We start from the raw sequence: 61,149 nt of genomic DNA on the forward strand, positions 1-61,149 counted from the left end.
AGTTAACAATCCCACTGCTACAAACTCTTTACAGTGTAAGAAATATTTAGGTTGAACTCCTTTTCATCCTATAGTTTGGAATCTGCATTTTGTGATGAACATAAAATAAGATAACTGAACCTTGTTGATTAAATGACTTATCCCATGTACATAATAAACTATTTATTTGTTATTAAAGGAAATCCAGAAAAAAAAGTGTAATCTTTTTTGAAATAACATGTCGTCATTGAATGATTTAACAACGTAATGCATATTTAGGATTATGACCTATATTTGTAACACAGTTCGTAACTTTCTTCAATAGTTATAAAGACTTACAATGCCTGTTACTTATAAAACTTTTAAAATGATTTATAACCATGTTATTCCGATATCGTATGTATAATATAGAGTAATTTTATATTTATATTTAATCATATATTGACAATATAAATTTTGATTTAACTCTTGCATATATATAATAAAAGATAATGATTTTTTGTTCTCAACGGGACCGATTTCAAGCTAATTTCACTGATTGGCCCCAGAAACGGACGCCTTTATCTCCTACTAATGTCAAGGCAAGTAGAGGTATCAAAGGAAGTTATTCCACTAAAACGTGAAAGTGTATCAACAAGTAATGAGGGAACAGAAGAAGCATAAGGCTGCTATGATAGAACAGCGTTTAACAGTTGCATTGGACAATATTTACAAGATCTGAACTACTGTACAAAAATGCTTTCAGTCATAGTAGCTTAACTAAAATGGTTCCCACTTTTTTCTAAAGACTGATATATTAACTAGTTTCACCCACACTGTTCTTTAGTTCCAAAATTGGCATCATCTTGACGTGAACGAAATGGAATCGTAGCTGTTGATTACATATGCAGTAGTGAGTATAGTAGCCACAAGCGATGTTACAACGATTCGACTATTTGTTATTCTAATATCCAAATATTTGTTTCCAATATTCAGATCATTATTCGAACAATTGTTCGAATAGTTATGTATTCCAATTCATTATTCGAATTTTAACAATCCTAGTAGTCACCAGTATTCCTTAAATCAATATTTCTTAAATTTGTTTCAAGTGAGGACCACTTTTATTGAAATGTTCTATAGATCATTCTATTGTTCTCGTCAAAAACAAATTTCTCACTTTCGTTAACGTTTTGAGCATATATCTTACCAATATACTAATATTCTAAAATAAAATTAAAATTTTCTTTATTTTTAAATTGGTATTACGAAAAAATAATATTAGTTTTTGATTTAATAATTGAAAGTTATTAAGCATATTTGACGAAAATACATCTAATACAAGCTATTAAGAGTTTAGTAAGGTCTGCCATTGTTTTACTAAATTGTATATCTGTTTGATATTCTTAAATGTAGTATGAAGACACAATTCAGTTATTTTATTTATTAATATTCAATCTAAGAGGACAACAAGGACAAACTTTGAGGACCACAGTTTGAGAAACGCTGCTTTAATCAACTATTACCAAAGATAGCCAACTGAAAAAGAAATATTAGAGCGGCTACTATAAATATTCATTGATTTATTTTAATCACTATCTGTGTTAAAACGAATCTAGATAAATAAGAACTGCAAGTAGCCATTTACAGTAACTGCTAACTGAAACTATCAATAGAATATTTAACTGAAAGTATTTTTGCAGTTCAGTTTGTATTATTATTAACACTGAACTTACAACGTTGATTCTGCCTAAGTTTTAACCAATATATACTTTTAAAATATGCTTCTTCCAATTCTTACTTGTAATCAACCTACAACATTGTCATCAAGCAAATAAGGATTTACAACTAAATCTAATATATGGAACAAAAATTCAGATCTTCACGTACACAGTAACAGTTATTAAAGCCCGCGTTATGAGCTATTATTAATTACTCTCGCGTGGATTCATAAAACATTGTTCACTTATTTTGCAGACTAACTTTTTTTTAAATCTTTATCGTGGCCGCAAACTATATAGGCAGAATTTGCCTCATTTTATTGGTCGGTTTAAGCAGGAACACTTTATTATTCTGATGCCTTTACTACCAGAACTTCGTACTCCGGGAATGATACTTCAGCACCGTCGAAAGGAATGTAACAGACTCCGTGGCTTGGATGGATCTGGAGAAGGAAGAGAAGTTAACATGTTTTGACCATAGCACATGAGAGCAAATTATTATGTTTTGACCACATCACATGAGAGCAAACTAACTTGTTTTGACCATAGCATATGAGAGCAAATTAACATGTTTTGTCCACAGTATATGATATAACGTTATTCTTTGGAAATAAGTAGATATCTTGTTAACAGGGACATTTGCAGGATTTTTTCCAGGGGGGGGGGGGCACAGAACTGACAGATAAGCAAAGCTGCGAATACATATACGTAGTTTGATGCTCGTGTACATAAATACATTATATAAAATACATCAATTCAGGGGTCTACTGAGAGAGGGAGCTATGCCACAAATCTGAAAATTAGTTTTTGCCATTTCTAATGTTTTACTGCCATTTCTCATATATCATATGAACCATAACTAAAATACATTACATGAAACATCAATTGAGGGGTCTAGTGAGAGAGAGCTATGCCACAAATCTGAAAATTTCTAGTATTCTACTGCCATCTGTCATCCATTATGTAAACTACAACCACGTGACATAGCTCCCGCGTTTTCTGCAGCAAATATTCTGAGTTCATGAATACGTTCTCATCAGCATTTTGGGTGAAAAAAGGATATGCCACTTCCAATGGTGTCTGGTATGGCAGTAACAGAGGTACCGACAGTTGTACCGATAGTAAAGAGAGATGTTGCAATAATCGATACTAGCTTTCATATGAAAATAACTGTTGTGAAATTTGATACAACACAACCAGGCATACTCCTTTTCAAATATATCTATTTTGACATGGAACAGTGACATGGATTGGAACTGTTCAAGATCCAGATCGTCGCTCCAAAACCAGAAGAGATGTCATGAATGTGACAACAATTCTTGAAGAAATACCACTACCCTATTTACATGGACGACCCATATCAGCCCTAAAGTTAAAAGGTCTCATGGTAATAATGCCTTATACTCCTCCAGTTTTTTTATTGTGTTTATCGAAAACTAACATCCACAGAAACAATTGAGAGTGAAGATACTCCAAAAGACATATGAAGTTGTTTTTCTGTAGTTCGTATGTAACCCTGTGAACGTGATATACACTCAGACAAAAGTATGTATTTAAGTCATGTTAAAACTCTTTGGTGTACTACATTGATTTTTACACATGGGTATACTACAAACATTATATCATAGATTTCATAATAAATGCTATTTACATTGAAATAAATATTTTTCCTTTTGCATAATTTACCTAACAACAAGTTAAGTAAAAGTGTTGACCCATTATTATATAAATTGTGACGCAACACATGCTTCAGAAAACTCAATTTATTTTCATTTCTTGTCGAGCTAGCATAGCTCTCTCACACTAGGCTCTTCAATTATTTAAGCTCATATCTTTAATAACTACAGTAAATAAACTATAGTTCCATAGCATTTAATATAAATACCACAGCATATAAGAGCAAATTAACATGTTTTGACCATAGCATATGAGAATAAATTAACATGTTTTGACCATAGTATATAAGAGCAAATTAACATGTTTTGACCATAGCATAAGAGAGCAAATTAACATTTTCTGATCATGGCATATGAGAGCAGATTAGCATGTTTTGACCATAGCATATAAGCAAATTAACATGTTTTGACCATAGTATATGAGAGCAAATCAGCATGTTTTGATTATTGCATATGAGAGCAAATTAGCATGTTTTGACCAGAGCATATGAGAGTAACCAGGAGAGGTGTTACTTTGTATAACGAGGCTTTAAAGAAAGGTTCTGCTCTAACACGACTTTTATTATTAATAAAATTTACAAATTTGCAAAAGTTTACCAATTGAATGTTTTAAAAGCAAACAAAAACAGTACATAGCAAGCATGCATGTATAGATGGAGATACTGTATAAGTCGAGTCGAATATTGATTTGTGATACGGCTATTAACTACAAATGAAGATTTCACACATGGCGACAGTGGTAGAGGGCTCACCTAGGAGAAATGATATTGTGAAGGTCGTAAAAGAAGGTATAGCGGAAGGAAATAAAGGAAGGAGAAGACCACACCTGTTAGAAGCCCTCTATCTTTTCTTTAAATTGAAACTGAAAATTTAGAACTCAATAAAGAATTTCAAAAATTTAGAAAGGGAGCCATATAGCATCTACATAATACTAATAACTGTTTCTAGGTTGTATCGTATACGCATTTCTTTTGAGCCATGATGTCCCTTCTTTTAAAATCAACTGTCATGTACTCCTACCACCTCAAAAATGCATTGCCTGCTTATAAACTTATTTAATGTCTCTGACTTGACGTCCGTAACTAGGAATGGGCACGAGTCGAGCTAAAACTCGACTCGACTCGAAAATCAAAGGTAATTTTCTCGAGTCGAGTTTCGAACCAAGTCACTGTTTTTTAGGTCGAGTTTCGAGTCGAGTCGAGTTTGATAAATGGCTCGCTCGTTCAGCTCTTCTTGAAATCATGGCCTGATTATACCGGAAAGCGAAAGCCATGAGAAATGTAAGCAGTAATGTGGAATACTTTTAGTGTTGCTCACGACAGCGGGCACTATTTGCATCTTGTCTTGTCTCGATAACGAGACGACAATAGACTTTTGTAACGAGACAGCCTCAAATGTCGTGAGCATCAATATAAATGCATACTGTACTTGTTACCATCAAGGCTGAGACCTGCACGGTCGAATTTTTGAGCCGAAGCAGAAGCCGAACTCGGGTAATGATATCAACCGGCTCGGATCGGTTCAGCTGAGCGAAAAGCTCGAACCAGCTTGGTTGGGATGAGCCGTCGACTCGGTTAAATTGAGCCGATGGCTCGTGCCGGCTCGATTGGGATGAGCCACGGTCTCGGCTCGAGCCAACTCCGTTGAAACGAGTCCACCGACTCTGCTCAACTGAGCTGTTGGCTCGAAATACCTCGGTTGAAGTGAGCCATCAGCTTGGGTGAGCCATCGGTTCGAGCCGGCTCGGTTGGGTGAGCTGTTGGCTCGACTCACTTTTCGGTTCGGCTTGATAGTGAATGAGCTGTAGCCGAGTCACTCAAGCTGTTGACAACTCTAAACCCGGGCCGATCAGATTTGAATAAGTTTGGCCTAAACCCTATAACTTTTAACAACTTTTGGCTCGAGCTCGAATATTTGCTCCTCCGAAACTCAAATCCAGAACCTCGTGAACGACATCCTTGCCTCCTGAAGACTTCTCGAGGACCGAGATATGCAGTTGACTAGTTTTTAGTATTCAGATACAAACCGCCTACCTTTCATGGTTATACACTGTGTTATAATAATAATAATAATAATAATAATAATAATAATAATAATAATAATAATAATAATAATAATAATAATAATAATAATAATAGTTTTATTCGGCAGCAGACAGCATAGAGCCACAAGTGCGCCAAAAGAAAAAAAGGAAAAAAGCACATGCAATACTAATTACATCTTGAAATTATACAGGGTAGCCCAAAAGTAGGTATACACCCCTGCATTGATCAAGTCTAACATCCTAGCTTATAGGTTTATTTGCATCGGCTGTTCCGAGCTTAAGATATAAGTAAAAACCCATGAAGAACAAATAATAAAGAAAATAAGTCTACCTGATGGATAACAATAACAAATTATGTAAAAAGCAATGAGTTGATCAGTACGGGACTCTATACCTACTTTTGGGCAACCCTGTACATAGGGCTATACATTGTAATATAAGGATACCAATGAAGCAAAAATACTAAAAATAGAACAAAGAATAACAATATATAAATAAGAAAGCACATAATTACTGGATACAAAGTTAAATGTTAAAAAAAAGACAAATGATCGTTCCATTACACTACTAGTAGTAGTAGTAGTATCATTGATAATAATTATATTGTCTATCTAGTATACTTGAAAATAGTACTTCAAACTACACACAGAATTTAGCTCGATTTGGCTCGACTCGACTCGAATCTCGATCTGAATTCGAGTCGAGTTGCAGGAAATTTTTCGAGCCATGTTCTCCAGTCGAGCTGAAAGAGGTCTGTTTCGAGTCGAGTCGAGTTTCAAAGAAAACTCACTCGAACTCGCTCATGCCCATCCCTATCCGTAACTACTTTTTTAAAGGAAAAAATTGAAAAACAAAAGAAAAAGATTGTTTTCCTTTCTTTTTCTTTCTTTTCTTCTTCTGAAATAAGAAGAAAAGAAGGAAAGAGAGTTAAAAAGAAAAAGTGAAAAAGAAAGAATATGTTTCCTTATTATAAAAGAAAAAGAAAGAAAAAAGATAGATGAAAAGAAATATTTCTTTCTTTCTTTCTCTCTCTCTCTCTTTCTCTCTCTCTCTCTCTCTCTCTATCACTCACTCACTCACACAAAAAAAGAATAGATAAGATTCTTGTTTCCATTCCTAGCTTTCCTTCCATCTCTCTCTCTTTCCCCCTTCCTAAAAAAACATTAGAGACAAAAACAGAAGAGATACGAGAAGAAAGAACCTTTCTTTTAACTCTTTTAATTCTTCTTGTTTTCCTTTTTTCTTGTTTCATCTTCTGAGATAAGAAGAAAAGAAGGAACAACAGTTAAAAAGAAAAAAGAAAAGTGAAAAAAGATAATAATTCTTTTTCTTCTTTGTTCCATTCTTCCTCTTCTTATTAAGAATGAAAAAAAAAGAAAGCAGAGAAAAAGACGAGTGAAAAGAAAGAAATCACACATACACACACCAAAAAATGAAAGAAAAACTTCTTCTTTCTATTCCTTGCTTTCCTTCCATTCTCTCTCTCTTTCTGTTCTAGTGTGTGTGTGTGTGTGTGAGAGAGAGAGAGAGAGAGAGAGAGAGAGAGAGAGAGAGAGAGAGCAAAAAGGAAGGCAGAAAGAAGAAAAGAATTTTTTCTTTTTCTCTGATCTCTCTCCCAAGGAAAAGAGGAAAGAAGAACGAAAGAAATGCACTGAAAATTACTTTTTTTTCTTTTCTTCTTTCTTTGTTTCTTTCTAATAAAAGAAAGAAAATGTAAAAAAAAAAAAAGAACGAGACACACTATATTATTTTTCATTAGTTTCAACAGATTTTTCTCTCGATACCTTTCTAAAATTTCGATGACGAACAGTGTATCATGATTTCTCCCGTTGTAGACTCTCACATCCTTTAGACCAGAAAATCCAACGCAGTTTATATCACTGAAATTTCTTTCTTAATTACTAAGAAATTTTAAGAACGTATTTCAATTCATTTAATCCCATCTTGTATTACGTGGAGTGACCAGAAAGTAAGGTTACAAAGTCTGCAGTGAAACGTGTATATATTATTTCATACAACCTATTCAACCAACAGATTCGACACTAGTATACGAGGAGTGACCAGAAAGTAAGGTTACAAAGCCTGCAGTGAAACGTGTATATATTATTTCATACAACCTATACAGCCAACAGATTCGACACTAGTATACGAGGAGTGACCAGAAAGTAAGGTTACAAAGCCTGCAGTGAAACATGTATATATTATTTCATACAACCTATACAGCCAACAGATTCGACACTAGTATACGAGGAGTGACCAGAAAGTAAGGTTACAAAGCCTGCAGTGAAACGTGTGTATATTATTTCATACAACCTATTCAACCAACAGATTCGACACTAGTATACGAGGAGTGACCAGAAAGTAAGGTTACAAAGCCTGCAGTGAAACGTGTATATATTATTTCATACAACCTATACAGCCAACAGATTCGACACTAGTATACGAGGAGTGATCAGAAAGTAAGGTTACAAGGCCTACAGTGAAACGTGTATATATTATTTCATACAACCTATACAGCCAACAGATTCGACACTAGTATACGAGGAGTGACCACAAAGTAAGGTTACAAGGCCTGCAGTGAAACGTGTATATATTATTTCATTCAGTGGCGTAGCATCTGCCCCCGCAACCCCCACAGTGCGGGAGAGCCCGAGGTATAGGGGGCCCCTAAGTTTTAAGATGAATAAAGATTTAAAGAAGTACAACCTCAACTTTACTTCTGTCGGCTTTACAACTAGGGCCCCTTCTCTATACTTTGCGGGGCCCCCCGCAAAAGTGTGCTACACCACTGATTTCATACAACTAATACACCCAACATTTAGTACATACATTAAAGTTATTTTTCGAGATAATCTTCATATTGGTTGATGCACTTGTTGCATCCTAGGATGAGCTTGAAGATTCCTTCCTAGTAAAATATATATATATATATATATATATATATATATATATATATATATATGTGTGTGTGTGTGTGTGTGTGTGTGTGTGTGTGTGTGTGAGTGTTCAACCACGTTGTCTCGAAGTGTTTAATTTTCTCGTCTGAAGCTAACCGATGGTCTCCCAGGTGCTCCTTCAAGTGCGGGAACAGGTGAAAGTCGCTTGGAGCGAAGTCAGTGCTGTAGGGACGATGGCCGATGATGTCCAAGCGAAACAGCAACAACAGCGTGGCGGTCTTCTGAGCTGTATGCGGGCGCGCATTGTCGTGAAGGAAGATGACGACCTCGGTAAGAAGTCCTGGCCTTAAAGCTCTACCAGCTGTCGGTGAATTTCAGCTGCGGTTACATGTTTCGCTCACAGAAATCGAATAACTGAGCGGACTACTTCGCGAGACCAGTTTTCCAAATGAGTTGCCATTTGTGTTACCTTCAACTTGGCCGTAGATGGCAGGTGGCTGATACTCTGCACAGTTGCTAACTCCATGTAGTAAAATTACCGCACACTCCTCATTCTTCTACAACAGATGAAACTCCACAAATATAAGCCTTGTAATCTTAGTTTCTGATCCTCCCTCGTATTTGGCTCCTTTTCCAAAATTGTATATTGATTATTGTTATTTGGTTATTTATAAAAGATAGGAGAAAGCGTTATTGAACGTAGAAGGAATGAAATCCCATAAAACAAACAGCTAAACGTCGTGTATGGGAGTTTAACTCGTGGGAAGTTACCTGCCAGTAATGGCAGAATCATTATTGTAATGTTTGTAATGAAATAGTCTTTGATAATGCTAGTACATACCAGCGGAAATTTTAAAATCTAAAATATCCTGCAATAAGTTAGAAGGTGTGCAACATATGCGAGAGTTAAACTCGCTTGCTGCCGTTTTTAAAGGATTTTGCATGCCTCCCACTCAGTGTTCGTAGTTCGAAGGAAATTTCCCTAATCTAGGGAAATTTCATAGGTAAATTTAGTGAAAAGGGAAAAAGAGATTTTTAACGATAAAACGTGAAAATCCAAGGAAATTCTCGCACAGAACTAGTTGACCATATAAATGTTTAAACTTTTCTTACTTCTTCAGAAATGTACCAATACAGTAGTAATGGTGTGTGTGTGTTTAAAGTAGCATAATTTCCACCCATTCTTGACAGTGTATTTGTAATTTTTTTTTCAAAGCAAAGGAAACAGTAAAAAATACAAGAAAAGGCAAATGAACAAAACAAATGTGTTCGTACTTCCTTTAATATAGCTAAATTTAGCTTATCATATAACTTCTATCAATAATTGGACACTCAATAAACTAGGGAAAATTTTATTTTTAAAAGGGAAAATTTTGTGTCAGTCGGGGGAAATTTTCTTAAGGAAACCTACGAACACTGCTCCCAGCGAAAGAACAAACCTCGCCTACGTCAACATCTTGCCACATAACTGTCGTTCAATCATCGCAGATTTAAGCAATTTCCACCTTTTCTGTAATATTAGTACGAATTTTACCAACATTACATTTCTTCTAAACAGAAAAATGGCTTAAGTATTTCTCGAAGTTTAGTACTTCTTATGTTTCCGAGGTTTGTTCTTTCGTCGATCAGTACATAATTGATTTCAAATATCTATGTAAAAGAATGTTTATAACACTTTAAACAGCTTAAATTAAATACCTTTCCAACAGTGATGGTTCCATTGTGGGCCACACGTCCTACATACAACGGTTCCATATATTCCGTCTTGCCAGCAGCCAGAGCCCCTTCGGGTACTTTACCACCTTCATCTGCTACCCACTCCACTTCACATCCACACAGGACCTTTGGAATAGCATTAATTAATTGCCAAAATTACGAAGTAACAAAAAAAAATAAGTAAAAATTTACATATAAACACAAAAGTAAAAGAATTATATGGCATTATGAATTCTTCATTCAAAATCTCATACAGTTGAACCTCAATAACTCGAATTTTTTAAACATTCCCTTAAACTTTCCGTAACTCTCAATGTTAAAATAACGTCTGTAAGTCGAATGTTTAAAAATTTCAACTTCGATAAGTCGAATCTCAAATGTTTCATAATCATTAGAGCAACCCACATTATGCTTTATTTTTTTCCAAATTATGCTTTATTGTTAATTTCAATCATTATTTTACATTAATCGTGTACAATGTACAATATTTACTGTACATTAAATATTCTAAATATCTTGATCTATTTATTAATATTTTATGCAACCAGTTTATTTTATATTTAATGAACTTTCTACTTAATGCACTGTAAAGACATTTGTTTTACTCGAGTCAGTTTTTTCTATCACTTGTGTGCGCCTTAGAGGTACATTCTATATACAGAAAGGTACATCTTTTACTTTAAGATGCCACCAAAAAGTACAGAAAGTGCTCAAGCTCAAGAGGTACATATAACAATATAGTGTGAAGTTCTTGTGTACTATTCATTGTTGGCGGAAAGTTTTCTTTTTCTTTTTTCTTTTCTGCACATGAAAGGATTACACCGAAAAGTTTACAGAAATAAACATAAGCGTTTCATTACATTATGTTCTCAATGATTTTGCATTGTAAATATTAGTTTTGAAAAATATTAAATACGGTATGTTAAACTTGCAGTTAAACAGAATTTTCCAAGAATTGTGCTATATATTTTAAATTATGATTTATTTTCTAAAATTATGCTTTATTATGCTTTTAAAATTAGTTTCTTCTGGACCCTTAGACAGCCACAACCATGTTCAAGGTACCAACCATATGTCTAACTTGCTATTATGCTTTATGCTTTTGGGTGGCCCTAATAATCGTATTTATAAATCTCACAAGTAAACCTTACGTTTGGGTGAATCGAGTTGCTGACTGAGACACATATGAGAAAGTAGTACGAAATGTGGTCAGTATTTCAGTGAAGTTGTAGGTGCGAAGCTCCAGGGGTTTAGGAGATACAGCTATCAGAACATCACATGGAAGTACAGAGTAGTTTTCATACACTTAGAGGTAAAAGCTCTGTAAGACCACTTGTAACGACAAAAGGTGAATAACAAATATATGGGTACATATTAGGACTAGGGGGAAGTCATATAGTAAGGGTATACCTGACGGCGGCCATCTTGAAATCCGCCATTTTGAATTAAGGTTAAGTTTTTAAAATAGGAATAGGGCCATGTGATACATGATTTAAGGCGCAAATTTAATCAGAAGAACAATGGTGATGTTAATTTTGATTTACGCGGAATTGGTAAAAAGTTACAGGGAAATTAAATATTGTTGCAGCATATGTATTAGTCCTTTACCCCACCTTGTAAATTTTATGTTAATGATAATAATTAAATAAAAAGCAGATAGATAAATATTAGGTCTATGGTAAGAGTTACCTTGATGGCGGCCATGTTCAAATCCGTCATTTTGAATCAGACAAAAGTTTTAAACAAAACGCATAACAGTGACACCTTATTAATAGGAAATTTTACCATAACTCCAACGGTACAACCACTTTTAATTTATCATTAACCAGCAAAAAATTAAATGGATCGCTCCTTACGACTACTGCTTTGACGGAATTGTTAACGACAAATGTGTCAAGTGTAACTCGATTGCCTTTGTCAGGTGTGCTCACTGTGAGCAGAGCATTTGAGCAAGTCATGCACTCTTTTCTGAACTACATATTGATTGTACTAATTGAGGACTTTTCTGAAGAAAGACCCAAGTTCAATTATGACTCAATTTCACTTTGGTCATTTTTCCTTAAATTAGCAACTTGTTTATGCGATAACAAATGCTGGTTAATGATAAAGCAAAAATGGTTATACCGTTGGATTTATGGTAAAATTTGCTATTAATAAGTGTCAATGTTATGCGTTTTGTTTAAAACTTTTGTCAGATTCAAAATGGCGGATTTGAACACGGCCGCCATCAAGGCAACTCTTACCATAGACCTAATATTTATCCACCTGCTTTTTATTTAATTATTATCATTAACATAAAATTTACAAGGTGGGGTAAAGGACTAATACACATGCTGCAACAATATTTAATTTCCCTGTAACTTTTTACCAATTGCGCGTAAATCAAAATTAACGTCACCATTGTTCTTCTGATTGAATTTGCGCCTTAAATCATGTATCACATGACCCTATTCCTATTTTTAAAACTTAACCTTAATTTAAAATGACGGATTTCAAGATGGCCGCCGTCAGGTATACCCTTACTATATGACTTCCCCCTAGTCCTAACATGTACCCATATATTTATTATTTACCTTTTGTCGTTACAAGAGGTCTTACAGAGTTTTTACCTCTAACTGTATGAAGACTATTCTGTACTTCCATGTGATGTTCTGGTAGCATTATCTCCTAAACCCCTGGAGCTTCGCACCTCCAACTTCACTGAAATACTGACCATATTTAGTACTACTTTCTCATATGTGTCTCAGTCAGCAACTCGATTCACCCAAACGTAAGGTTTACTTGTCAGTACCTCGAACTTTCGTATCTGCAAAACCTCTACGAGTCGAAGTTAACCTCTGTTAAGTCGAATTTCTCTTGATGACCTCGATAGCTCGAAGCTATAGCTCTATGCTTTTACGTAATTGTTATTGTTTCTAGTCCTGTCATTGTTGCTAATGTGTACTGTAATTGTATTTTACTCATGTCTAATATTTTATTTTGACTAGCCATCTTACTCAATTAAAGGAACTTTCACAACTTCGAATTACAGAGGTTGAATGAATAAAATTACAGTCATTCAGAGGTGATAGATGTTATAAAGTCATTTTTCATGAGGAAAGGGGATCTTCAGTATCCCAATACTTTATTCTGGCCACCTTGATAACTCAAGAAACTCGGTAACTCTAATTTCCAAGAGCTTCGAGTTATTGAGGTCTCACTGTTGTGAGCGTGTGGCCCCCCTCACTCCCATTCCATTTTAAATTTCCCAGTTATTGTTGGCTGAATTGGAATGAGGCTTCATGTACTGTTCGTCGACGCAAACTGTGTTCTAGTTTTAACTTTTTCTATGAGTTGGCAGTCCTGTGAATGGTGACTTGTGCTTTCGGTTCACCGAACAAAAGAGGTGCAATATGGTCATGATAATAAAAAATATAGTCCCTTAAATTCGAATGCCATCGTGTAATGTTTTTGCTGTTTTTAACATTTTAATTATTTCGTTTTAATGGTAAACCTATTTAACGCCCTCTGATATGTGTATTTCTCATGAAGGATATTTATTATGAATATTTATAAAATCTTTTCTGGTGTGCTCAGCGTAAACATGCTGACGCTGAGGCAAAAAAGCCGCGAAAGGTACTCTAAGTGGTTATGGCGGTTTGAATGGTTCTGCTACAGTGACGCCCGAGAAGAATATCGAAGTTTTCCCTCGCAATTGTTCAAGATTTAATAAGTTTGATAATGAGAAGAATAAGCTAAATCTGCGCAGGTATATAAATATAAAATTAACACAAAATCTATGTTCGTATGCCAAGACAGCGTATAATATGTGAAATCATGTAAGCAACGAGCCATGAGTAAGGAACCAATACAAGTAAAAGGGTAAATTTCACTTGGAATTGAAAAGTGATAACTTCCACGGAAACTAAATAATGACTATCCAACGAACAACAAGAAGCATAGAGAAATCTTATTCGTAAGAATGACTACATGATTCCCCCCCCCCAAATCCATCAATTTATAGTGTAAAGTGTGATACAGAAATAGCGTGTGTTTAATACTAGTGCATTGCGTGATATAAATTTTAGCCGGCATTCGTAGTGCGTCATCTTCTTTAAAGAAAGAAAGAAAAAATGAAAATATATAATAATTTCTACGCATAAATTCCACATTAATAAAGTTTTGGGCTCATGGTGTGTTAGTACATGTTAAATAAATCACTAACAAAATGTTGTAATGTTGTAAACGTAAGTATTATAAACCTGTGTTAAGCGAATAAAATTTACATACTATCTATTTCTTTATGTGCAATTACCTTTACAGTATTTCTGCACAATCACTACTAAAATGCTGGATGTTATGTCTAATGACTTGCACTTATTCCGCTGATACCAGCAGGCGTGGCAAGGATGGTGGGCACTCGCAGTCGCAACCTCAATGAAATAGTATTTTGGTTCGAGATCCAACTTGGAGGTTTGCGCACTGTCCTTTATAATTTAGTCATTTGTATTGCGAATGTCCTTTACACGCCAACTACTAAAATCAATCACAGGTAAGGCGAACCGAACAGGAATGGTATCGAGCGGAGTTAGAAAAATTGGTTATCCCAAATGGGATCAGGTAAGGATCAAATTCTGCAGGTCGCAAAAATGGTCAGCTCAAATAGGAACCAGACCCTTCCGGTCATAAAAATGGCTGCCCCAAACTGGAACCGAACCCAACCGGTTATACTGTATATATATATATATATATATATATATATATATATATATATATATATATATATATATATATATATATATATATATATATATATATATATATATATATATATATATGTGTGTGTGTGTGTGTGTGTGTGTGTGTGTGTGTGTATGTGTGTGGATCATACGCAGGTAAACGAAAGGTGTCCCCCTAGTTGAAAAAATTTACTTGCTGAATTTATTGCTGGACATTGCCATTATATAAGAAGAATCTTATGCATTTTATCCTTTTACAATTCAATTGTAAAAAAAAAAGAAAAAAACTTTTTCATATTATTTGTAAAAAAAAAAATCTAATTGCCAAAACCGATCCTCTATCACTATGGTGGAATGTCACACGAAGTTGTTATTCATATTTTAAAATCATATTTCCACCTTCTGTAATCTAAGCTCTATTGATAGCTAGAATAAATTACTGAAACACCACCAACATTAGTAGACATTTTGCTGAACGTAATTCGATTAAATTTACCGAAGGAATAAATAAATAAAGGAAAGTGGGAAACATGAAACTTTTTCTCCACTGACAACAATATAGTGAGTTTTCTCGTGACTATGTAGATAATATGAACGGCTTTGGCGTGGAAAATCAAGGGTTCGATTCCCAGGGACGGCGTTAAGGGTGGGCGGGGGTGGGCAACCGCCCACCCGATGGATGGCCTCGCCCACCCCAACAGAACAGGGGTGTCATTAACCCTAGAAAGGTAAACTACGTAAAGTTTACGTGTACGAGTTGGAAACACTGATGTGACGTAGCAGGAACTATGTGTAGAAACACAAACCTCTAGATATGCTATCGCTGGTTAGTTGGCTTGATGTTCCGACGTTAATTACTTCTATAGGTGTTATGTTCCCTGCACCAAACGATTGAGTGTAGAACCTTATACGTAAATTTAGCGTATGTTTACCCTTTAACGTAAAATCTTATACGTAAGTTTAACGTTTTTTTACCTTTAGCGTTAGTTTTCTTGCACGCATTTTTTACGTATGTTTACCATCAATGGACTATTGTCATTCGTAAATATTTAAATATTATTACAAACCTGGACGAGTGTGGTGCAATAAATAGCGAGGAAGCTATTTTACGGATATTAGAGGAACCTCAGATTCAGAAATGGAGGAAGATAACGCTGAACTTGATGTGAGATCAGAAGAAAAAGCAGATGACTCCGAAAAAAATCCAGGTTACTACCTCAGTGAAAATGATATTGAACAACATGTTGTGTCAGGAATTCGAACTGTTGAATGTGAAATCTCAAATCCCACCAAAGAAGCGGAAAGTTTCTACATGTAATAAAAACGAAAATAGCAGTCTCGTCACGCATTCAAGAGAGGAATCTGGATAAAATCAGACAGAGAGAGCAGTATATTTTAGAGATCAGAAGGCAAATGAACTTCCATTTGACGAAAGGCAAGTGAAAATTAGTGGTGTTAGTGAATTGCTAGGAAAGAATGGTCCCTGCAACACAAATCCAATGACAGATTCAAGTGGGAAGATCTCAAGAAGGAACACTGCTATAACAGCAATAAGTCAGTACGTAGTTAACATCAGATCAAAATGTGTTATAACTGTGTGTGATTTGCGAACCAATCTGACATATAATGTGAAAGAACTATTCAATATAAATTCAATATTTCCTAATAACAAAAATAATCAGTGATACATCTAGACTTTCTCAGAATTTGTTCTTAAGTGTTAATAATGTTTATTTTGCTTTTTTTCTATGTACTTCTAAAAGATTTATTATAATAGCAGCATCGTGACTTAGATTTTTTCTGGGGGACAGGGGGCAAGCATTAATATGTGTATTTGGGCCCCCTAGAAAATGTTGGTTTTCTAATTCTTGTGCCCCCTCTCTTTCCATTTTCTCTTACTCGTTATGGTCCTCCGGAGCCTGTGGGCCCTCCCACACGGCAAGATCTGCGGTGCCGTTACTTACAACCCTAGGCCCGTTCCATACACGAAAATTAATTAAGGGGACAATGTTAACAAATCTCAAAGCCATACGAATAAATATTATTTCTAGGGCCCCTAATAGTAAATATTTGTTTACTGATATGGGCTCACGACTCATTTTTCTTTTATTTACCTTTTGTGTGCTGTTTTATGTAATGTAGCGAATCTGTTTAATGCTTCATTTATAATTTCATGTTCGTACCGTATATAAAGTTAGAATTTTTTTTCTTAAAATGTGGCCTCTCGAACCGCGGGGATTTTCCCTATGTTGCAGTTATCACCCCTGCCCCCACAAATTACGGCCCTGGATAATAGTTGTGCTGTAATACTATCTAAACAATAAAACTTCAATTTTGGAACCTTGAACAAACCAACAATAAGAGTTTCTATATGAATCGTATATTTATAGATCATTATTTAGTGTGTACGTAAATATTACGTATGTTTACCTTTAATGGGTTGATAGTGAAGTTTGCCTTTCTAGGGTTAAGGGGGGACAGGAATGGCAATTGCCCCCACAAGAGTTTGAGGAATACATATACTTTATCGATTGTCCACTAATATACTAGTACAAACTGTGAAAGTCTTATGTTGTTGGTGTTCTGGCCCCCTCAGCGAAGTCTGAAATGACACCCCTGCAACAGAAGTAGAATAATGAAGGTGACCAGTGCCGGATTTAGGTTAGATGGGGCCCTAAGCTATTGAAGTTAATGGGGCCCTTTTATTTCTAGCTTTCTCTTTCAGCGACAAAATTTCGCCTTTTCTGTTTGAATATATGCTATATGGTAATTTGTGAATCTAATACATATCTAAATACGTTTTCGTGAATATTTCATTAACTTACTGTTTTGAATACATTACAGAAAAACTGTAAAATTTGTAAAATTAGCGTTAGTTTAATTTGGTACCAATAAAGCCCCTTGCCGGTCATCTCTGTTTTCTTTTTGCACCAACTATGATCAACGCTCCACGCCATGCTTCTACAATATGTGGAGACCGCATCATTTCTCATTTCAAGTTGCTTCTATTCAGTTGGGTAAAGTTTGAAACGTTTCCAGGGATCCGTGTAAGTAAATACAGTCATCCAGGGTTGGTAATTACTGCCTGAAGCTCAACTAATCGTGTGAGCTTTTTCCAGGTCAGGTTACTAGAGTAACTCAAAATGGAATGCAACCCTCGAAGATTATATAAGATGTAATGCGACACAAATTCGCTGGAAGCAGAGGCGAACCTAGAAGGTTAAAACTACAGAAGGGGCAACTAAAACCCAGATTATGATAGATATATCGTGAGTTTACTATAAATTTTCAAAAATATGTAACTAATGGCTTCAATTACTTTTGTCACTCAAAAAACTGGGGTCTTAGACCTCTCTAGCTCCTGGCTAGATACGTCTCTGGCTGAAAATCATAAAAACATCGTTAAAAAACCTAACTGTTGCACTAAAATTATTATAAGACCTATAAATGTAGGTAGCATCTTTTTACTGCAACGTGAAAAGATGTTGGTACCTTGCCTTGCTATGTAGTAACTAGTGCCGATAACCTAACGCATTCAGCCTGCTGCATACTAACTTACACAAGGTAAATTCGGGCAGTTCTGAAAGTAACAATACATAAAATACTGTTAATATATACAAACGAACGACTCATATGCCTAGAACGAATGGATGAAATCACTACGATTCCTGTTCCTATTCTTTCCTTTAGTCAGGGGCGGATCCATTCTGAATGTTTGGGGGGGGGGCAGTCGTTCGAAGTCAATAAGTTTTATTTTACGTTTATAATACAAAAGGTGGAAATTCTTAGGATAGGTTTTATTTTTAAAATAAAAACATATTCAATTCTGGGAGGCGATCGCCCCCTGGATCCGTCCCTGCCTTTAGTGATCCATTATTGCACTCTATAGATCACTATATGAGCTGCTCCGTGGCTAAGCGGTTAGCGTACGCATCTTTGGCGTGGGAAGTCCGGGTTCGATTCCCGGTTGGAGCTCATGTGGTTCGGATTCCACGTTAATCAGTAGGTCCCGTCTCATGTAGCCTCGCTGCTGAAAGGGACAAACTCAAAATCAAATCAACTCTATAGGATCACTATGAAAATTAGTACCAAGTTCTGAAAGTTATGAAAATACTTCTGCACACTACTTTTCATACTTACGTACAGCGAAATAAAATAGCTATAATTTCGCGATGTAAAGATTATTGCCGCTTAGGGCTGTAATTCCTTTATATTTTACTATTATTTCGCGAGCTTGTCGTTTCATGACTTCTTCTTATGCATCCACTGTTACCAGACTTAATTTCTTGTCGAATTCCAAATAGTACGTGAAAGGGTAGCACTAGAGTTCTATCCGCATACAAGATACTGTATCACTTATGCTGTGAAGTCTTATTAAAGTAGTTAAGTGTAATGGCTGGAAAACAGGGTCCCGATTACAAATGGGGCTCTGAAACAAAATCCCCATAACAAGCGGAGCTGGTAAACGAGGGTTCCATTATAAGCGGGGCTAGACAACAGAAATCCCATTGCAGGCGGGTTGGAAAACAGGCTCACGGAAAACTTGCTTCATGAGAGCTTAATACATAACAGTACAGAACACCGTTGTTGTATGTGCGTTTTATCTTATTTGCTTTTTCTTATTATTTGGAAATGACATTACAGCCACTTTTTCCTTTAAATTATTGGGGCCCCCAAGAGAGTGGGGCCCTAAGCTATAGCTTGTTTAGCTTATATGCAAATCCGGCACTGAAGGTGACATCCTGTACTTCAAAAGCAATAGGTATTACTTTCGATTGTAATGTAATAGGTTCTAGGACTCTGTTTAACTGTGCAATGCACAATGATTTTAAGACCGATACTTGTTGTAATATAATGATGCAAAAAGTCGTGATTAATGAATTGAAGTTTAACACACACGCACAATCGTGCTATTGAAACGCCAATGTTTGTATGTGCTGCACTGAAAACAAAAGTAAGTGCTTTTTGAAAAGTCGACTAAATAATGGACAGGACTGGCCAGTATTGTCTATTGTCTCATTTCAGAAAGAGAGGGAGGAGAGTAGTGCTTTGTGTCAAGGGGGGCCCGAGGGGGCACGATTCTGGGGGGCCGAAGGGGGCACGAGCTCCCCCAAAGCTAATGTGCGCCCCGCATTTTATTTATGAATATACAATATTTGGCATAATTTGAATTCCATTTGTCTTAAAATCCTCATACATGCCTTCTGCATCTTAATTCCCCCAATCCCCCAAATTTACAGAGAAATTGGCGCCCTTGCTTTATGTCGGCGCGATAGCTTCTTATAAGAGGGTTGCAGCTTGCAATTGTTTACAGCAATGTACCACATGTCTTACCCGTGTGGCATTAAACAGATTTGTAAAAACCCTTATTATAGCATTGTTAAGTTGATCTCTGTTGCGTTCAGAAGTCTTGGCGGTCGGTGTTTGTTCAACTAATATGTCGAAAAATCTTATCAGCAATTTCTTCTGAGGCTCAGTGTCATTCTCGTGTTCAAAGAAGCACGATTTTCAATCCGTTGACGTTAGTGATAATCCTTCTTCTTCAAGGGGAAAAAGACAAAAAAAAAAAAAAAACATGTGACAACCAGGATTCGCAATTTGAAGTGTTTGATTTCGAAGAAAGTGAAAATGAACTAGATATTGGAGAGAGCGAAGACGACAGCGTTGCTTCTGAAGTTACTCATTTGTATTTTTGTCTCTTGCTTTCTTGTAATAAATACTTCAAAGATAAAAATATTTGCAGCAGCCTATTTTATCCTTGTTTTACTTCATCGACTACACAGTCAGGGGTGTAGCCAAGGGGGCCCATCTGGGCCAGGCCCCCCAAAATGGTTTCATGCCCTCCCCCCAAATGACCAGCTTTTAAAACATCATAGTAAAATTATCTCGCTTCATTCATTTAAAGGTAACAAAGTTTATTGGCAATTAATAATTTACGGTAAAATAGTATGGAGAAATATTGTTTTTCCATACCGATCGAAAAATAGTATAGTATGTCTTCCTTATACCAATCGAAAAATAGGATACTTTTTTGTGACAGCAGATTACACAATTTACTGCGATTTATATTTGACAGTTTAAAGACAAAACGTTTTAACAAGGTACTACAAATACAGCCATAAAAGAAAGGTACTAAACTGATTTGTAAGTACAGTATATTTTTATATGCTTTAACAAGTGTTTTAAAAGACATAGAGGATGGAAAATTTGGAGAGAAACAATATTTTTATTCAATTTGGATTTCGTTCGCTCTCTCTTTTATTTCTACTCAGTGAAATAAAATAATTATGTTTTCTTTAGTCACGAATAATAAATAAATATTTTTGTCAGGAAACCGTAAAGAAATTAAGTGAAATTTCAAAGAAAATCAATCTTGTGTAGATAAGTTCTGTATACAAGGTCTTAAATTTAAATATAAAGGTAACCAAGAAAAGTTTTATTGCTTTTTCACCTACCACCTTTGAACATCGATATGTCACCTAACCTGGAAGATCAAAAATAACACCCATCAGCATCGACGACCTTCTGAAAACGTTCTGGAAGGCCATGGAATCCATCGCGGTAGAACTTGGTGGGCCGTGAAACGAAGAAGGTATCAGGTGCATTTTGGACTTTTACTAGGGATTTGAACTGACGTCCTCTAAGGTGATTGTCCAAAGAATGGAACAGGTGATAATCGGACAGTGCAATACCCGGGGAATATAGTGGTTGCAATATTGTTTCCCATCCAAGGCGGAAAATGGTGTCCTGAGTCATCCTAGCCACATGGGACTTAACGTTGTCCCGCAAACGAGGACCCATTTGCAATTCAGAAGTGATGGCTACAGAGTTTTGAGTTTTTGTTGAGCACAGCTCAACTGCTGACACTACACAGTTGCATTGATACTCTGACCAGCTGGTAGCAGTTCCCGATGCACGATGCACCAAACACACAGAAAAACCTTCTTCTGGTACAGTGCTGGTTTCGGCTGTTTTGAAATCGGTCTATGGCATGCTAACCAATGATGACGGCGCCGTGGAGCTTCATATAGGACCCACTTTTTATCACATGTCAACGCCCTGTCCAGAAATGGCTCCGAAACAGTAAATAAACACAGGCGACTGCCGCGTTGCCTTCTGGCCCGGAGTCAAAACATGTGAGACCCATTGACCCAACTTGTAGTGCTTCCCAAGTTGATGGATGTGCTGCCGAATGATTTCTCCACACACTGAATTGTAGTCCCAGTTTCTCTTTGTACATGTGTTGGTCTTCTGGCACGTGGTGTTTTCGGGTGTTTCGTCATCTTCCTTAAACTTGTTAAAGCATCGCTGCACTGTCCGCGTCGCCACGACACCCTCACCAAAGACCTGACATATCTTCTGTCCCGCTACAGCGGCGTTTAACCTCCATTTGAACTCGTTCATCATACATGCTCTTATGACGCTCTGTGGATGTCCCATGTTCCCTCCGTCTTTACGCAAGTTCACGGTGTATCTGAACTGCCACAATCAGGTAGTATGTTGGATATACCCACACCAACAACTGACGTTCACCTTATCTCTACTTGCATTCAACTCACGGTGTGAGGTCCAATTGAACACAGACCTGCACGAAAAGGACAGAACTTTCCTGGTTACCTTTATAGTTATGCACAAAAATATAGCGTTTGATCCAGGGCAGTAGTTCTTGATTAAGCATAATAAAATCTATCTTGAATATAATTTATAGATAATAATAATAATAAGCTAAAATAGTGTTTTTAGTTTTCCAGAAGGAAACCAAAATTTTCCTTTCTTTCAGGCCTCAAAAACACTACCAGCAACAGATTTTTTGGGCTTTGTACTATGTAGCTGCCCCCCCTCAAAAACGACGGCCCTCCCTACACAAACCTGCTGGCTACACCCCTGTACACAGTACACACCGTTATTGTTTAAAACAAACTGAAAGTAGATGTAGTGTGTGTGCCACGCGGAATTCGGTAGGTCGAGCATATTGCCACGAACTCCCGCGGCCCATCCTAAGTCCTGCATTTCGTCAGTCTCACCAGGTGAATGCTGGAATGGCACCTTCTATAAGGCCAACACAGCTGTTTTCCACATCCTTGTTTCTCCCCTATTTCGGTCTGAGCAATAGCTAACTAAAGAGTATAAAAATTGAAATTTAATTATTGTCAAAAAATGTCTACATTGCCCAGTTCTCATTTTCATTGTCCGCCCACCCAGCAACTAGGTCCGCCTCTTTCCGCCCACCCCATCAAGCGTTCCTGGCGCCGTCCCTGTCGATTCCCAACAGGAGCTCATGAGGTTAAGCTGAAGGTCCACGTCTTATATAGTGTCGCTGCTGAACGGGACGCTACACTAAAGTCCAATTCAAACCAACAATAAAGGGTTAAACTGAGTTGAGTTGAGTTGATTTTTAGTTTAGCGTCCCTTTCAGCAGTGAGGCTATATGAGACGTGGACCTACTGATTAACGTGGAATCCGAACCACATGAGCTCCTGCCGGGAATCGAACCCGGGTCTCCCACGCCAAAAGGGTTAAACTGTATTGATTTTTTTTAAAGTATGATCATCAAAAATTAACAAGTTAATTAACCATCTGATAATAATTGGACTGAAGTGATTCAGCAACTTAATACCTAAATTTAATTACCGGTATCATTAATAAGTGATCCAAGAACGCAATTTTAGTTTTAATTACAACGAGCGTTTACATGTCGAAATAATTGTTTTGCGATATTCAGTATACACAATTACTGTTCGCCTTTTCATCTGTATTCTTATACAACGTACAAGAACCACCATAATCCCCATATGCATTCTTTCATATATAATATCACAAATAAAAAAATAAATGGAAACCAAATTAGAAGCTATTTATTGCATTAAGTGCACCGATACATTTGTCCAATATATCATTCGTCCTATAACAATAGGCCTAATCACTGCGAAATTAAAATACCGCTAAGTTTACAGTAATTATGTGATATCTTCAAATAGAGAAAAGATAATCGAAATATTGAATAAGAGCGCGCTACACAATATTATTTTCCATGAGGTACTGTACCGTTATCACGAGTCACGTAGTAGCTTTCCATTTGCAGCCATTTACAAACGCGAAAATTAATGCCGATTTTCTAAATGGCTGGAAATCGAAAGCAGATAAGTGTGTCGTGGTAATGGTATCTATGTAAAATAATATTGTCTAGCGAGCTCTTGTTCCACTTTTCGATTATCTTTTATCTATTTGAAGATATCACATAATTACTGTAAAATTAGCGGTATTTTAATTTCGCCGTAATGGGACCTCTTAATTTCTTTAGTTTTCACTTCCTGTCATCGTTGAATATTTCGAATTTAGAAGTATCATTCTTTCTCAAGATTATAACAAATGAGTTTCCTTCCACATTGTAAAATCAACTTACACTTTCAAACTATGCAAATTGAATTCTGAAACCGGAAGTATTAGACGAGTACAAACTCGCGTTTACAATTTACGAATAAAATAAGAGATGGAGAATGATCTTCGGATATTGAACTCGTATCAAAAACAGTTTCTCGCCATTTCTTACAATTATCACTACATAGAAATTAATATTAACCCTTTAATTGGCAAGCATTGATAGCATTACCATTAAAATATTCAGTTTGCTTTCATGGTTGAACCATGTCTTCCTGATCATGATTTCGTAATTTTTTAAGTATTTTTGTACTTTGGTTACAATATACAGGGTGTTTATTTCAAAGCAACATTGCCATAAAATAGGTCTTATTTGTACCTACTGAGCACCATTGCCCTACTATGGTAAAATATCATAAAAATACTCTCAGTAATTGCCAACAGTTTCGATGAAATATTTTACTACAGAGCAAAAAAGCACAAATAATAATAATAATAATAATAATAATAATAAAAGAACTTTTGCAGAATGTAGGAGATAAAGCTTCTACAATACTAAATTTGACTGTTTCTTGTTGACGAAGATAGGAAGTATCTAAAGAAGCGACCCGTAAATCATATATATGAATATTCTATGAAAGCAATAATGCCAATTAAATGATTACTGAAGTTATAATTCGTGCGGACAACGCAATAGAATGCGATGTTGCTTGAGAGCAACACTGCCCAACACTGTAACCAATAACCGTGAAAATAAGTGCCTCCTACCGTAAAAAATATACGGTTTACAATTTTTCTAAAATAATGGTAGGAGACCGTTTTCCTGTCAGATGCTTGTGTCGCGCATGCGCATTGGAGAGAAAAAGCACATGTTCGAAGCGAAGAGTTGATGGCGCGTAGGTTCGGATGTGTTGTGCTTTGTTTTGTTTCATTCTTTTGTTTGTTTGTTTAGTGTGTGGTTTTCTGGTGTGATATATAGGGGTATACAATAGGCCTACCACTGTTGAAGATATCCTGGAAATTCAACATTAAGCAAGGTAGTGTATGGGAAAGCACCATGTTAATATTTGAACTTTGTTCGGTGACAAAAAAACTTTAGTTGGCTATCGTGGCAAGCAGATCGCACCAAAGTGCAACGATTCGAAACCAAGAAGCTGCTGGATGTATAAAGTCTTATGATAATGTAGCCAACTACGAGTGGTTTGTGAAACTAGAATTAAAATCACAATGTTGAAATACTTAAAAAAAAAAAAAAAAAAAAAAACCATTAGGAAAAGTGCTTCGTAGTTTACCGTAACAGCATTACATAAATTGTGTTGTATCAACTGGAATTTTTCATGTTACAGAAACAAAAGTATACTGTCACTCATGTGTGTCCGAAGGAGGGGCAGGGGGTCGCTCCCCTAGCTAGTGAAAACGTATTAAATTTCTTAATACAAATAAAAAATATCAGGGTATATAGTAACCAGGGAGTTGAGTCCCCTAGAAAATTTTCATCGGGCGCCCATGCTGTCATTATTTTTTCTGGATAAATAATTTGTTAGATTTGAAAAATATTTCTGTAAATGTTTTTATCTTTAATTTTGTTCTGAGTACTTATAATCTGCTCTGGTGTCTTGTTGATACATTTGAGCGTTTAATAGTCTAAATATGCAAAAGTTCAATACTCTGGAAGTTTGGTGATATATATATATATATATATATATATATATATATATATATATATATATATATATATATATATATATATATATATATATATATATATATTTTTTTTTTTTTTTTTTTTTTTTTTAGCATTGATGCCACTGTTATATAATTATGCAAACACGTATTTATTAATTTGAGATAGCGGATACTGGATACTGTAGGCAGTGTTGTGAGTAGTCATATGGTTTTAATTATGTTTAGTCGTACTTCTGGTCATTCTAAGCTATGTTGTCGAGTGCCTGCTTGGTTATCTGAAACCGTAATAATGCGACTAATCGAATGAATCGCAGATTAGAATATTTGAGGCCTATTAGTCTACTGGTACTCATAGCGAAAATACATGCAATAAAGCTAGTCTTAACACTGTAACAGAATATCGATTTATGAATATCTTAAAAGGGCAAGGTTGTTTGTTCCAACTACATCTTCAAAGCGTGCGAAAACTCAGCTACAAAATTCAAGTTTTTTTTTTTTTTTTTTTTTTTTTTTGTATGTAATATCGAATCCTCTTCTGGTGTTTTGTTCAATATATGACAAAATTAGTAATTTTGAAAAGAAAAAGCAATGTATGTTCAAGATGATATCAGAACAAGCGTTCGATATTACAAACTAAGAATTAATTTCAACTTTTATTCTTATGAATATTATGCACGTCGTAGGTGCAGCGCTTCTTTCGTTCACTTTTGTTTTCTTTAGTTAAGTAGTCTTTAACAGCAGTGGACCAGTGTGCACTCTAGTTGCATCCATCTTTCAAAAATTATTACTAGCCAGTGTGTGTACTGATACAGTTTCCAGCAATTCGATGAAAATTGGGTCAATATATATTGACCAGCAAGAATTCTTCCTGGATCTAGCAAGAGGGCACAGGTGTATTATTACCGTAAATCTTGTACGGTAATAACACACCTGTGCTTTTTTTTTTTTAAAAAAAAACGACCCCTAAATATTACGGTAAATTACCGTAAAATATACGGTACCAAATTTGTTTCTAAATACGGTCAATATTATTTTGCTTCTAAATATACAGTCTGCCGTTTTTATGAAAAAACGGTGGTCCGTAAAATTTAGGGTAATCGGATGGCAGCGAGAGTTGACGGTAATCGGTCAGTAAATTTAAGGCGAAATTTTTTACAGTGAATAAAGGGTTAAAAATCGAACTTGTATTAGTCTTTACTACTTCGGTTTGAATAGAAGGATTAAAGGTCAGGTTGTTGGGACGAAGAATCCAGTCTCTTCTCGCTGTTACTGTTTTTGTCCTTTAACGATCAATGTTGAAACCGGAAGGAGTCGACCTTTACCACTTCCAATTGCAAGAGAAACGATAACCGAACCGTCTCTTCTGGTACTAAATGCTTATTATTTTTTAAATGCTTGTTATCAATTACCGTTTTCTCACTACGGTAATCAAGGTTCACATGGGAAATCGGGGACAGAAGGAGAAAACTTAAGATGAAATTTATTCTCAGGACGCAAAATCCATACTTAAAAGACAATTCACGCTCTCTCTTACCGTTTTTGTTCTATGGATATCAAAAACCGAAATTGGCAGCATACCATTTTCGGTATTAGTAGGTGCGTAAAGGTGGAGGTTGAATCTGTTCTTGGAACGTTGAATAGATTCGATAAAAAAAAAATCGTCTCGCTATCTATTACCGTTTTTGTTTACTGATCAACGTTGAAAACCGGAAATTATTGATTTCTACCACTTCCGGTTTTAATGGGATATAAAAGGAAGGAGATTGAACCTATTCTCGACACGCTAAATCGACTCGAAGAGACCCCTTTTTGCTATTTTATAGCCGTTCTTGCAAGTACTTGTCAACAAACAGATGAACAGTCGTCGCATACGACCTTTTATACTTATGCATAGCGTAATTTTGAAAACTAAAATCACATTTTTGAAGCTACATTACACAAAAAGTAGAAATTCTTACCAAAAAAATGCCCTAGAAATTCTGTGTAATTTACATTTACCAGTAAACTCCATGTAGAACTCTTAGAAGTTACAGCATACACAATTCTAAGCCATCGTTCATCCTGGATTTATTTTTTAGCCTCATTACAGATCCAAAAGATTTGTAAGCTGTATTTCCTATCCAAGATATTTCGCAGGAGAATTATAACATTAGAAGTTGCCTGAAGATCGTTCATAGTTCAATTAAATTCACATCATTAGTTGCTGTATGAAATACGAACAATAGCTATTTAGATTAAGATTGAACACGGAAGTCTGCATTCCGATGGTAATTTGTTTTTTTCTAGTTACATGAGAAATACACCAAGTAGCATGTCTTCCATCCATTTTGTCTTTGCATGTCTTAATGCATTTCCCACTTTGCGTGTCTTTCTATTGACATTCTAAGGGAAATAAAGGAATGAATTGCCACGGAAATCCTTTCTTCAGGATGGCAATTGAGGACGAGAAAACTTTCAAACAAAAATCAATAGCAAATAATAAGGGATCTCTGCAAACGCTTTTTCAGACCTTCTTTCAAGCATTGGCCTTGCATTTCTGGATCATAGGGGAAAAAAAGCAGTTTGGTATTTTTTTAAAGTACAGAGGCACTAGTGGTTATCAGGTCCGCAACCAGAAGGGGGCCTGCTTGCCCCAAACTTTCCATGACCCCCTCAAGACCTCAATGCAAAAAACACAATTTAGACATGTGTAAGAGAATTTTTAATGACTTGGCCTCTCCTAACACATTCACGGCCCCCTCCAAACTTCTGTGGCTGGTTTCGGGCCTGGTGGTTATTACATGTGTGTCGTGTTGTGGCGGTTCGTGAGGGAAGTCGTCACATAGGTAATAATTAAACTTTTTTGGCTTTAAAATAAGGGAATAAAATTTTTAACTAGTGAACTAATGATAATATACAATAATTAGTACAAGTTTTCTTCCCTTAGTTTAGAATGAAAATGACATGAGATCTGTCAATTTAACGTCCTACGTTTATGACCTTTAGGCTAAGGGAAACGATGTTTAAAGCAAGTGAATGATGATGGCAGAATTGGTGGAATGAGAAAGTGGGAAGAAACTAGAAAATACACGAACACGATGTTGCCCACCACAAATTTACTTGGCCGGAGATCAAACCAGGGATCCCTTAGTTTAAGGTTGGTTTAAAGGGACAAGTTTTGCCGATAGATGGCACTACAGTCTTCGTATCTTTCCCATGTATTTTTTATCTTTCTCGAAAATTCACGATTTCTCTTACAAATTTCAACCTAGAGATTTCAAATTTTTTGAAAAGGAACTTCATAATCTATCGAAGGCAATAATCCGTGCCGACATTTTATTTAGAATTTTCTTCATTGTTGAAATTACTTGATTGTTGAAATGGATATCCAAACCCTTAACAATCGAACTGTTTCAACAATGAAGAAAATTCTAAATAAAAAAATCGGCACGGATTGTTCCCTTTAATAGGTTACAAAGTTCCTTCTCTAAAAATTTGAACTCTCTAGGTTGAAATTTGTGAAAGAAATAGTAAATTTTCGTAAATGGTAAAAAATACATGGGAGAGATACGAAGACTATAGTGATATCTATCGGCAAAACTTGCCCCTTTACACTAACCTTAAAGTGACAGACGTTTAATTCTTACCGATGCGACTTCCCTTAAGAGCAGCCTTTGCTCGTCGTGGAAATTAAAATGCGAAAATATTGCAGTAATTTTCTTATAACGCCTTCCAAGAACTTCAACAATCATAACGATCCTGTCCAGTGGCGTATTTACGATTTTGTTTCAGGGGAAGGGGGCTTTGCTAACTTTTGGGGGGAGCTTTGCCTGAAAATGTGAAAATTCTGCAAGATATTTCATATACTTTACTATAGTAAGTAAGATTTCGGGGGCCTAAGCCCGGACTCCCCCCCTAAATACGCTACTGATCCTGTCAGAGATTCGAACAGGATGGAAATATTCCTACGAACCAAACGTTTACCGATTACTAAATGGTCGGGTTATTGCTATCAAAGACTGCGCTAAGCATTGTTGGTAATTGGACTAAAATAAAATAAAATAAAATAAAATAACCAATTGGCTGAAACCAGTGGTTCCCAAAGAAAAAGATGCAATCACTCTGGGAATATGAAAGACCAGCAACTAGGCACCAAAAATGAATAGTTATGGAAGTTATCATTTTATACAAATTTAACTGAAGATATGAATAAACTTAATTTAAAATTACAAGGGATAAAGCAGCTTCTACCTGATTAATACACTCACATTAACCCTTTCGGACCCAGGTGGCCAAAGTAATTAGAAACTTTGTTTCTCAAATATCGCCATGATACTTATCGGACATATTAGTGATATTACAGTATTAGGTAATCTGCCTTTCTGCAGGTCCTGGGACTAATGAGGATTTTTTTTTTCAATTTTAGATTTGGGTCTGGAAATGTTTCTTCCACTTTTGTCGATCTCCAGCTTCCTCTTTTAACTCCCAATATTTTCTCCTATCTTTCAAATAATCGATCAGCTGTGTTCTTCTTCTTCCTATTCCTAGCTTCCCTTTTATCTTTTCTTCTATGCCGATGTGAAGAAGACAATTTCTTCGCAAGATGTGTCCAATCCAATTGGCCTTTCTACGAAGAATTGTGGCTAGAAGTGTCCTCTTCTCTCCTATCTGTTTTAAAACATTCGTTTGTTGCTCTCTCTCTCTCTCTCTGTCCATTTTATCTTCTCTATCTTCCTCCAACACCACATTTCGAAGCTCTCCAAATATTTCTTCTCTTAACTTCCGTAATGTCCCAGTCTCTGAACCATACAATCCAATGCTCCAGCACTTGACCAACTTCTTCTTAAGTCCAATATTGAGCCTGCTAGTTAAGAGTGATCTTTTCTTGTTGAATGCTTCCTTAGCTATGGCAATTCTTGACCTGATCTTTTTGGTGCAGCAAGCGTCTCTCGTCAAAATACTTCCCAGATACTTGAAATTGTCGACCTCTTCAAGTTCTCTTTATTCTACTCTGATCGGTAAGGGCGTGTTTCCACGGGATATTCTCATGACTTTCAACTTTTCGATGCTAATTTCCATTCCATACAGTTTTCCAGTGTCAACTATTTTGTCAATCATCTCCTGTAGTCCTCCTTCGGTTTTAGCTATTATAACCGTATCGTCTGCGTACCTGATCTTGTTAATGATCTGTCATCCAATCTTGAAGTCTTCAGTTCCCATTAATGCTTCCTTCATTAAACATTCGCTGTAAATGTTGAATAATTGGGGTGACAAACTACATGCTTGTCTTACTCCTTTTCCAACCTCCACACTATTGGTTTCTCCTTCATTCAAGCGCAACTTCACTCTTTGTCCTATGTACAGGTTTTGAATGAGTCGTCGATCTCTCCAGTTGACTCCGATTTCTTTAAATATTTTCAGAAGTTTCGTCCAATTGACTCGGTCGAAAGCTTTTCGTCAGTCGATGAAGCACAAACACTAATCTTCCTTTATACTTAGAATTCTTTCTGATGTAATTCTCATCAATCCAATAGCATCTCTGGTGTCTTTTCCTTTCCGGAATACAAATTGATCTTCTTCTAACCTACCAATATTTATTTTAAGATAGTCTGCGTCTATCTGGGAGCAGAGTTGCCAGCTACAGAAAATTTTAATCCCCGATTTTAGGGGAAATTTTGGAAAAATTCCTTGCTTTGTCTCTTATTATTTCCCTCTTGTTGGCTACACTCGAACAAACTGACCACTATCTGAAAGCCTCCTCTTTGGCCTACACAACGCACCATAAAAAGTTTCACTTGAATAATTAGGAGAAGAACACTTGAAATTTACAGTAGATCTTGTTCTGTAAGTGGTAAGAAAATGTTAATTTTTTGAGGTAGAATGAGATTTTTTTTTTAAATTTCAAGCTTAGTTTGTTTGATATCACCATGATACTTGTAGGATATATTAGCGGGGTACCAAGATTTATTTTTAGATAGTTTGCGACTGTCCGGTGACAGTGTTCCCAGCCAGAAAAATTAATTCCAGATTTTAGGTGAAAAATTCGGAAAATTTCCCTTTTCTCCCCTGTATTATTTTCCTCTTGCTGGCTACATTGGAACAAACTTACCACTACCTAAAAGCCTCCTCTTTGGCCTACAGAAAGCACCATAAAAAGTTTCAATAGGATAATTACGGAAGCTGTAGCCCCGACATATCTGTTGATTTTGCTTCTGAGGCATAAAAAGTGTCAAAATTTCATGTGTATGATGACAGAGAATTTTTCTTTCTTTAAATGGCACCCGACGGCTACAGGTTTTCACTGTACCTTATCAGAATTTTTTAGGTGACTGGTACCCATGTGGCAACACTGGTGCCAGCTACAAAAATCTTGAAATTTTGTTAGGGAACTTTTTGTAAATTTTTAGCCCTACATTTCCCTCAATAATTTCCGTCTCGATGGCAACATTAAAATATAACTTATACCAAAAATAGCCACATCCCTCTTCTAAAAAAACAATTCCTTAACCATATTGATTGAGTAAATAGTTTTTGAGCAATAAGTCATTAACTGAAAATGTAGGAGAACGGCAAAAATGGCCTGGGTCAGAAAGGGTTATTCCTTTGTTTTGTTTAATCTCAGTTGGAGAAAGAAAAAGTGTTTCACACATTTTAATACATGGTAAACATTCAGTCAGCAAACTGAGACTTCAATTCCGGTAAATTTTGCAATTGAAACATTGGTGCTTTAAAAATGAATTTTAAGTATTTTTTTTTTAATTTTTTTTTTAAGATTTTGATGCAATTGCAAACGACGTCAAGATTTTTAAAAATCCTTTCAACGCCGACATAGAAACTCTTGCCCCAGAACTTCAAATGAAAATGATTGATTTCCAGTGTGACAATATGTTTTAAGAAAAATATTTAAATTCATCATCGTCGGAAATAATTTCGGGATATTTCATCTTTGACAAACATTAATTTTTAGGAACGCCTACGTATAAAACTCTAACAGCGTTTTCAGAACCTGACATTAGACTTGCATTCTTAAAAAAAAGAAAAAAAAACATGAAATGCACGTAACAAGAAAACGTGTAAAAGAACATAATTCAAAACTCACGTACCATTTCATTTCATTTATTTATTTATTTTTTAATACACGCTTACCTGATAATCATTTTTTAGATGTTCTCCTCCACCCCAACATACAAGGCAACCTTCTTTGTGTGGTATAATTTTCCCAGGAATCATATCGTTCTCATGCTCAGCCCGTCCTACGTACATATCACACCCATCCTCGTCCTTCCCTCCTACAACAGCATTCTCAGGGACATCTCCATTGGTAGCGTCCTCCCACGTATATGGAACTGGTTCAGGTTCCGGCACTTCGCCCTCCTCTTCCTCAGGCTTCTCTTCAGCCTCCGGTTCTGGAGCTTCCTCCTCTGTCTGTTCTTCTGGTTGTTCCTCAGTCTTAGGTTCACCGTCTGACAAAATTAGAAAAAAAAATCAATAGTTAGGACAGTTTACAGAGTAGTATAGTCTGTCCGTTTAAATCATTAGCTTCTAACATGATAGACCAGCCAATAACTGTTGCTCTGACGCGAATGAGTGTCCAAGAAAAATATAGATCAATTAGATTGCAGCGTTGACGGAATATTTATGCACCAGAAGCGATGTATGTTTCTGCAAGAGGATAAAACTATCGTAGCACATACTGCAAAGTGAGCTGGTAATTAATATTTCTTACAGTGTTGCCAACATCTACAGTTTCCTGCTAAATCAGGTGGTTTTGTAATCGTGTCTAGTGGTGAAAATTGGTCGTTAGCGGCGAGAATTTCAAAAACTGTTCGCAACGCGTTTCAAAAGCAAGATACATTTTCAATAGCACATGTTCTTCTTGCATCTTTTAGTCCATCTAAATTGGTACTTTGGTCGGGGTTTAGATTCTGTTTAACAGTGAGCCTACATGAGACGTGGAGCTACAGCTTAACGTGGGATCCAAACCAAATGAGATCCCATTGGGAAAATCTTGAACCCCCTTGCGTACTCCACTGATTTATTATATATAACGCGTAATGTTATATGAGACGTAATAGCGACGAAGTAAATGCTAACAGACAATACAATAATCATACAAATCACAAAGAAAAGAAAGATATAATTTTTAATTTCTTCTTAGAAAATTACGAAGACTTCATTGGATAATGTTTAAAAAAAAAAGGCATACAGAACAAGATACAAGAGTTAGGGGACAATGATAAAGTGAACACGTAATATAGTCACCTCCGAAAAAGGCGAAGATAAACCAGTATCAAATATATTAAACGATCATTTTGTAAAGCATTAACATCAAGTATAATTTCATTAGAAAAATAAAGCGTTTACTATGGGTATTCCAAGTAATCACTCATCCTTTCTCACACTACTTACCTATGCAGAAATTGTTAGAATTCTTGGTGCTTTAAAGAGAAAGAAAAATCACACAAGAGATGGATTACATAATGAAATATTAATCTTGTACAAGAACACAATAAGCTGAACAATCTCCGAATTCGTAAGTTCTTTTACTCTAGGTGAATTTTCAAACCAATACTCAGTCGCCAAAGTAATTCCAATTTATAAGTACGGAGATAAGTTAGATACAAATAATTATAGACCTATATCTATATTAAGAATCAATTTGGATTCCGTAAATGAAAAGACACCAGAGATGCTATTGGGTTGATGAGAATTATATCAGAATGCGATCTTGACGTAAAGAAAGAGTTGTGTTTGTGCTTCACTGACTGGCAAAAAGCTTTCGACCGGGTCAATTGGACAAAACTTCCGAAATACTCAAGAAATCAGGGTCAACTGGAAGGACCGACGACTCATTTGCAATCTGTATATAAGGACAAAAGTTGCGTTTCAATCAAGAAGAAACCAATAGTGTGGAGATTGGAAGAGAAGTCAGACAAGGATGTAACACGTCACCTCAATTATTCAACATTTCCAGTGAATGTTTAATGAAGGAAGCATTAGTCGGATTTCGAGATTTCAAGATTAGAGGGGAGATCATTAACAAGACCAGGTACGCAGATGATACGCTTATTATAGCTAGATCCGAAATAGGACTACATGAGATGGTTGACAAAATATGTATTTGACACTAGGAAACAATATGAAATGAAAATCAGTGTCGAAAAATCGAAAGTCATGAGAATACCTCGTGGGAACGCGCCCACACAGGTCAGAGTAGAACAAAGAGAACTTGAAGAAATAGATCATTGAAAATACCTGGGAAGCATTTTCACGAGAGACTCTTACTGCATCAAAGGGATCAGGTCAAGAATTGGTATAGCCAAAGAGGCATTCAATCAGAAAAGATCACTCTTAACTAGCATACTTAATATTGGACTATGGAAGAAACTGATCATTTGATATATATCAAATTTTATTCGTAACTCATAAGTAGCCATGTTGGTCTACCAGCATGAAAGATATGTTCAGTTTTAACAGAGCTTAAACTAATTTCAGGGGAACAAAATGGCGGAATGAGTGCTAATGTAATTTCCTTTTGATGCAATTTGCTTATTTTAGAGGAAGTACGGGGCTTAGTGGTAGAGTACTCACCCCTTGTGCGTGAGGTCCCTGGTTCGATCTTCGGCCAAGTAAGTTTGTGGTGGACAACACGAGTTTCTCGGGATCTCCCGTTACCTTCCACTTTCTCATTCCACCAATTCTTCCATAATCATTCACTTGCTGTCAGGGCGTGCCATGGAAAATCAGCGCCCGGGGCGAGAGTATACGACGGCGCCCCCATACATATATTCCAAGCAATTTTCCTATCTTTTTTCCTTTTTCTCTTCCGAATTTTTCACCCCTCTTACTTCGGCGCCCGTGGCCGTCGCCCCTCCCACGGCACGGCCCTGCTTGCCGTAATCATCCGCCTCTCCTGGCCTAAAGGGCATAAGAGTGGGACGTTAAACTGAAAGATTTCATTTCATTTGATTGCTCATTTTGGAACCATTGCAGTGATTCAGAAGGGCCTTTCTGTTACATAAACTAACTTGTTTTAACATAATTTTCTTCAGAAAATTAACAACAAAAATCAATATTGGGAATATAAACATTTTTTTTTTCTTTGTGATTGATAGAATTCATTTGTAGAGAAAAGCATTTGTTGTTGAATGAAGACTGAATACTTGATTTCTGAGTCATTTCTCCAACCTTGACAGTTCCTGTATACACTTCACCGCCGTCGTACTCCCCCCCTCCCCATACGACGCCCAGCTCTAGCTCGAATACAAAGAGGCTTCCGGTTTGATAAATGATGATTGATCATCAAGCAATTTTACATTATCCAGTTTCAGTACACAACAGTCAGCTAAGTTCTGTCTAACACAACATGAAATGTGCTTCATATTTCTTTGTAGAACAAAGCGCGACGTGTTTGGTAACAACCAAGAATTTTACTATAGCAACAAGTTGTGTGTTTTATTAAGATTATTGATTTTTATTATTAGCAGCACGAACGACTGGCTAGCAATAGTGAAGCAAATATTCGTCCTCGATACAAATTATTTTATTAATCCACATACGCGCACATCAGTGGCGTATTTACGATTTTGTTTCGGGGGGGGCTTTGCTAACTTTCTGGAGGGGGCTTTGCCTGAAAATGTAAAAATTCTGCAACATAATTTATATACTTTACTATAGAAAGTAAGATTTCGGGGGGGGGCTTAAGCCCGGAAGCTCCCCCTAAATACGCCACTGCTGCACATATAAAAAAGTAAACCTAGTGTCTCACTCATCGCTTTACTTGTCACTAGAGACGAAACTTTTCGCAACAATTTTGATATTTTGTAGCATTAATTATCACAATTTTCACATTTATGTCGCATTTATTTTTCAAATGTAGCACTTTAAAAAAAAAAAATACGGAAATTGTAAACAGTATATTTTTGGTAGTAAGACGTATATACCTAATACAAAAATGAGGATATACCTTGATTAGTTGCACATTATAATGTATTCACTGAAATATAGAAATTAAAGCAAAAGTTTAAACACTTCCTCTAACCTTATCCTTAGTTAAAGAATAACATGCAGCAAACATTACAAATTCTTCTTTAAAGTCTGTTCTTCTGTCAGTAACAATCATATACTTGGAAAAGAATCTCTCGGAATTAACACTTGAGACTGGCAACCATATTGAACGTAACGAGATGACAGCAAAAGACCTGTGGTTAACTTTTAAACTACGTATTTAACAATGATATAATGTCAACTTTCTTATCCTCATTGTTGAGAACTTCAATAACCTTAGTTTTAATTCACAGTAAGCAACCAACAGATCATGAACATTTTCACTACAAAACTCGCAAGGAAGCATTCCAATTTAGTGAATTGACTTGCTAAAAATAATTGCTAGCACTGGATTCAGCACCAAAAGAAAGAGAAAAAGAGGGTGTTTAGTGGCAGACCGTATACAGGGTAGGAGATAAGTGAGGGCGAAGTGCAAAAATAGAACTTAGAAAATGTCTAGAAATGCCATGTTAATTTTGAAACGAGTAGAGGGATTGAGGTCAAATGTTGGATATGAGGAATGCCTGTAGAGCTGCACTGAATAGGCATAATGTGAATCATGGGGAGCATCTGAAAAGCCGCCATGTTGGATTTAGTGCAAGAAGAATATACATGAAAGGGGTCATGTGACATAAGGCTGTTGACGTACACCGTCTATTGAAATCAATAGCGGCCAATACAGTTTGAGATTTTTGTAACAGGAGGCGTTCCACGCTATGGCAATGTAGCAGTACTGTCGTAAAGGTGGCGTGAATGAGGAACAACCACAAACGTGAATGAGGTCACTTTCCAGCCAACAAACGTCCCGGCCCACCCAATATTCGTTCATATGCTGGTAAAAGGCAAATATGACCAAGGACAACCTGAAAGAGCTCATAACTGACGTTTTCTCGCCTTCTATAGAGCAGATAAAACATCTGTTCCTCGTTGATTCATGTTGAGCCAATAAAGATGAAGAGTTGGTGCAGAAACTGAACAATGTTGAACTTGCCCGATTCCTTATTCCTGATGGTTGCACGTCATTCATACAATTGTTGGATGTGTTCGAAGTCTGTATAAGGATTTCGTAAAATATATAATGTACACCGTTTTTCCGTAATCTGACTTCAAAATATGACAACGGGACAAATTCATTAACTTGCAATCACTCAACTACTTCCAGTTTACAGCACCAAGGTTCTAAGCTATGATTGGGTATGCTTTCTACAAAACTGCAACTGGCGCATTCATGACACCTGTTGACTACTGCTTCAATTTCAATTCCGGAAACTGCTGTGATGAGCCCGATTGTCCTTCTTTATCCTTTTTCAAATGTGCCCACTCTTGGTCCATTTTCGTTTCAACCACACAATCATTCTTAAGTTTCATAACAGTTGCAATTAAACAGAGGTCTCAAACTTTATTGGCCACTATTGATTTCAATAGACGGTGTGCGTCAAGAGCCATATGTCACATGACCCCTTTCCCGTATATTCTTCATGCGGTAATTCCAACATGGCAGCTTTTCAGGTGCCCCCTCATGATTTACATTAGGCCTATTCAATGGAGTTTAGGACTATTACATTTGACCTCACTCGTTTCAAAATTAACATGGCATTTCTAGACATATTCTACGTTCTATCTTTACACTTTGTCCTCACTTATCTCCCGCCCTGTATAAGGTCTGTCACTAAACACCCTCTTTTTATCTGTTTCTTTTGGTGCTGAATCCAGTGCTAGCAATAATTTTCAGCAATTGAATTCACGAAATCGGAATGTTTTCTTGTCAGTCAAGGATTTAAACAACAGTTCAGTTTTATTGATGTCTACATCTTTATGAAGTGAAACAGTTTATGGATAAAATAACTCGCAGAGCTTTTTCGTAAATGCAACGTTTTTTTAAAGTTAAATAATATTGGAAGTGCGCTTTTTAGTCATTATTAGCAATAATTAACAAGAATTCCACTTTTTCGTTTTCATTCACATTTATCGCAATTAATGCCGAATTTCGCAAAAATTCGCAATGCAATAAACGTGATTTCGGCCTCTCAAACGAAAAGTTTGAGGTTTCCTCAAACATATACGCATTTTTTAAAAACTTTTCGCACATATCGCGTTAACGAAAAAGTTTCGTCTCTACTTATCACTAGATCTATCGATCTTACAAAATGCGATTGCTATGGGTAGACCTGCCTTTTTTTTTTTTTTTTTAAGAGAAAAGATGTGACCTGTTATGAGACATGAATCCGGAACAGATTTTCGCTTCCATTTTGTCTCAAGGAACTGAATTCACAATCTCTATACTCTTTTCCGCAGTGTATCAGAGTTGTTGTGAGTGCGAAAGGTAGTCCAACGCCATATTAATCGAGTTAAGTTGCACTATTTCAGGTGTTTCCATTATTTTGTTAACGTTTCTATGCAAGTGTGTAGTGGCGTTTCGAACTAATACAATAGTATGCCGAGAACTGGAAAAGTTTAAAAGCACAGCACAACTTGAATTGTGTCCAACTCTTCTTTGAATCCTGATGTCATTTATTTATTTATTTGAAATAAAATAAAGCGCGATTAAGAAACATACACACAGTGCCAGCTCTAGGCAATTTGCCGACCCCTTTCTCCAGAAAAAATTAAAAAAATAACTTGTTTCCACCTTCAATGATAAGGAACTTTTTTTGTAACAAAGACAAGACTAGTTTTCGCACCAAAACCGTGATAACTATCTAAATGGAACAGGTGTTCGCTACTGTTCGAGAATTGAGTTCTTGTATTTGACAACAACCAAGCCAATTCATCCAGGGATTTGTTTGACCATTTGCTTTAGCACTGTTCATGTAATCTTAAAACGAATGCGACCTAAACATAATTTGTGAATGAATAGTATTCAAATCGAAGGTCAGCTTAGTAAATTTAACAATGTACCGTCGTCATGACGTCTGTTTCCAACAAGAAATATCATTATGACAATTTCGTCGTCCCTCAAAACCTGCCGCTCCGTGTAAATGCAAATGCAAGTGTTACACAAATGGTAGAGACGGCGCTGCATATACAATAACCTGTTTGAAAAGTTTCGAAGTCGAAACTCTCAGTTACAAAGGAAGAAATAAAAATACACCCTCTAATATGGTATCAAAAAAGTACTGAATACTTGGATCGAAAGTAGTCCACTCGGGTATAATTTGTCTTTCTCAATATACCAACTATATAATAAAAATAAATGACAATAAATTATTAAGCAATAAGAATAGGGAATATAGGTTTTATATTCAACCTAGTTTCGAATTTCCTGTCTTGTCTGTTGCAATACTCCTGACCGACCTTTCAAGGTTATTTTTGGGCGCGAAAATCGATGTCCCACTAACCTCCAAAAGGCAAATCAATAAGAGATTCTCAGACACCACCAGCTGCTTCGACTCAGCCCATCTTCAGACAATACCAGATGTTTATTCAACCCGGAAAACATACTGTGCAGAGAATATATTACGACTTTTTCAAAGTCCCTTTGTGTCATAGCTCAGGAAAGACTATAAACTGCTAAATTATTTTAGTTCGTGTGTTGTTTATTGCTTTGAAAATCATAGTTTTTTTTTCTTTGTTCAACATATTCTGCACTTGCCTAGGTCAAACAGCAAGAGTTCTTCAGTGCTTTCACTGGGGATCGAATCTTAGAGTACCAAACAAACGCACGCATAATGTTCAACAATACTTTCAAAAAATGAAAATATTTAATCCAATTAACCATGAAACTTCTGCTCACAGCTGAAGCTAAATTGCTTCGTTTATAGGAGTTGATTGACACTGATCACTACCTGGTAGAAACGATAATGAAAGATTATCGCTGAATAAATGAAATATTCAACACATGAAAAAGGAATAGTTTAATTTAAAGAAATTAGAGGAGGACCAGGCGAGAAGGGAATACCAGACTGAAGTGTTGAATAGATTCTCGGTTTTAAAAGATTCGAAATGCACTAGCGGGTGAGGATACTTGGGCTGAAATTAGAGACAGCATTAAAATTTCAGCAAAAGAAAAATTGGGCACGGGGAAATACATACGAACAGACCATGCGATAAAATGATTCTATAAAAACAAGCTTCAAGCGTGTCATAGTTGTAACTTATGAGCAATGACACAATTTGTAACAAAACTTAAAACTGTATATTTCCGTACACGTAAAATAAAAAAATAAAAAATACAAAAATACCAAAAGCGCCCTTTTTTATATTTTAACCATATCATGTATGTGCTAAGATGATTCTATTTAAAAAGTTTCAAAAGTTTAATATTGTAACTTTTGAGCAACGTCACAATTTGTGAAAAACCCTAAAATTTGCTTTGTATGCCCATTAATGTTTGACAGTGTAAGTTTTTGCTAGGTTACTTAGGATCTGTTGAAAGAGCAAAAAGTAAGCTTTCATTTGACACTTGGATGAGCCCAATAACTTCAAAAATAGGGAAGTTGTGCTAATTTTAGTTCCATGATGCTGAGTGCCGAAAAGTGAAATTGAAGCAAAATTCACATTATTCAAAAAATTCTCCCCGGTCCATTTCTTATCCAAAAAATCGGGAAAAAAATAATTAAGCATAATTTCATTGATATTAATGTATGAAAAAATTTTGAAGAGAATCTGAGACATTGAAACAGGGTCATGTTTTAAAATTAGATGATTTGACATGAAATGACCTCTAAACTTAAAAAAAAAAAAAATCCTCTTCTCATTTCTACTGTGCACGGTATTTGGTATTTAATTTGAAACTGTAGCTGAACGTAAAGAAACAAAGTATATTCAACAATATTGTACAGTAGAATCTGTTAACTACGAGTTAATTTGCTCCCATATCTGCGAGAAACCATGCTTCCACAATTAAACATTAAAACTTTTTTCAATGCACGTATTGTTCTTTGATTATGAATTAAAATTGACTTTAATCTCTTCACACATTGCGGTATTAACTCTGGAATACACACGGGGGTGCTGGAGCACCCCAGACGTTATACTCATCGCCATTGTGGCTCTGTTCTCAGGCACATTGGTTGGTGCTTCCGTGTATTCTCATTTTGAAGCATGACATTGACGGTGGTGGGTGTGAAGCAAATTGTCTCGTTTTAGAAGAGAATATATTCAAGGGGTGGGGTTCTCCAGCACCCCACTTGTGTATTTACCTATGTGAAATTCAATTTTGACGAAATTCGTTTTAGATACTTTGCGTGCATACGAGGGCTGTCTAAAAAGTATCCGACCTTTGGCCAGAAAAATAGTTGCAAATACCTGACGGATTTGGGACCCTAATTCCCTTCAAAGTAGGCCCCTTGTGCTTCCACACAGTTAGCCCACCGATCCTTCCACTGTTGGAAACACCGCTGGAAGTCTTCTTTTGGAATGTTGTTCAGCTCCGTCGTCGTGTTCCGCATTATGTCTTCTCTACTCTCAAAACGGGATCCCTTCAGAGGCGTCTTCAATTTTGGAAACAACCAGAAGTCACAAGGAGCCAGGTCTGGAGAGTAGGGAGGTTGGCGAACGGTTGTAATTCCATGTTTGGCTAAGAACGTGTGGATCAATTGGGATGAATGTGCTGGGGCGTTGTCATGATGGACGTGCCAGTTCTTCGCTGTCCACATGTCTGGTCTTTTGCGCCGGACTGCGTCACGGACTCGCCTGAGAACATCTTGATAGTACTCCTTTGTCACTCTTCGTCCTTCCGGTGCGTACTCGTGATGCACAATTCCACGGGCATCGAAGAAAACAGTCAGCAACACCTTGATTTTGCTTCGCACCTGCCGCGCTTTCTTCGGCCTTGGAGAATCGGGATGCTTCCATTGAGACGATTGTTGTTTTGTTTCTGGGTCGTACCCGTACACCCATGACTCATCTCCAGTTATCACGGAATTCAGATACCCAGGATCAGTGTTGGTGGTGTCCAGAAGGTCCTGTGCAACGTCAAAACGGGTGTCTTTTTGTTCCTAAGACAACAACTTGGGTACAAATTTAGCAGCCACTCGTTTCATGTTCAAATCGTCACGCAAAATTGCATGTGCAGAATCTTTACTCACTCCAACATCTTCTGCAATCTCCCGCACTGTCAAACGGCGACCTGCCATCACCAAATTTCGCACCCGCTCAAAAACAGCTGCATTCCGAGCAGTTTGGGGCCTGCCGCTACGCTGCTCACTCTCGACTGATATGCGGCCATCTTTGAATCGGTTGAACCATTGTTTAATTTCTGTTACACCCATCGCATCTTCTCCAAACACCTGCTGAATCTTACGAATTGTTTGGCTTTGAGAATCACCCAGCCTTTGACAGAATTTGATGCAGTATCTTTGCTCAATTTGTTCAGTCATCTTGCGAGAAACACTAAATCCGACGAACACTACCAACAGCACCTCACTTCGCGACCACCAGCTCACGACTGGCACACGCGAACGCGGTGAAAAAATTCAAGCATGCGCATTAAGGTTCCTCCTTCCACCGTGCACGGTGGCGCCGCCTGCGAATCACTACTTTGCGTGGAAAAAATTAAGGTCGGATACTTTTTAGACAGGCCTCGTATTTGTTTAATTGCATGATGGCGAAAGTGTGTGCAGGTTTAAGCAAGTTTACAGACTTTGTACTGAACACATTAGAAAAAGATTATGATTCTGAAGGTAATTTCAGTGAGTCCGATGACAATGTTGAAGTATAATCGGAAGTCAATGATGAAATTAGTGGAAGTGACACGAGTGACACTTAGGGTAACATCGAAAATGATCCAGCTATAAGGGGAGCCTCTATATTAGTAAGAAACGGTCATAAATGAAATTCTCAGCCATCCGTTCGGAGTTTCTAAAAAAAAAAAAGTTGCAGTTAGCTAGACCTTACATGCTGGAGCGCCCTAAGAATAAGGACAGAAAAACTAAATCTTTTTTGTTTCAGATGCAAAGAGGCTGTTTGTGCTGAGCACAGAAAGGAAGTGTGCATTTCTTCCAGTAAGGAAAAGCTGTGTCTGTTTAAAAATACATACAAACTCCTATTGTGTATTCTTGTAACTGATAAAGTAAAATAAATATTTTTAAGTTCGTGTATTATAATTTTAGTAGCGTTTAATTATATGGGGTGCGCTGGCACCCCACCTGCGTATTCACGTACGCTTTTTTTGTCTGTGTATTCCAGGGTTAAGTGACGCTTAACAATTGGCCAGAAACAGTTCTTTGATTGCAAACAGGGTCGTTAATTGTCCTAGAAGGTCGCAGTGATTTTGTTTCTTTCCTACTTTTTCGAAGCTGTGTGTTCTACGTTGGATTACGCAGCTTACTTGGAAATAATTCAAACGTGAAGAACAAAGTCAAGCACACACATATTTTGAACTTGACTAAATTATTTTTGAGAATACAACACATTCTGCTTTATAGTATCATGTATTTTGGTCCTAGTAAGCTGGTGTTTTCTTAAGGGGGCAGACTACTAAAAATGATACAAAAGCTATTTTTCTTTTGTCCGTTTTCCATAAGTGAAAACAGATAATGAAATGTAACTTACCACAATAATAGAAAAAAATCTAGGTTAAGGCAGCGACTAGAAAAATGTACTAAACGGTAATTGATGACTTATCATGTTGTCTGGTTCCTTGTTGACTACTTTTTAAATAATATTTGTATTTATTTTAAAAGTAGTTAACAAGGAACCAAGACAACATCATAAATCATCAATTACCGTTGAATTTATCTTTCTAGTCGCTGCCTTAACCTAGATATTTGCCTTAATTCACATTCTGGCCACACTGTAATTTCTATTGATGGCTACACTGAAATTTCTTTTGATTCGTATTTTCGGGTGTAGAATAACATTATACATTTCATTACATCTTTTCACTTACGAAAAACGGGCAAAAGAAAATGGTTAGCTTTTGTATCAGTTTTAGCAGTCTGTCTTTTAATAAGTGGAATCTGTTATATCGATATCTGTGAAAATATACACAGAAAGTGAGCTCTGTCATCTGTTAGCAACTAGCGCGACTCTACATTCATCTTAAGGATCTTCACTATAGCGAAATTAAACTACCACTAATTTTAGAGTTTTTCTGTAATATCTTCAAAACAAATAAAAATATTCGAAAAATAGAAACGTAGTGAATTAGACAATACAATTTTGCATGTGATACCTTTACCACAATTCACCTATCTACTTTTCGTATGCCGCTATTTACAGAATCCGCAAAAAAAGCTAAATCTATCTACAGTTGCAAATCGAAAGCAAATAGATGAGTCGTGATAACGGTATCACATGCAAAATCGTGTTGTCTAGTTCATTACGTTTCTACTTTTCGAATATTTTTATTTGTTTTGAAGATATTACAAAAAAAAAACTAAAATTAGCGGTAGTTTAATTTCGCTGTAGTGAAGACCCTTAAGGCAGTTCAAAGGAGCATGATGAAATATTCGAAGACGTGTGTTAAGAATGTTAAGTGGCATGAGAAATTTTACACTAAAGTAATATGATGTTTGTTCGTTTCAGTTTTATAGTCGCACCCTATTTTCCTTTTATATATACAGGGTGTTTCAAAACAATGTTTGATTTCTGGCACCAAGAAAAGACAAAAACTATAGACCAAGCTAGGTGTACAAGCACTTCCCTTCGCCGCTATGGGAGTTTTTTTCTTTCGATTTTCGAGCGATTTTCTATGAAAAAAATGCCCCAGTTGATTTTATTTATATTTCATATGCAAGAGAACTGCAAATCCTAACCAACAGTCATGAGGTCGATATGATGATTATATATCACTCTTCTACAAGCCGCCTGCGCCTGTCAGGCTACAACCTGGTGGCAAAGCCATTAACGTCGTACGGTCTTTTGGTGTGGGAGAACCGGATTCAATTCCCGGAGCGAGTTCATGTGGTTCGGAGCCTCGCGTCTGAAAGGACTGCTAAACCCAAAATAAGTTTCTTCTTTTTCTTCTCTGTTGGCATTGACTATATATACACTATAACAACAAAGAACTTTAATTTTCTATGTTTAACAAAAATGACCCGTAATTTTACAAAGTTATTGTTATTAGTTGATTCTTAATCCGAGTGAGATATTGTTTTTACTTAGAATCACTGAATTACAACTTATTCATTTTTGTAAAGTGGAGTTCTTCTGCTACCTTATAATCTTTGGTTTCGCTATGTACAAAAATTTATCGTAAGATAAACTGTTGCTCCCTTGTATTTCGTGTCGATATTTTCTTTAAAATATTGCCAATCAGAAATCTTTCATCAGACGTATTAGAGTTGAAAAAGCTAATAGATAATCCTTATTTCGATCCGAATCCGAACCAGGGCTGGATCGTGACCCGGATTTTTAGATGCGGATTGTATCTCCCCCATTCCCCCAGTGAACACATTAAAACTGCTATAGAATATGTCCTCGCATATTTTATTGTTATACTGTTGTGATAATGCTGTCAAAGTGTGATCTTAATTCCTCCATTTTTCTTCCTTCTGTTGCAGATATATCATGGCTGCTCCATTAGAAGTTTGCACCAAAGAGGAACAACGAGCAGTGATCCGATTCCTCTGGTCGGAGGGTGTCAAAGGGTCAGACATTCATCACAGACTATCATCGCAATATGGGAGAAGTGCACTATCACGTAAAACTGTTTTTGTGGATCGAGAAGTTTAAAAGTGGTCGAACAAGAGTAACGCATGAAGAGGAAGCAGGACAACCATCAACCTTCACTACAGATGACAACATTCAGCAGCCTCGAGAGATGGTTCTGGCAAATAGGCGAGAATCACTATCGACGAGGTAGCATCTGCTTTGAACATCAGTCATGGCTTTGTCCATGAAATCATCCACCAGAGATCGGTTTGAATCAGATTTAGACGTGTAATTGCGATGTAAAAGTCGCTTCACGGCCAACAGAAAACCTTTTATTTGGAAGGAATACGTTGACCATTGGGCCAAGTGCATTGATAAGGAGGGAGATTACGTAGAAAAATGATGTGCATAATATAACCATAGTTTCATGTAAATAAACTGTAGAATGAAGTGTAGATAATTTTTAACTTGCCCTCGTATATATATATATATATATATATATATATATATATATATATATATATATATATATATATATATAGAGAGAGAGAGAGAGAGAGAGAGAGAGAGAGAGAGAGAGAGAGAGATCTATAGGGTGTTTCAAAACAACAACAACGTTTGGAAGGTGATTCCTGACACCAAGGTAAGACAAAAAGTATAGACCAATCTGGGTGCACAAATGCTTCCTTTCAGAGTTATAGACTGCCGTAAACACAAAAAACTTAACTTTATAGGTCCATAGCTCCAAAACTATGGGACCTACCGGAGTCGCTACTATTTAGGAACTAGTTTACGTCCTATGCAAATATCAATTTTTCAGAATCCTGGGGTACTTTCGCAACAATTTTTGTAGAGGTAGTTAGTGAGTACTTCATGTTATATGCCCGTAGTCAAACTGCCTCTATAAAAATTGTTGCTTGAGTACCTTGCGATTCTGAAACATGCATTTTTGGATAGCGCACATATTAATTCCTAAGTGAAGTCTTGACCTGATTAGGTAGGTCTGTTTTGGAGCTATGGGCCACTAAATTTCATGTTTTCGGCAGCCCATTACTCCGAAAGGAAGCATTTGTGCACACAGATTGGTTTATACTTTTTATCTTGGTGTCAGGAATCACCTCCCATACGTCGGTGTTGTTTTGAAACACCTTGTATAGTCATTTGGTGCTACTGCTAATATATTCTCCTTGCTGGGCTCAGAGGATGGCCACAAGAAAAATTCCCCTAGGCCTAAACTTTCCTCGTAGGCCATATCTTGAATCATGATTAATGAGAACTCTCAATATTTGCAAAGTACTACTACTGATTAACATAGGCGGAGCTATAGGAGGCATTGTCCCCCCAACTTTTTGACAAAAAATAAAAATGTCACCTATAAGATACTTCAATTCCCATTTGTATTTACCGTGCCCCCCACCAGACAAGAGTTCTGCTCCCCCCCCCCAGGAGACAATTCCTAACTCAGCCCATGCTGGTTAAGGAATTGAACTACCTTTCAGGTTTACCTACTGTGCATCGAATCTTCTCCCGGGGAAATCACCACTGGTGATGTCTCTTCGTGACAAAGTGACGAACGCGTGTGATTCCTCATTTGATGTAGAATTGTTGGAATTTAGGGTGCAAATAAATTGGATAACGCAGGTTAGGGAAACCAAAGACCAAAGTCTAAGGAACTTATTTACGCTAACGGCATACTTGTAGCTTAAATAATAAAAACAAATAGCAAATAGTATAAATAGTCAGCTTTTCTCCGGAGTGACTAACAATATACGGGTAGGTGAAAGTAGTACTGCAAAAGTATTGGCGATCCACGTAGAATATGCTCAGAATTATGCCCCGGAGAGGAACTATGTTCCGGTAGATTTTATTTTTTTCAGGCTACCCTCTGAAATCACTAAGTATTAACATCACTGTTATGTCATAAACCATATAAACACACTGAAATATCAGGGAAGGTTCTAGAACACAGGTCCCCTGATACAGGTTAATAGCTAAGTTGGTTTTTTCTGTACCAATGTAAAATATTTAATTCTCATAGTATTGCCGAGCGAGCGTTAGCGAGTGAAGGCGGGTTAGAGCCGCGCAGGGTACGTTGTTTTCCGTCTTTATTACAGCTAAGTGGAAAGGGGGACCTGTGTTCTAGAACCTTTCCGAAATATCACATCACTGCAATATCTAATGCGCATTTCCCCCAAGATATTCTATCATACTGGGACTTCAAATAGTGCACGCTCCTGTGCCTTCGGTGCCCTAACTCGCAATGCTACTGAAAGTACAGTGCTACTAGCCTACTTTCATTTCCTCGAGTTCTTGGCAAAGTGATCCAGTCGATTTGTGAAACCTGGAGTGAAAGTAACTTGTAGGTGAATGATAAGTTATAGGCGAAAATTCCATGTCAAGCACGAACAAAAATGAAATCGAACCAAATCTTTTAGTTTAATGCCCCACAATTATACCCTTCACGCTAAAGAAGACGGACGATTATTCCCTTCACGCTAAAGAAAGCGGTCGATTATACCCTTCACGCTAAAGAAGACGGATGATTATACCCTTCACGCTAAAGAAGGCGGACGATTATACCCTTCACGCTAAAGAAGGCGGACGATTATACCCTTCACGCTAAAGAAGGCGGACGATTATACCCTTCACGCTAAAGAAGGCGGACGATTATACCCTTCACGCTAAAGAAGACGGACGATTAAGTAAGTCGAATGATGATAGGAGAGTTGGTGTTGTCCAGACAGACACAATGTTGTCCACCACAAACTTAATTAGCCGGGGATCAGGGGCGCCCTGAAGAAAATTTTCTAGGGAGGGGCCATTTCTATGGTTGCTATATTAGTCTGGTATTACGGGTATTTAATATACATGGTATTGTATAATACGTATGCATTTTCGTGAGCCAGAGGAGGGCCCGGGTCCCACCCTGCCCTCCCCTTCCGATGCCCATGCCGGGATCGAACCAGGATCCTACACACCAGATATAAGTGTTCTACTACTGAACCACCGTGCTCAAGCACGAATAAAACATTCTACCCATGATTATAATGAACTATTTTTTATTGTGCTTCAAAGGTTGGTACCTTTGGGACTAGTTGTAGTTGCAAATGCATTTAAAAAATAAATAGGAATAGTGTTTGACTGACAGCACAAAGTAATTATCTCCAGTATTATGGTTTTCAAGGAATTAATTAAATTTCTGAGCATTCGGCACCTATGCAGGACCCACTACTACTAGGGGAGAAGGGACAAACGGGGCTTGTGCCCCGGGCATCAGATTAGGAGGAAGCAAACTTGGCCAAATATTTGGGGGAGCTTTTTGGTTTGGTTGGTCAGGGTGTGCTAAGGCGAGTTCTTGCCCTGGGCGACGACTAGCGTAGTTGCGTCGCTGCACCTATGGCCTTTTTTAAGTCTGTCACGTAGGGGGGGCTTTAGGATTTTAATTTTAGGTAGGCCCCATCCATCTCTTATAGATGCAAATCAGTGGCGACACGTAAATAAGCACTTATATATTTCCTTTCGGGTATTGACAAATTTTAATGAAGTTCTGCATATAACAAATTTACTTCGGGGGGGCTTGAGCCCGATAGGCACCCCGTAAATACGCCACTGATACATATACATATTTGATTGATTAATGACAGTAGGAAATTTAATTTTACAATAGTGATTGATGCTATTTGTTAAATAATTATCTACCATTAATATAAATAGTGGAAAATATATTCACTCTTTATTGTATCTTTTAGCGTTTATATATTTTTCAAAATTTTTGGGTAGGCCCGTGCCTATCCGCTAAAGCCGCCACTGCTATCACGTATGAGGGATGACATCCCTCGGCAATCACAATGCCTGAGGAAGTGGGAAAGAAATAAAACATCTTGGGACCTTTGTGAGATACCATCCCGGCATTTACCTGGTGTGAATGAGGAAAATTAGAAAAACCTCTCAGGATGGCTGGCCTGAATACACCTGATGGCTTTTACACCTTTCCGATAGGGTAGCCATCTGGCCGGTTTTTCACCGGCCTGGTCGGAAATATTGCTGTTATTTTTATTAAAGCCGGTGACCGGTACAAACTTCTTACAAACCTCTTTATGTCTTTTTTTTCTTCAAATTTTTAGCTAGTTCGAAACAATTTAATCTAGTTCAAAGTATAGATTTAAAAAGTAACTTTCATTTGTAAATCCAAAACCGTCACCTTTCACCATCTATCAACGATTAATATATTTTGTTCACCTGTTTAGATAATTTTAAAGAGATGGGACTGTATCAGGAAAAATTTTGAAATTCACTTGTAAGAAATTTTATACATTTATTGAGAGTGAAAAAGGACCTCTTCAAAGCAATTTCCTGTAGTTGAAGTATAAGTTTAAAGAGTAAGTTTCATTTTGTAAATTCAAAATTGTCATGTAAAGATTAATAGGCCTATACTTTTCCCCCCACCTATTTCGATACTTTCAAAGAACTGGCAGTTACTGGTAAATACAATAAAATGATCAATGCCGATTTCAGTTTATTTATACCACAACTTATCTATTAAGCTTGTTAATGAATATACTAAGGATAGGCAGAATACAGGTGCTATTGTACTTTTGTTCACGATAGCACATTTGCTTCCAATGGATGGGTTCGAACAGAGATACTTCACACTTAGAACTATATTATAAGGAATTTTGAGGGGGTGCCGGTTTCTTTATTTTCCAAACTTGGCAACCCTACTTTCCGACCGTGTCCCACCGGGAATCGAACCTGAAACTGTTCGCGCCAAAGGCGAGAGCGTTACCCAGTACCCTACGCAGGATCACCTTTTTTAAAAATATTTTAGATAGTAACAACGTGGGCACTACCGAACAGAGGCCACTAGGGGAACAAAGTTACGAATAGGGGTTGACCATTTTTATCTTCGCCACTGTATCCCAAATATAAATTAGAAACAGAATAATTATTGTTTTATTTCCTGAAAGACCTCTGCCTCCTATGCAGGGCTCCTACTGCACAGGACCCTACTCCTGCTCTTGTAATTCCCAGTGAGTTATGAAACAAATAGATACCGTCATTTATGCATACCGAGAAAGCATTACGAGACGAGTTATGTGAAAGAAAGCACTAAAGTTAGCCCCAGTACGTGTGCAATTGTATTTTCATTCCCTAGGATACCACTACTTCAAAACCGCATGACCTATGATCGAACAGTGAATCCTTCCTACCAAAGATAAGCGATGGACAACTGAACCATTGTGTCTGTCTTGTATATTCTTTAGATGAAGTACTGAGAATAAACTGCTAAATTTAATTCGTAAACAGATCCTAACGTAATTCAATAACTGACGCATTAATTTTAAAAGTACAATTCTTATCACATGATGCAAGCCTATGTTGTAACTTTTTTATGATGGCAACTGGCAACACTTGTGGCACAATGATGTCACAAACAAATGAAATAACATTCTACCGGCGTGTTAGTGGATGGTTATGACATTCACAAAGAAAATTATTGACATGAATTAGTCAATTAAAAAATTAAATGTAAGTTGTGTACTTACCATCAGCCATGGCGTTTATTGTTCTGTTTTCTCACTCCCAACTGCTATCACGATGAATCGAGTCGTAATAAAACTGAAACGGCAGCTGCTCCTTTGAGGCGTTCACTGCTGTATTATACGCATGCGCACTTTCAAGTGTCGGCTGCAATGCGACGAACTTGACGGAAGAAATTCTTTCGTTAATATTTCACCAATGTTTTTGGAGAAAGCAAGTTTATGTCACAATGCGCAAGAATATTATTATTCTTCAGCGAGATTGGTGCAAAACAAACAAATCAAATAACATAGTAAAAAGAAAAAATGTAAACTTTATTCTCGAATAATAAGACAGTTGAGTAAGATTTCCACACTAACAACTTTGGTTGATAGTTTGCGGTGCACGCGGCAGACCAATGCGCTTGCAACTGTAATTGTGACGTCATTTTCCTGGTCAAGATGACTTCAATTGTAAGCAATTGCTCTATTATGAGTAATTAGGGCACGGGTCCAATTTTTTGTAGTTCCTTTCTAAACACTTGCAATACCTCAAGACATAGTGGGTAATCCATATGAACAATAACTAATAATGCTGTAACAGTCGTGACGGGATTTTCATTTGTGATTCAATGCAAAAACAATGAAATTATTATAAGTATTATTTAGTTTAACATCGCACAGGTATGCCTTTTAGACTAAAGAAGATAGACAATTAATGAAGGTATATGATTGTTCAATTAAATTTTCTATGCTCGTCACCAATAATCGAACCCGGTACCACATACACCAAAGGCACACGTGTTAACCGTTATACTAACAGGGAGAGCTTGTAATTCAATGACATACGTCGTCTATATTCAGTGGCGGCTTTAGCAGGTAGGCACGGGTCTACCCAAAAATTTTGAAAAATATATAAATACTAAAAGATACAATAAAGATGAAATATATTTTCCACTATTTATATTAATGGCAGATAATTATTTAACAAATGGTATTAACCACTACTATAAAAGTAGTTCCCTACTGTCATTAACCAATCAAATGTATATATGTATCCAATAAGCAAGGGAGCGGGCCTACCCAAAATTAAAATCCTGAAGCCGCCCCTGTCTATATTAATGATATTCAACCTGATATACGTGTACTCCTAGTTGTACGCGGTGACTTGCTAGGAATCACGTAAAATTTTAAATAAAAATAATGTACATATAGCTATTTCATGGATCTTTCCGAGGGAACTTGTATTGTCATCTATTTTCAAGAATCCCTTTTGTGTACTGTCTATCGCCAATAACGAAATCTTGCAGCTGCGTTTATTTCTTAATCCCATGATTATGCATCGACATTAAGGTAAACGATGATAATAAATTAAGTGGCGAAATGAAGAAAGGGAGAGAAACTCGAGAAAACTCAGGAACACGGTGTTTGTCCACCATAAAGTCCACTTGGCACGAGCTAGGATCTAATCAAGTTCCTCATACACCACAGCCACTGAGCCACCGTGGTCCCGCTCCAAGTTGTGCTAGTTGATAACTTGTGTTCTTATAATATTACAAGAATGCGCGTGGTTCCTTGTTCGATTTCAGCTCGCACCAAGTGAGTTTTCTGGTGGACAAATACCGTCTGCAGGAATTTTCTCGGAGTTCTCCCACTTTTTCCATTTCACCATTTCATTCATCTAAGTCTCTGTTAGCCCTTGCATCATAATCATGGGACGTTAAACAAAACAAAAAAAAAAACTGAATTATTTGTTTCAAAATCCGACAAAAAAAGTAGCGTCAGTGTTAACTGTAACACAGTTCTATTACATTTATAACAATACTCTCCTGTTCATAGTAAAACTGGGTTATTTAATTATTAAGTAATACATTATATTATCATTACATTAAGAAAGACTAAAATACTCAAACCTATTGAACAAATATTGGTTTGTAACAGTAGCAATAGAAACCAGTGGGTCTTGGGGTCACGAAGAATCTAATTTCATTAATGAAGTTGGTCATCGAATAGCAATCAAAACTGGTGACCCCCGAGCTACTGCATTCCTTTTCCAACGTATCAGCGTCGCCATCCAGCGCGGGAATGTGTCATCGATCTTAGGCACATTACCTCCTGGTAAAGAACTGGACGAGATTTTTCTTCTATAACACACAATAAGACGGAAGTCGAGACATCCTAGGAGGCTGACAACCACTTTGACTATCTTCATGAAGAATGTTTTGAATCCAGTTTGGATAAATATAAATTCTTGGAAGTCATGGCTAGTACCGGTAAATTTGGGAGTGGTAGCAACATTATCTACAGATTTTACTTTGTTGCTCAAAATCGTTAAAGACCCAAAAGATATTGTTGTCAAGCTGTCCGATGTTTATTTTGGAACAATTATGATGGCTACAGATAATCTATGTATTCTTAGATGTGCTTATAAGGAAGAAATAATGTCCGTATTGTTATTGTAACAAATAAAAGTTTAAAAATTTATAAAAAAGCAACGACATAATTTAAAATTATACCTTTTTAAAAAATTTTCATGGGCTAATATTTATTCATTTCTGTATTTAAAGTAAAGTGTAACATCTTTTCATTTTAAGTTTTACAATAAATCGTTGTCGTTATTAGATCTATTTTTGATATAGTTACCTATAATTTGAAAGGGTCTTCACTACAGCGAAATTAAACTACCGCTAATTTTAGAGTTTTTCTATAATATCTTCAAAACAATTAAAAATATTCGAAAAACAGAAACGTAGTGAACTAGACAATACGATTTTGCATATGATACCGCTATCACAACTCATCTATCTGCTTTTGATTTGCAACTGTAGATAGGTTTAGCATTTTTTTGCGGGTTCTGTAAATAGCGACATACCAAAAGCAGATAGGTGAATTGTGATAAAGGTATCACATGCAAAATCGTAGGGTCTATTGTCTAGTTCACTATGTTTCTGTTTTTCGAATATTTTCATTTGTTTTAAAGAAATTATAGAAAAACTAAAATTAACGGTAGTTTAATTTCGCTGTAGTGAAGACCCTTAAAGGGTTAAATCGGGGATACACGCTTCAATGGAAAAGTATCGTTGCAGGTGCGCGAAAAAAAAAAAAAAAGTTGAATACCACCGGTCCATACCATAAAAGTAGCATATATTATGTGTGATATTCACTAAACAAAGAATAATTGTAAATGTAATCATTTCATGAATTGTGTTTAGAACATACAGATAGTAATTAGATGGAAACACCTGAAAAACTGCAACATGCCAGATTAACATAGTGTTGGACTACCATTTGCTCTCAACAGTTCTCATGTGACGTGGGATGGAGTTATAGAGATCGTGAATGGTAGTAAATGAAATTTTACACCATTTCATTTGCAGTGCATCAGTGACATATCAATTCCATATGAGACAATGGAAGCGGAGCCTGCTCTATCATATGTGCAACACGTGAATTTGCACGGGACCGGAAGTTTCGAGGGGCGGCGAAATCTGTCTAACTATATTATTTAAAACAAATATTTCTTGTTGGAAACAGACTTCATGATGATAGTAGTTAAATTTACTAAGCTGACATTCTATTTGAATACTATATTCATAAATCATGTTTAGGTCGCATTACTTTAAGGTCACATGGACAGTGCTAAAGTAAATAGTCAAGGAAATTCCAGCATGAATTGCTTGATTGTTGTCAAATAGAAGAACTCAATTCTCGAACAGTAGCGAACATTTAGTTAGTTATCTAAGAGTTTATACAAAACCTATTCTTATCTTTATTACAAAGAAGTTCCATATCATTGAAGGTGGAAACACGTCCTTAAAAAAAAAAAATATATATTTAACATATGTAGAAGGAAAATCAAGAAATAAGCTAGTTACATTGGAATTGCAAACTGATATATTGAGATTGAAGCTCGATATTGAATTTTATAAAAAGGATTACCATCTTTCCTTTGCATGTGTTATTGCTTTGTCTTTCACTAACATAAATTATTATTTAAAGAAATAAACCAGACACAACGAGATTTTATTTGCAGTGTTTAGACCTTTATGAGTGCGAGTGCTTTTCCCTTCCCTTCTGTGTTCATGATAGGGTAGTATACTTAAAGTCGTGGCTTTTAAGATTTGTTCTTTCTGGAGAAAGGGCGGGTGCAAATGATACAATTGCACTGGACGGCAAATTGTCTATAGCCGGCCCTGGATGGAAGCGGAGATCCGCGTTGGATTCTGTCTCCAAAACGGACCAGGGATTTTCAGGTTCGAGGATTGAGCGAGCCAGGGAAGATGTTTAACTTCATCCTGATGTTCCTCAAACCACACATCAACAACTCGAGCTATGCGACTGGGCGCATTATCATCCGGGAGTAGGGCGTCATTGCCCGGAAACAACATCTAGACCATAGGATACACGTGGTCCCCCAAAACAACGACATAATCACGGGTAGTGATGCAATTTCTAAGCATCAGCGCAAGACCTACCAGGGTTGTCAACTTTTATTAAGGAAAAATCGGGACGGGACAATCGGTATTGGAGGCCATTCTTCTCCCCGGAGACGACTACACGTACGGCGAGTCGTTGAAAACAATGTAAATAATCAGGTGAACGAACCTATAAACTAGGAATGCAATGGATGTACCCGATTGCAATGAAATGAGCTGAGCGAGCTTAAACTACGTAATCATTCCTGGCCATTATGCAATAATAAATGCCATTTTTAATTGTTGACAAAAAAATCGCGTGAAAACTTTTTCCCCATGTTAAGTCTATGCAAGCGTTTTTCGGTGATTATTCCTCGATGGTACATCGGATTTTTGATTTCGACCTATGTTGTCACTCAGCACGACATACTCTATCAGCGTGCTAAGTTTGGTTGTGATCGGCCAAAGGGTCTAGGAGGAAGCGTTTTTCGGTCATTATTCCTCGATGGTACATCGGATTTTTGATTTCGACCTATGTTGTCACTCAGCACGACATACTCTATCAGCGTGCTAAGTTTGGTTGAGATCGGCCAAACGGTCTAGGAGGAGTTCGCGGACAACCAAACGGCTAACCCGAGTATAAGAGCTACCAATAAAATCAAAACATTGAACTTGGAATAGCTTATATAACGTATACCGGTACGATCTTTAGAACCCATTCCGATCTTGACCAAACTTGGCATGAAAGTAAACAGCCTTCCTGTCCGATCTTGGCCAAAATTGGCATAAAAGTAAGCAACCTTCCTTTCAATCTTGACCAAACTTGATATGAAAATAAACAGTCTTCCTGTCCGTTCTTGACCAAACTTGACATGAAAATAAACAACCTTCCTGCCTGATCGTGACCAAACTTGCCATGAAAGTAAACCGCCTTATTATCTAATCTTGGCCAAACTTGGCACGAAAGAAACAGTCTTCCTGTCCGATCTTGGCCAAAATCGGCATGAAAGTAAACAGCCTTCCTATCGAATCTTGATCAAACTTGACATGAAAGTAAACAGCCTTCCTATCCGATCTTCACCAAATTTGGTTTGAAAGTAAACAGCTTTTCTGTCCAATCTTTACCAAACTTAACATGAAAGTAAATAGCCTTTCTTCTAGAAAATTTTATGCGAGTGGGGGGGCAAAATCAACATGTAAGAGAGATGAACTGGGACAATATTGATTAAAAGACGTAGCCTGTACAAAGATTGCATGTGATTGCAATTTATCTTAGCTCTGGGGGGCAAAGTCCTCTCGGAAGCACGCTTGGAAGAAACACTGGATGTTAAACTTTGACTCGCATAGTAAGCATGTGAACTCTGCACACTTTTGTTTCCTGAGTCATTGAATATTTACATTTGGGGTTTAGACTTAGTCAAACCGTTTTTTTGAGAAACATAAGTAGCAGTGCCACGTGTGTAGACCACGTAAAGGAGTTTGGTTTGTCGTGACTTTATTTTTAAATTAATTATGAAACCGGAAGTTGTAGTGATCCTTATCAGTTACAGTTTCAGTAGAGAATAAAGGATGGAGATGAAATGTTTTTCTTGAGCCAATCGATTGCAGGAAAAATTGCTTCTCGCTACCTATTACTGTTTTTTTTTGCTCTATATGGATTAACGTTAAAACCGGAAATGGTTAATTTCTAACACTTCCGGTTTGAATATCACTTTCATCAACGAACCAGAAGGCCTAACTTTTGACCTTTACTGTACATACATACTGGCTAAGATGGATTTTAATCTATCAACTTGTTCTTGTGATTTATTTTTTTGTCTGCTTAACAAATGGACACACGAACAAACAGAAACAATATACAGTGGAGTCCCGATTATCCGTGAAATTGGGCGGCAAGGGCACCGTGGATAGCGAAAATTGCGGATAATCCGAAAAAAGACTAAAAAATGATGTACAAATACGAAAAAAATATTTAAGCACAAAAACTATATTTTATTGTATTACATAAACATAAAAAACTTTTAATGTATGTACAGTACACGAAAAAACTTTGCTCTACGTCTAAATTACTAAAATAAAGAACAGTAAATATAAAACAATACTGAACCGTAAACAATTTTTACAGTATTTATTCACACGCAGAGTATCAGTCCGCAAAACTACGTATGAAAAATAATTGAGCGCGATTGCAGTATTGTTATTTTCTTTCGCGGTACTCGCGGATAATGCGCACCGCGTATCATTCGATCGCAGATTATAAGGGTTTTACTGCATATACGAGGCCTGTCTAAAAAGTATCCGACCTTAATTTTTTCCACGCAAAGTAGTGATTCTCAGGCGGCGCCACCGTGCACGGTAGAAGGAGGAAACTTAATGCGCATGCTTGAATTTTTTCACCGCGTTCGCGTGTGCCAGTCGTGAGCTGGTGGTCGCGAAGTGAGGTGCTGTTGGTAGTGTTCGTCGGATTTAGTGTTTCTCGCAAGATGACTGAAAGAATTAAGCAAAGATACTGCATCAAATTCTGTCAAAGGCTGGGTGATTCTCAAAGCCAAACAATTCGTAAGATTCAGCAGGTGTTTGGAGAAGATGCGATGGGTGTAACACAAATTAAACAATGGTTCAACCGATTCAAAGATGACCGCACATCAGTCGAGAGTGAGCAGCGTAGCGGCAGGCCCCAAACTGCTCGGAATGCAGCTGTTGTTGAGCGGGTGCGAAATTTGGTGATGGCAGATCGCCGTTTGACAGTGCGGGAGATTGCAGAAGATGTTGGAGTGAGTAAAGATTCTGCACATGCAATTTTGCGTGACGATTTGAACATGAAACGAGTGGCTGCTAAATTTGTACCCAAGTTGTTGTCTCAGGAACAAAAAGAGACCCGTTTTGACGTTGCACAGGACCTTCTGGACACCACCAACACTGATCCTGGGTATCTGAATTCCGTGATAACTGGAGATGAGTCATGGGTGTACGGGTACGACCCAGAAACAAAACAACAATCGTCTCAATGGAAGTATCCCGATTCTCCAAGGCCGAAGAAAGCGCAGCAGGTGCGAAGCAAAATCAAGGTGTTGCTGACTGTTTTCTTCGATGCCCGTGGAATTGTGCATCACGAGTACGCACCGGAAGGACAAACAGTGACAAAGGAGTACTATCAAGATGTTCTCAGGTGACTCCGTGACGCAGTCCGGCGCAAAAGACCAGACATGTGGACAGCGAAGAACTGGCACGTCCATCATGACAACGCCCCAGCACATTCATCCCAATTGATCCACACGTTCTTACTCAAACATGGAATTACAACCGTTCGCCAACCTCCCTACTCTTCAGACCTGGCTCCTTGTGACTTCTGGTTGTTTCCAAAATTGAAGACGCCTGTGAAGGGACCACGTTTTGAGAGTAGAGAAGACATAATGCGGAACACGACGACGGAGCTGAACAACATTCCAAAAGAAGACTTCCAGCGGTGTTTCCAGCAGTGGAAGGATCGGTGGGCTAAGTGTATGGAAACAAGGGGTCTACTTTGAAGGGGATTAGGGTCCCAAATCTGTCAGGTATTCGCAACTATTTTTCTGGCCAAAGGTCGGATACTTTTTAGACAGCCCTCGTATAAAAGGGTCTCCCTAAAAAGCAAAAATGCTATTTTGGATAAGAATTACAGGAAATTGCATGTAACAAACCTATTAATCTGTTAACTGGGGAGTTTACGTATCAGAAAGTTGCATCTAAATGGAGAATACTTTTATTAAAAATACATATTATGAAATGAAATGAAATCTTTGAGTTTTACGTTCCACGCCATGCCATACAGTACGAATTAATTCGTCAAGCCCAATACGAATTATATTATGACGTACACTCATGTCCAAAATGATTGCCGCATATCTATAACTGTCTTCTTGTAAGAATATAATTTGATAATGATTTTGCAGGATAGTTTTTATACTGATACTGTGTATATAATTGGGAAGTATATATATTTGTGGTAAATTTCATTACAAAAAAAAATAATTATAAATACTTAAAATAGAATGAGTACCGTAAAGGGGGGGGGGTACTTTGACATGTTTTGGAAAGTTTATTGAACATAACTCTCTTATTTATTTTCGATATTATATTGCATGTGTGCAGTTACATCAAATGAACCTTCGGCTACAAACCCCTACTAATAACGTCTCCTTACACTAAGTCTTACACCAAAATATTCTCACTTAAATTGGTGACTATGTAGCCCCACGATTTGAGGCTAGTTTGACACGTTACTTCTTTTCATTTTAGGTCAAATTTGGGTGCCTTTTGGGGCTTGTTTAACACTTGATTTTATTTTTAAAAAACATTTTTTTGTTAATGGATAATGAAGGCAGATTTTGGGGTAGTTTTGTAGTTTTATTTACCCTTTCTACATTTGACAACACTTTTAACAAATTCTGAAACTAAAACTTGACTATCAAACAAAGTGAAACAATAGAAAAATAATAATGAAAAAAATGAAATCGAAACTACAAAACGTTTTGTAATAAGAACTGGTACAGTAATTAGTTCTATTACATATCATCTTGGCAATTTTCGCATTCATAGAACGGATCTCTGGATCCTTTGTTACATATCCCGCAGACCCACAACTTGCATGGCACACAACAAATCCAATCTCTTCCTCGGTAATGGGCGAAATCGCACTTACAAATTGAACAAAAAATTTCGTCTATTTTCCTTTTCTTGGCCACATTCGAACACGCTAGCTCATCCAATGGGAAGTCATCACTTTGCACTTCAAGTTCTGGAAGTTCTTCAGATTAGAGTTCATTGTTGTTCTTGTTGCTTTTCAAAGTAACTGGTGCTCCAGGTGCTACGTTCACTTT

General features: G+C 36.9%; 1 protein-coding gene across 1 annotated transcript; it reads right to left on the reverse strand.

The window, feature by feature from the left end:
• Window positions 1-214: 214 nt before the first annotated feature.
• On the reverse strand, window positions 215-52,055 carry LOC145683860 (pfs47 receptor-like). The gene is made up of 4 exons (XM_081755475.1): window positions 51,903-52,055; window positions 32,920-33,236; window positions 9,995-10,138; window positions 215-2,122 (listed from the first exon to the last, which is right to left on the reverse strand). Exons 1-4 carry the CDS (start codon window positions 51,910-51,912, stop codon window positions 2,027-2,029), a joined length of 567 nt encoding a protein of 188 aa, XP_081611601.1. The 5' UTR covers window positions 51,913-52,055; the 3' UTR covers window positions 215-2,026.
• Between the last annotated feature and the right edge of the window lie 9,094 nt (window positions 52,056-61,149).

The sequence above is a fragment of the Thermobia domestica genome, chromosome 1 (assembly GCF_964235325.1).
Source record: "Thermobia domestica chromosome 1, izTheDome1.hap1.1, whole genome shotgun sequence".
Classification (NCBI taxonomy): Eukaryota; Metazoa; Arthropoda; class Insecta; order Zygentoma; family Lepismatidae; genus Thermobia; species Thermobia domestica.

Coding starts and splice junctions, on each gene's coding strand:
- LOC145683860 (XM_081755475.1), bottom strand. Junction 10,139..32,919: donor ATCTAAAAAATGATTATCAG/GTAAGCGTGTAT, acceptor GCTATTCCAAAG/GTCCTGTGTGGATGTGAAGT. Junction 2,123..9,994: donor GAACCATCACTGTTGGAAAG/GTATTTAATTTA, acceptor TTCCTTCTCCAG/ATCCATCCAAGCCACGGAGT.